General features: G+C 32.3%; 4 protein-coding genes across 10 annotated transcripts in view; 1 reads left to right on the top strand and 3 right to left on the bottom strand.

Moving 5' to 3' along the window:
* Positions 1 to 188: 188 nt before the first annotated feature.
* LOC106779470 (probable leucine-rich repeat receptor-like serine/threonine-protein kinase At3g14840) lies at positions 189 to 15183 on the bottom strand. Of its 2 annotated transcripts, XM_014667578.2 has the most exons (25): positions 14363 to 15183; positions 11704 to 11812; positions 11391 to 11562; positions 9743 to 9788; positions 9526 to 9594; positions 9339 to 9410; positions 9170 to 9241; positions 8878 to 8949; positions 8707 to 8778; positions 8548 to 8619; positions 8397 to 8468; positions 8163 to 8240; positions 7798 to 7872; positions 6161 to 6241; positions 4471 to 4536; positions 4360 to 4392; positions 4043 to 4083; positions 3236 to 3618; positions 2918 to 3113; positions 2693 to 2830; positions 1957 to 2075; positions 1624 to 1834; positions 1284 to 1521; positions 969 to 1119; positions 189 to 752 (listed from the first exon to the last, which is right to left on the bottom strand). In XM_014667578.2, exons 3-25 carry the CDS (start codon positions 11443 to 11445, stop codon positions 357 to 359), a joined length of 2808 nt encoding a protein of 935 aa, XP_014523064.1. In that variant the 5' UTR covers positions 11446 to 11562; positions 11704 to 11812; positions 14363 to 15183; the 3' UTR covers positions 189 to 356. The 2 variants fall into 2 exon arrangements, with proteins under 2 accessions (XP_014523064.1, XP_022632305.1); XM_022776584.1 differs by lacking the exon at positions 14363 to 15183 and having other exon boundaries at positions 190 to 752; positions 9743 to 9814; positions 11704 to 12151.
* A 14160-nt stretch (positions 15184 to 29343) lies between these two features.
* On the bottom strand, positions 29344 to 43880 carry LOC106779460 (probable LRR receptor-like serine/threonine-protein kinase At1g53420). 4 transcript variants are annotated; one of them, XM_014667561.2, is made up of 24 exons: positions 43757 to 43880; positions 43160 to 43337; positions 42688 to 42759; positions 42139 to 42210; positions 41941 to 42012; positions 41419 to 41490; positions 41102 to 41173; positions 40548 to 40619; positions 40390 to 40461; positions 39935 to 40003; positions 38823 to 38894; positions 38424 to 38492; positions 33423 to 33491; positions 33202 to 33267; positions 33082 to 33117; positions 32903 to 32940; positions 32334 to 32725; positions 31591 to 31786; positions 31362 to 31502; positions 31018 to 31136; positions 30694 to 30904; positions 30341 to 30578; positions 29872 to 30022; positions 29344 to 29788 (listed from the first exon to the last, which is right to left on the bottom strand). In XM_014667561.2, exons 1-24 carry the CDS (start codon positions 43848 to 43850, stop codon positions 29423 to 29425), a joined length of 3009 nt encoding a protein of 1002 aa, XP_014523047.1. In that variant the 5' UTR covers positions 43851 to 43880; the 3' UTR covers positions 29344 to 29422. The 4 variants fall into 4 exon arrangements, with proteins under 4 accessions (XP_014523047.1, XP_022632306.1, XP_014523048.1 ...); XM_022776585.1 differs by having other exon boundaries at positions 30838 to 30904; XM_014667562.2 differs by lacking the exon at positions 38424 to 38492.
* A 16222-nt stretch (positions 43881 to 60102) lies between these two features.
* Positions 60103 to 67626, top strand: LOC106779451 (protein TIC 20-IV, chloroplastic). The gene is made up of 4 exons (XM_014667553.2): positions 60103 to 60222; positions 61556 to 61657; positions 66433 to 66518; positions 66848 to 67626. The coding sequence occupies exons 2-4, from the start codon at positions 61581 to 61583 to the stop codon at positions 67504 to 67506; spliced, it is 822 nt and encodes a 273-aa protein (XP_014523039.1). The 5' UTR covers positions 60103 to 60222; positions 61556 to 61580; the 3' UTR covers positions 67507 to 67626.
* A 1506-nt stretch (positions 67627 to 69132) lies between these two features.
* The window catches only part of LOC106779469 (probable LRR receptor-like serine/threonine-protein kinase At1g53430), an 8706-nt gene continuing 5749 nt past the window's right edge, over positions 69133 to 72089 (bottom strand). For all 3 annotated transcript variants that reach the window (XM_014667574.2, XM_022776581.1, XM_014667576.2), the window contains exons 2-7: positions 71587 to 72089; positions 71290 to 71408; positions 70978 to 71188; positions 70642 to 70879; positions 70154 to 70304; positions 69133 to 69802 (exon numbers count right to left, since the gene is read on the bottom strand). The exon at positions 71587 to 72089 is cut by the window's right edge. In XM_014667574.2, the coding sequence (XP_014523060.1) occupies positions 69428 to 69802; positions 70154 to 70304; positions 70642 to 70879; positions 70978 to 71188; positions 71290 to 71408; positions 71587 to 72089 (1597 nt within the window). In that variant the 3' untranslated portion in view covers positions 69133 to 69427. The remainder of the gene's footprint in view (positions 69803 to 70153; positions 70305 to 70641; positions 70880 to 70977; positions 71189 to 71289; positions 71409 to 71586) is intronic.

Below are 72089 nucleotides of genomic sequence, written 5' to 3'. Positions count from 1 at the left end.
CATATAATTCATGAAACCCAATTTCAATGAAGTTTCTTTTAAATTTAAATTTTTGCACACCAACTGTTTGATAAAATATCAAAAAGAATTTCTTGTGTTGTTTTTTTTTTTTTCATTTTAATGTCTAATTAGATTATAAAAGAAAGAATTGTCATGTGTTACACAAGTCCTTTGAAAGAAAACGATATTTATCACTTGCTATACTGCGACCGGTATACTTATAATTGGTTTTGCAGCCAATAGTAACACATTATGTTAACTAATCATGACAATAACTATAATAAACCTTATGATAATTAATATATATTATCACAATTATGGTTTGGAAAATAGTGTGAAAACAAAATTAAACCCTTCTAATTTCTTTTCTCCCAATAAGAAGAATCAATATGGACAGGATATAAATCTGCAGCTGATGAAGACGAAGCAGTCCATGGCCCATCTTTTGATGAACTATGATTTCTCTGTGTTTCATTTCTCTCATTTTCTTCAATTTGAGAGTAATATTGTCTCATTGCCTCTAGTTTCTCTTCATCCATTATTTCAGATGAATCTGAAATAAATTCTGGAATCACAGCTTTTCCTTCAAGCATGCTAAGCACTGTTGACATGGTAGGCCTAAGATTTGCAGTGACATTTGTGCACAAAAGACCCACTTTTATCACCACCATAACCTCTTTTTCATTGAAATTTGATCCTAACCTTCTGTCAACAAGCTCCATCAGATTTCCTTTCTCTTTCAGCAAATGGGCCTATTAAACAAAAGCCAACACCCAAAGCATTTGAAAATACAACAAACAACAGGAAAAAGAAGTCAAAAATACAAACAACATTATTAAAGGACACAATTTGAATGTAATACAACATGTAGAATTATCAAATCTAAAGTGGAATGACACATGCAACACAACGTAAGTATAGTATGCAATGTATAATTTGATTCACACAAACAAAAAAATAGCAGTTACCCAATCTAAAAGATGCAATGCTTCTTGCTTGGGTCGAGGGATGGTATTACTCTTTCCAGTTACAATTTCCAAGGCAACCACTCCAAAACTATAAACATCTGCTTTATCAGTTAAATAACCATGCATGGCATATTCTGGAGCCATATATCCACTGCATAATTCAAATCCATATTCATATCAAATTTCTTAAATCAAATCATATTTAAATTTTGTTATTTGAACTAACATAACAACTTTACTATGTAAAGTTTCTTTCCTTTGCTTTAAAACAAAATTCAAGGAAAAGATTTATGTTTAGAAACTTCATTTACTTACTAAGTGCCAGCTATTCTTGTGCTTATGTGAGTGTTGTCTTCATCATCAAGCTTTGCAAGACCAAAATCAGATATCTTAGGGTTTAGATCTTTGTCTAACAACACATTAGTAGCCTTTATGTCTCTGTGAACAACTTTTAATCTTGATTCTTCATGTAGGAAAGCCAAACCTCTAGCTATACCAACACAAATCTTATACCTGGTTGGCCAATCCAATCGCAAACAAGATTCTTCATTTCCTTCATAAATTAGACATCAATAACATTTTGTCATTTAAATATTAAATATAAGTACAGTAAATTAAGGAACCATATTTGATGATTATGAAAACAAATACTTACTAAATAAAGCATGTGCAAGACTATTGTTTTCCAGATATTCGTAAACCAGCAACAACTGATTTCCCTCAACACAACAACCGTAAAGTTTAACAAGACAAGCGTGTTGCAAAGCTGAAATCAAACCTATCTCATTTATAAACTCACGGTTCCCTTGCTTAGACTTTGATGAAAGCATTTTAACTGCTATTGTTGTGCCATCCGATAAAATACCCTATAATTACGAAATAATACACAATTTTTTGTGAGTTTTCTGTCTTATGTAATAGGTTATTTATAATATTCATAGATCAATCAAAATAGTTATGAGAAGTTATATAACATGTTGAACGGTACCTTGTAGACAGGACCAAAGCCTCCTTCTCCAATCTTATTAGCAATATCAAAGTTATTCGTTGCAACTTTTATTTGACGCATAGTAAACAAACCCACTTGCAAATTTAACTGCTTTAACTCTGTCAATAAAATAGAACTAAAGTTAGATACATCATACATCTTGAGAAAATGTTGTGTTTTATTGATATGTTGAAGAAAAAAAATATTATTTTAAGAGTTTAATTATGATACCCCTATTGTCCAATTATAGATGTCTGTTATATACTTGTTAAGGTAATAATTATAAAAGTCAACACACTTGTCACACATAATAAGTTGGGATTCCAAGATGTAAAAAAACTATTTTATGTTGTTAGTATACAATTTTTTTCTCTTGTTTTAATTATAAAAAAATATACCAAGCTAGAATAACATCTTTTATCCTTTAAAAAAAGTTATACTACTAAATGACACAACAAAAATTGAATTTAGTGAATATGTAGTGTAAAATTGTTATATTATCAGATAATTGAAAGTCATGTTTACTATGACTTTTAAAATAATTATCATCAAAATGAGAAAATTTATCATTGATAGAACATTATAAAAATATTTTATACTGTTGTGCATATATTATTTTCTTGTAAAGATTTTTATGGAAATGAAATGTCAAAATCTATTTGAAACCTAGGAGATAAGAACAAAACAAACACATATTTCACCATTTATAGTTTATCACTTTATTCTAGATAATTACCTTTTGTTAATGAATTTCTTTTCCCAATATGAAGTCTCCAGGCAAGTACAACAAGTATGACAAATATTATTGCAGAAACTGATATCCCAATTACAACCCCTACAGCCATGCTACGTGGATCTGTTCTGGAACTGTTTACTGATAATTGCAGAAGAGCAATACGTGTCATTTGATACCTTAAATGCAAAATTGGAATAATAAAGTGACAGAGACAAAGTGAGTTACCACGAGTGGCAGATATAGCAGATATAAGAGGGCCATATACTGATCTATATGGGATAGCAGTTGTTCCTTTTCCAGCCCAATAAAATCGAATCTCTAAAGAGTTATTACTAACAGTAGTTGAAATTATTTTTGTGATGTTCTTCCCAACTCCTCCTGCTTCATTTGCAATATTGAAATCCTTCAATTCTAGCTTTCCCTGCAATAGTTTCATGAAAAACCTTAATGTANTTTGACTTCTGTAGTTCTTAATATATAGAGTATAAACTCTGAGTAATTCTACAAGTGAAGTGAAATGCACTACAAAGACTGCTATAGTACCTGAATGTAAACATCAAATATACGTCTTCCAAGACTGCTATATGTGTTATCATCGGTGAACATGATCTCTGCAAAATGCAGTGATACTGTGTACTCTCCATTTTCCAGACACATTCCGTAATAAGTCAAAGAAATGGGAGATACACGTGCAGTCTGATACAATGCAGAATCAGTCATAGAAAGCGTATTTTGACTTTTTTGGATATAGACTTCTGCATTATTATTATTAGCATCCAAGAAATGACCAGTATTGCTAAATGCCCAGTTTTCTTTGGGCATTTTAGATGTTGCTGCCCCTGATGAATCCACGTCATCGTCGTACACTATACCCTCACTACTTGTCTCCTGTCCACCACCACAATTTATATGGAAATAATCGAAGGCTGTTACAAACGAAAAAAAAAAGTCAGACTTATAGGAATGCAATACTAATTTTTATTTTGGTGAAGATTGTTTCACACTGTTCATTCCATTTTTCTGCGTTATTGCTTCTTTATAATTTTTAAAATTAGCATGATATTCTCTACTACCTTTAGAGAATTGGCCTAATCTTTAAACAACAAACCTTGAAAGGGAGGTCAGCCGATCTATTAACTATTGTATTTCTTTAAGGTTTCGTGGGCTTGTCATACTAAAAATAACAATGCATTTATTCGAATTGGCCTATATATCCTTTGTTGTCAACATAAAACCTAAAAATTTGCTTAATAGTAACAACTCAGTTTGAAATATTGATGGGTTATAACCGTTAATATGTTCAATTGGTTAATAGTAACAACTTAGTTTGAAAGAACTACTCATACTTACTTCTCGTACAGTTTCCACTAGTCAGACAAGTAACAGGTGCCCTGTAAGAATATTACGAGTAGACCAAAAACAGGTTAGCAGAAACACTGAACCACAAACCCTAAGCCACTTTCAAACTCATTTATGAAAAAAAATCCACTTTTTTCTATACATCAACTGGATTTTAATCTCATACCAACTTTAATGGTTTTTAAACACCCAAATAGTAAGCCTTCCACAGAAAAAAACGAAAAATGAAATACACACAAACATATATATATATATATATATATATATATATATATATATATATATATATATATATATATATATATTACCTTTGGCTCCTTGGGAAGCTTGCAAACAAGTTCCTGTAGGAGAAAAGATATTAAAATATGAATTTCTTCATAAATTTACAAATAAAATAAATAAAATATTTTAGTTCTTACATTTCGCCTTCAGTCTCTTGGCATGCTTCGGAGTTTTTATCGGTGAAGTTGTTGTATGAAAGATCTCTATCAATACATGTAAAATGAAATCCAGAATCTAAGATAAAAACGAATCGGAGACCAGAGAAGAAATTCATTCTTTCATTCCAAGTTAATGTTTTAATGTAATTTACTAAATGGCAAGCATGAAACATGATGAGGACTTGTCTCGATTTATTGATAATAACACATAAAAATGGGAAGACTTGATAAAGTTAAAAAGACACACTTCTTTCGGAGGAATAGGGAACTAACCCTAAAGGATGATGACTCATGTTAGAGTGTGAAGGCATTCATTATTATTCTCCTCTAGTGTTCAGAATGTATATGAATAGCTAACTCTCTTATTTTACAAGGGTTAGACATAATGTATCTTTAATCTTTGTGATTTATATTATTCAATATATTTAGTTTCCATTATTTTTGTGTTATTTTCAATCTTAAATACATGAATTGATTGATTACATATATGTGAATATCCGATTATTGAACAGGATGTCAGAACATAAAATAGAATAGAAAAATTAATTGATTGAGAGACATAGAGTTTATCGTTGGTCATTCCTAACATCTAAATTAGAACATAAAATAGAATAGAACAATTAATTGATTGAGAGACATAGAGTGTATTGTTGGTCATTCTTAACATCTAAATTAATACCTAAAGCGAACTTTTAATAAGAAAAGATATAAGAATTAGGGTTCTTATTAATAAGTATAGTTTTTTCTGAGATATTAGGACTCCTTAAATAGTAGTATGAAGGCTAGAGTAACACTAGTACAAAAGACATTTTTTATAGCGACTATTTATACTAATTATAATTCATCAGGTATAAAAAGAGGTGTAATAATATAATTGTAAATATGATAATAATTTTTATACCGTATTTATAACAAGTATAGAAAGTGAACACAATGACATTTTTGTAGTTAAGAAAAAAAAATTATATCGATTCTAGTTATAATTAATATAGAATTCTATACATTTTATTGCTTTCTTAGTTTTAGAATTATTTTATATGCGTAAAAATTTTTCATACATTTTATTGCTTTCTTAGTTTTAGATTTATTACATATACAAAAACACTTTTCATTCTTTTAAAGTTTTTAGTGTTAATTAGTAAATAAAAATATTTTTTCTGAACAACAAAAGTCTTTGTGGAGAATTGGACTTATCTATTTTATGACTTGTTCGGATTGATACATTTATCAATTTTATAACATTGTGTCATAATGGGTGAGAGTTAATATGAAAAACCACGTTATAGCAAAAAAAATAAAAAAAAATCATTTTCAACAATTTAGTTTATTATAGTTGAATGGCAAAGGAAATAATAATTAAATATGCATGTGGATCACATAAAACAAATGGTACCAAAGGAATAAAATTACATTTAAAGATGAGGGTCAATGCAGAGGACATATTTACACTAGGCAAAAATAAGAATGTGTGGGTTTGGATATCTAATAAATATACTAAAGCGACATTTATATATTTTGATTGGTGTGTGCACCTAGTAAGATGCATTATATATATATATATATATATATATATATATATATATAAATAATATAGACAATCTAATTAACAAAGAATGTCTAAAGTACTTAAATTAAGAAAGCATAAATTAGGGTTTGAAATAGAACTCACATTGATTTTGCATTCTTAGATTTAACTTCATCAGCTACCCACGTAGGTAGTGTTCCATTAAGTAGATTTCCTGTGAGATATCTAAGATACAATTAAAAAAAATCAATTATGTAGCAGTCAAACATGAAATAATGCTAAGCTAATCATCGTTAATCTCATTATCTTTCTTTTCCCTTTTCGTTAAAATCACAATTAATATATTTTCTTGAAAATTAAGCAATTGTGTTAAAACAGTCAAATTATAACCATATCCAGAAACGTACGCTTCCAACTGATGTGGTAAAATGGTAATAAATATTATACTGTTAATTAATGAGTGACTTAGGTATCAATTTGAATTTACTAATTGGATAGTATCACACACCATTAACAAATGTCTAAATTTAGAGGGATGACTTTTGAAATATAGATAAAACATGCTACCTAATTACATATCAAACCAATAAACAAAATACATTTGAAGTAATGTCACACTACAAAAATTTTGAACTTACCTATAATTTTTAATGATAGAAATGTATTCGGTAAATTAGACTTACGATAAATTTTATTGACAAATTTCAAATTTTTGTTATCGATAAATTTTATCGACAAATTTTTCATTAATAATGTATAATGCATTTATTGACAAATTTTTTCGTAGTTAAAATTCGTCTATAATGCATATTTTACTTACTAATAGACAAATTCATCGATAAAAAAAGGCAGGAATTTTTTGCCCATTTTTTCACTTACTTTGAATTTTTTTTCGGTAAGTTCATCAGTAAATGAAATATACATCGATAAATTCGTTGCTAAAATGAGTGAGAGTTTTTCCACCCATTCTTCTTCTCTGTCCGCGAGACAATATCTTCTATATCTCTCATATTTTTTCCTTATTTGCGCAAGGGAGCTTTTTTTTCTCTTACTTTTTCATTTTTCACTCCATCTGATTCTTCTCTTCCACTACATTTCAATTACAAATCAAGATTGCCTCCATCTCCATTCAACAAGGTTATCGCTCTCCATCTCCATTCAACAAAGTTGTCACTCCGTTTAATCAGACCGCCTCCATCTTGGTTCAGTCAGGTCATCTCTATTCTTTCTCTTTCACGAAAACGATACAACCACTCACTGTCACCACCACATCCTATCACCACGATTCACTTTACTTTAAATTCAACCAACACCAAAGTTTATCATTGTTTTTAATATTCAATCTTCTGTATTGATAAAAATAAAAACATGAAGAAACAGAACGGAAGAAGGAGAACGAAGAAAGAAGATAAACCAAATCGCGATATCTGCCAATGAATTTTTTTTCAGTAATCACTAACAGACAAATCTATCCTTAATTATCGACGTAATTACCAACAAAATTTTTTTGTCGGTAATTACCAACAATACTACTGACAGAAAAATTCATCGGTCATTACCGACGAAAAAAATTCCATAGGTACAGTTTACCGACAATAATTTTATCGATAGAGTTGTTACCATTGATAATTTAGACAAATTTTCGCATTACTTCCGAATTTTTGTCATCAATAATATCAATTTTTATTGTAGTGTAAATTTCAATTTTACTTATGAAATTCTATTTCATTAGTTTTTCTTATTTTGTTTTTGAGTCTCAAAAGTTGGTATTGATAACTTACACGCGTGTGGGTATTGATAATAGGTTTTGAAATGTCTCTGGAATCTCTCCGCTTAATTTGTTAAAGCTTAGGTCTCTGAAAGAAAATCACCCAAAAACAAGTTAAAAAATGCAAAACAATAGAAATAATAAAATATTAAGACATTTTTTTAGTGCATTAAGCTATTTGACGAATATAGCAACTCAATAAAATGTGACGAGAAATTAAATAAACTATTCTCAGAGCTATTTACTATTCTTTTCAATTACTTTGAAAGTTAGACTATTTCAAATAAATAGCTAGTATTTTAACATATAAATCAATATTATTAGAAAATTGCATTGAAGAGTTCATATTGGAAATAGATTGCAGGAATAAAGACTCACAAGGTTTTCATGTCAATGCTTTTCATGTTCCCAAGATACGGAGGTAATTCGTCGCTAATTTGGCAGTTCCTTAGTATCCTACAAAGCAATATCAGATTTTGTGACTTTTGCAACAAAAATAGGTTAACACTCAATTTTTCATTTAAACGCTGTACACCTTATAAATAAATCTCATATGGCAATGGAAAATAATTAATATTAATAGTAATTAAGGAAAGCAATTAATTAACTTACAGTGTTTCCAACTTTGTCATATTAATTTGTGGGAAAGTGGAATCCGATCCATTAGTCAAGTCAGTAATTCTCCTGCATTCAATATTTTGATGAAAATAAGAAAATGCTTTGACATTAAAATCACGATTTCTTTATGAAACATTATACTTACAAATCTTCTAAGTTGTGCAGAAATGAAATTTCAGAAGGAATTGGCCCACTTAAACCACTACCTTGAATTTCTCTGTACAATAAATATACAATTCAACAAAAAAATTAATAGAAATATAAGAAACATTACATTTTAATTCAAACATCAAATTGTTCTTACAATATTTCAAGATTTCTCCATCTTTGAATAAAACTGGGTATCCTTCCAGAGAAGTTATTGTCATTAAGACGACTGCATGTAAACAGTGGAAAATGCGAATGAAGAAAAATTCTAATTAGCTAAAAAACAATAAAATTCAAATTAACAAATGGCAATAAAATGGAAAATCACAGCTCTCTCAATGATGTAAGCTTAGCCAAAGTTTCAGGAAGTTCTCCAGTGAAGTTGTTAGAAGTAAGATGCCTGTTGGAATAATATAAATGCATCAATGAATTTGGTCATATAGCATCGGTATTCGAGATAAATAAAAAACTTGGAAAAGACATTCTTGGATAACTATTTATTAATATTATTCACAAACATCTTAAAAGTTATAATATTAATTAATCATATACACTGGTGTAGATTATACATAAAACCTGCAAACTTAATGAAATTTGATTTTGGATAATGCATAGCTTACAATCTTTCAAGGTGAGAAAGGTTTCCAAGATCCGATGTAATATTTCCAGTGAATTGATTGAATTCAAGGACCCTATATTCAGTAGTAGTAAGTTATAATGAACAATAAAAATTCAAAAGTTGGAAAGAGAAAATGTATGATATCTATAATTGGATAGTAAAAAACTCACAAACTTTGGAGGGTTGTGATGTTTCCTATCTCTTTTGGGATGGGACCAGTAAGTCGATTTCCAAGAAGAGAACTACCATGATATTGGAAGACATTAATTAGATATAAATACAATATTTGTAAATTATATATTAAAAAATACAATAACAAAAAAAAGTAGAAAACAAAGAAGAAAAGCAGAGAAATACATATTGCGAAGTTTGGAGGAGCCCCATGCAACAGGTATTGTGCCATTAAGATAATTGCGACTGAGGTCACTGCCAAAATAAAGAAAAAAAAAAGTATTTGTATACTCTTTATAGTTAGTGCATGCTTACACAATTGGGCAAAAGTAAAAGAAAAGGTAAGATCGTAGAGTGAATGAAGCAAATTTATTGTTCTTAAGAAAAATTGATTGTTACATACATTTCTTCAAGGTGAGGTAGCCCTGTCAATTCAGGTGGGAGCGTGCCTGTAAGATTTTGTGTTTTCAGCATTCTACAATTATTTATGCAAAATAAAAAATGAAAATAATTAGAAAAAGTATGAAAAATAATTTGTTTTTTCATCAAGGGTGACCATATTCAGTATAACAGAGTTCCTTTTTTTCAAAACTCATGTTAAACATTACAAAGCAGTATGATATTCTAAACTTTACTGATATGTCATTACATAAAAATATTATTGAAAGAGAAAAATAAACACAAAAAACATAGAAGCCAAACCAAATCTGTGAACAGAGAATATATAGGAAATTTCTTTTAAAAGAAGATTAACAACTATAAACATGAGAAGTTTATATATTTATTAATTATGAAAAAAAAATAAAGAACAATTCTAGATGACATAATATCATATCATTTTCTGGAATTTTATTTTGTAATCCTAGAAAACTCAACTTATACACAATGATTTTCCTTCCTGAAAATATGAAAAAAATTTAACTTTTTTCCTTTATATATTTTCAAGTATTTTTTACATCTCTTTAAAAGATAAAGAAATAATTTGAGAAACAGAAAATAATCTTACTCAAGAGTTCAAAATCACTTTCCAATCAAATATGTCGAAAGTCAATATTATGAAAATGGTTATTAGCAATAATAACTTCCATAAATTTAGCAGCATAAAGAATTCTATACTGTGAAAAAGTAGAGAAACTAGTAATATATTCATCCATATGGTTTAGTAATAAAAAAAGAGTAGTTAAACATCCAAGTAGGCTTTTTTTGGATTCCATAAATCATGAATAGTAATTTGGCCTCTGGGTTGTGAAGAATGGGATGAAAAATGAAATCTTTCCATAGATTATCACTTGTTTTTCCTTTCTTCACTTTTTTGAGACGTCATATTTTCCATAAATTGTGTTTGCTAAATTGCCTTTTGAGTGCATAATTAAAAAAATTATCATAAGAAACTCGTATACATTCATTTAAATTTTACAAATAAATCTTATAAAGCAAAATTTAAGAGCAGTCAAATTAATCTAAGATTCACAACATCAAAATGGTGATAGATATCACACCACAAATATAGTCCTTACACACACACAACAGTTCTCACACCTTATATGTTCCAACAAGTTATACATTAACAATTCCAAAATGACTTCAGTATATGAGCATAACCGTCATAGTTTTGACAACCAGTGTAAGCATTCATTATCACCGCCATATTGACATGGTTAGCTACAACTACCTCTCCTACGTGGCTTGTACATTTAGATCTCCTTTCCAACTTGCTTTCAAAATCCATTTTCACCATCACTAATGGGTCTTCACTTATTCCTATTATTTATTGAGCAGAAACACTGTCTTCTTCTTATTGAGTATCAACTCCAATTGAAGGACCAATCAGCGTTGATAGAGAGAAGTTATTTTGTGAAGTTATTATCCAATCTAACATGATGGTCCAGAACTATTTATAATTTTTTTTAAGAAAATACAATAAATTTTCAATATTAATAATTACACATACCATTTCAGATCTAGTTTAATAGTTAGTCTAAAAGATCAGAGTTGGTGAAAATATCTCAAAATTTGACAGGAAAGGGAATACCTTAAATAAAGAAACTTACATTGAAACAACATGACAAAAGCTGTCAATGGAGATAGAACAGTTGCATCTGACATAGTTGGCTTTGTCTTTGTCCATAGTTACATTCCAGGGAGGTTTATTACTGCATGGATCTATATCTGTGTCCCAGTTCTTATTACCAAGGGTGTTGCCTATATCTTTCAGAGCTTTCACTATAAATAACCAAATTTCAAAGGGCTATCAGCAAAAACCTTTCTACACACACACACACACATTTATATATATATATATATATATATATATATATATATATATATATATATATAGACACACACACACACATATCGTCGTACCTTCGTCTGGGTGAGTGATATTTTGTCCAAAAGCAAGGGATGTGAAGCATACCAGAAGGAGTGAAAGGAAGAGAAATTGAGAAGGAGTGATCTTCTTCATGCTGATTCACTACAGAATTACGAATAGTGGAAAACAACTTCAGATGCGTTGCATATGAAATTTTTTAAGGTAGATAATACATGGAGTATATGTCTTTGCAATTTGAGAGAGAAAGTAGTTTCATTGTATCTTCGGGAACGGAAAGCAAAGTGAAGAAAATGACTTTGGAATATTCGAAGAAGACCACGCTGCTGTTATAGTCATCTACTATTGAGTGAGAATATTAAAAAAAAGGAAAATATACAAAAAGTAGAATTGAACTTTGGCCTATTTAGTCGAAGAAAAATAGATGAAATTATTGACGAGATAATTTTATCATATTAGACCATGAGAGATCAAGCTGCGAATTTAAATCCAAGAAAATATTAATTTAAATCTAATTTTAAAATATAAACAATTATAAGTTAAAACTATTTTTACATAAATTAAATTTTTTGAAATATATATATATATATATATATATATATATATATATATATATATATATTTATTTATTTTTGAAGTCTTTGTTAAGAAAAATATATATACTCATTCAGAAAGAGTCAAAGTCTGCCTAGTCGTCTAATGTCTTTTCCATGCAATTATTGGAGTGCATTTATTTGGCTAAACTGGAAATGGAGAAAGCAAAAAGAAGCTACCAAAGACTTTTCCACAAGCAAGAAATTATATATAATGTAGTTGTTATAGAGCAAATTTAAAACTAGGTTGGTGATTGTCAATAGAGTAATAAAATACAAAAAACCATGTGCAGGAACACCAGTTCTTGAATGCCAAAACCAGAGGACTACTACCTCACCCTTTTCTCCCTTTCCTTCCAATTTTTTAAATAATAACAGATTTGCCCTTCTGACCTCTCAAGAATCTTTCACCAGACTTATTCTTTCATATTATTTTTTCTCATATCTCCTTATTGTGCCTTAGTCTCTATCTCACGTCTCATTCTTCTTATGTCGCGAGTTTTTGGTAGAAGTGTCAAATTAGTCCATTTGATAGATCCTAGTCCTAACCTTGGGGTCAAAAAGGTCCACAAAACCAAAAAAAACTTTTATTAAAAAAGCCTACAGGACTAAATATCTCCAAAGCCTTATGGGTTAGAGTCAATCCATGAGCTTTCCTTTGTAGGATGAAAAAAATATAAATTCATTTAAATTTCCACCAATTTCATAGTTCAAAGATCACAAAATAACTTCTCTGCAAATCCATTTATCTTTATATATAATGTATTCCCTAATACTAACATTCATACTTTACCCATTCCAACATATTTTAAATCAATCTACACAGATTGAATCACCTGTAGCCACACACAATCATTTTTACTCTAATAAAGCTTAAATCAGTTTTGAAATCCAACCACATAGAATATTTCATCATTGACAGATCTGAATCATCCAATTCCACTCTTATTTAAGTAGTTTACAGTCAGATTATTCAATTCCTTTTAAACACCCATTCATCACTCATGCACGTACCAGCCTTAAACCACTACTCTTAATATACTTTACATCACCACATACTAACCCTTGTCTTTGCTTCCATTTTGGTGCTTCCTTTAATTACATTAAGATATATCTCAAAAACTCAGTTTAAAATCACGTTTTCATCATCTTATGTACAATACATTTCTAATAAAATTACCCAGAAAGTCACATTTAATAATTCAAACTTCTATATTCAGTAGAAACACTTAAAGAACTCCAAACTTATAAATAACTTCAAATGTCATATCAGAACACTACAACTTTGCAGAACTGAAATACAAGAAATCATCTTGCTAATACTCACACGTTTCTCTCATTAAAAATAGAAATTCTGCTGCAGTAAAATTTTAGGCGCAAGTTATTAGGCTTATTGTAAAATGGAAATCTGAAATATGTCCTTACTTTGGCCTTACACTTGCATCATATTAGAATAAGAATTTGGTCAGTAGCTAAGGAGTGATATTTTCTCAAAAAGCATGGTCAAAGGCACCATAATAAGGTGAACCGAGTGGTAGAGAGTAAGAAGAACATTGTGGCCCATGTGAAACTAATTCTCCACCGTATAAAACCATGAAATGAATAAATGAATGTAGAGTCCCTGTGCAATAATTCTGCACAACTTTATGGCACTTGAAAGGAATAAAATTAGTCTCCTACTAGCCTTTTAATGGAGCAGACCGAGATCTATACATTGCACACATACATCGGAAAGTCTAGAGGAAAAATATATTAGCAATCAAGTTTCTCCTTCTCTCTAAATTCAGATTTACAATTTATTTGGCAGTTATACTATTCGGTCATCATCTTCTAGATCACATTTATAAGTGAGTTTCAACAAAGTTCATGAGGCAAAACAGAACACAAGCCAATCATAGGGATCAACATACATCAACCATTCCAAGCAAAGCATTACAAGGTATTCATGGATTAGTTCGCCTACCTCAACTCCAGTAAATCACTTCATAGCATTAGCTCACTGTTTCTTCATACATTAGCTCATTGTTTTCATCTTTTTACTAGAAGTATGCTTTTCACACACTGTCATGCAGAATTCAAATAGCATAGGAGACAGAATTACCTGCATTGCTAAAAAAAACCTGTTGATTTTCCCACCCCTTCTTCTGGGGTTTTCTCATTGCACTTGACGACAAAATCATACAACAGGCAGCCAGCAACAAGCACAAACGACAAATGCTCAATACACTTTAGCTTCTACTTCCTGGAGGTCGCAAGAAGCTGCCATCTGGCACGAATCCCCCCAAAGGTATTACCAATCAACTTCATTGCATTACCATGGGCACAATTGAAAGCCCTCTCCATAGAGCCATAACTATCCTTCTCGTTCACTCTGTTATAGGCGACAAACGCCATGGCAAAAAGGGTAAAACAGGATTCTCCCATAATATTATGAGGAATCAAATAACATAGTCCATTCAACAATTCTTTGGATTCCTCAACCTCGAGATAAATCATACTCTCACACAAAATGGTTTCGGGATTCATGGTACTTGGCCACACAGCTGAAACATCCACGAACCTCCCTTCGGAATCCACCAACGCTTCAACCACCAAGCACCCATTTTCACCCAAAAACGAGTCGTCAATTCTGAACCTAGACAGCCCTAAAACCCTGAAAAAATTATGGAGAGAACTCAAGCTCTCGGAACCGGTGCGGAGCTCGAAGAGGTGTCCCATGTTGTCAACAACTGCCTGGTAGACGGAAAAGAAGGTGCGGCAGGTCTCCGACGACGCGATACCGAAGCGTCGGGCGATGGCGGCACGTAGGGGACGGCATGGGCTAGGCGGGAGAGGACTGGAAGGAAGGGTCAACCCCACCCTACCCCACTTCCTATGGGGCTTTGGGGTTGGGGTTTGAATGGGATAAAACGACAATTCTAGTACTGTAGTGGACTATGAACTGAAGTGAACTATAAACTGAAGTATAAATTGCACTGAATTATTAACTAAACTATTAACTTAACTATAAACTGAACTAAATTATTAACTGAATTATAAATTATACTAACGGAACTATTAACTAAATTGTAAATTACATTAATTTTAATTAAACTATAATATAAACTGAATTGAACTAGTAACTATACTAATTTTAAACTGAATTATACTAATTTTTAAACTAAATAGTATAATAATACATGTTCTTTTTAATTGAAAATTATTTTAATATTTATTCTATTTTATTCATAAATGTCTAATAAATTGATTTTTAATTATTTAATATTATTATTTTCTATTTTATTTATATTTCTTTTATTATTAAAAATTTTATTATTTATTTATTTTATTAATAAAAAATATAAATATATTTATAAATATATATATATATATATATAACTTAAAAAATATAAAAATATAAATTACATTTTCTATTTTTATTGATAAAAATATAAATTTTGTGATAAAAAAAGTTGTTTTAAAAAATTAATTATTATTTTTTTATGTGAACAGTTATTTTTATTAATATTTTATTATTAAATAAAGTTTTTTTTAACAAGATGAAACAATTGAACTAAGATTAGAAAAGATGTAAGAGTAGATACAGTTCTCATAGTTAACTGAACTTATTTTTATTAATATTTTATTATTAAATAAAACTTTTTTGACAAGAGGAAACAATTGAACTAAAATTAGAGAAGATGTAAGAGTATATACACTTCTCACAGTTAACTGAACTGTAACTGTTACCAGTTCAGTTTTTAAAAACTGAACCATAAGATAGTATACTGAATGTTACTAGAAATGGATCAGTTATTTTTAGTACAATATAGTACAGTTAACTGTAGTACAGTACAGATAAGTTATTTTTGCCCAGCCCTATGATAATGACCTGCTTTAGACATTCAAAATAAATTTAATTTTTCTTTTTAATTTTTGTTTTCTGATTTATTATAACGTGGACGTTGTTTAATTTTTTTAGTTGTTAATTACAAATTATTTCTGTTATTTTATAATTTTGCAATTGTTTAAAATTGTTATATAATTTTTGGTTTTTATAGTTATCTTAAATGGTATGTCTTTTGTTATTCAATTTTAATTGTTAATTTTATGTTTTGTTTGTTTTTATAAATTTGTAATATTTATTAATTGTTATTAAATATTTTTTGTTGTTTGAAATTATGTGAGTTTTTTTTATTTGCTTATAATTTTTTATTTTACTTTTTGTTAATTTTTTAAATATTGCAATTGTATTTATTTGTTATTTTTTGTTTGAAATTTTAGGAATTATGTTAATTGGTTTTTTTTTCTATTTTGTTTGTTTTATTTTGATTTTTCAAAATTTATTATTTTCCATTTAAATTTTTATTTATTTTAAATTTAATGAAAATTTTTAATTATTTTGAATTGTTTATTTTATATTTTGTTTGTATTTTAAAATTTGCAATTTTTTTTTGTTATATAATTTTTGTTTATTTTGTTATTTTAAATTGTATGATTTTTGCTTATATATTTGAATTGTTCATTTTATAATTTATTTCTTTTTCTATTTTTCAATATTTAATTTTTTTAATTGAAATTGTATGATTTTTGTTTTATGTTTTTTGCTTTTAATTCTTTATTTTATGTTTTGTTTGTTATTTTAAATTTTGAATTTGTTTTTAATGTGTAATTTTATTTATGTTTTTAAATATTTGAAATTTTACGAAATTTGTTAAACTATTGAAATTGTTGAATTATTTATTTTTGTTGTTTTTATTTTATTTTGAAACTTTTGTTATGTGTAATTTAATTTTTGTAACTTTTTGTTTTTGCTATTCGAAATTTAACAATTTATTTCTAATTTTGTTGGTATAACTTTAATTTAGAAATTATTTTTATTTGTATGTGTTTTTTTATTTGAAACTGTACTGATTATGTTAATTTTTTTTTGTAATTTTTTATGTTATATTTTATTTTGGTATTTTTAATTTTGTAACTGTTTTGATTTCTTTTATAGTTTTTGTTTTTTTTATTTGAATTCTTTTGTCTTATTTTTTAATATTTTATTTTAATTATTAATGTTATATTTTAATGGTTATTTAAATTTTATATATTTTGGTTAAGAAAGATGAGTAGAACAACATATGCATCTAGCTATTGTGGTGAGAGTTCATTATAGAGTGAGATAAGAAAAAAAAAACCTACAACATTAGCTCGGCACAACCTGCAAACAGCTTGGCACAGCTCAGAAACAGCTTGACATCCACTCTCCTGCTAAGCAAATCAATCTTTAAGCTCCTTGACATCAATAAAACTATTTCTTCGTCATCTTCCTATGTAAGAAGATTCTTCTCCTTTTTCTTCTCAGTCCAAGAAAACTTCACAAAGTAGCTAACCTTACTATAATAACATGTACTCGTTTGTGTAGTAGTCGTGTTTACCACACTTAAAATAGTTAATTCCTAACCAACCTCCTTGGTTTTTCCCTTATCCTTGGTCACGTCAATTCTGATGATCTATTTGCTCTTTGTTGTCATCCTCAAAATCACCTTTGTCATGTCTTGCAAGACCTCGACCCTGAGAGTTCTGAGTATCTTCCTTCATGTTATGATGTGCTTGTAGTGCTTGATCAAGTGGTTGTAAGTTCTTCCTCCTCTTTTGTTCGTGCACCTTAAGCAACTCGGCAAGCTCTTCAAATCATTTGTTAATGATTTCAAAACTTTCTCCGCAACCTAGATGACTGGCAATGGTTCTTCATTCCTTATCGAGTTGATTTGTTAGTTTCTCCACCGAGCTATGTACTTGGTCACACGTTCTCTATCTTCAATCTTGAAATTTTCAAACTCCCCTCAGAGAATTTGTAGCCAGACTTGCTTGACACGGTTGTCCCCTTTGTATGTAATCTCTAGAATCTCCCATACTTCTTTTGAAGGCGCAACTCAAAGCCTGATTTGTCCACCACCCTATACAATAGGTATAAAGTCAATTTATTTTTCACTCACATCATTTTCAACACAGCAATCTTGATACGATCTTGTTCAGGAAAGATTACGATCGCTCAAAATTTGAATCCTCAAGAGACAACACAAATAAATCATAGAAGAATGCAAAATAAGATGGGGATGGGGACGCCATAATATATTAAATTGATAAATCAAGTGAAGATTTGTCACAAAGATATTAATCTTTGATAAGTATTGAGTTCTAATCCAAGAACCAAGAGAATCATCTCTTAAAGAATTACATAAAACAAAAATTACATATGCATACTTTCACCTACGCGAGGCCCATTCACCCATCAAAAACAAATTGGCTCGCTCAGCAAATTTATCATTCTATAAAATTAAATAAAATTAAAATTTATTTAATTTTCAAAATTATTTTCTATTATGCTCATGATATTTCATGTTTTTATCTTTTACTTTGTCATAGATTCTTGGAATGTCAAATGTTCTTCCTCAATTTCTTCGCGCACATGTTCAGGAGGTAGTCCTCTATCAAATTTGGGTCATCGTCTACTCTTCCTCTTCTGCGGGTTCTTGGTACTCACTCTCCACTACATCCCATACATCTTAGGATCCAAGAAGACTTTCATTTGCAAACTCCAATTATTATAATTAGCTTTCTTTAACAGTTGTGCAGAGACATATCGCTTATTAGGTTTGTGAACTTTAGATAATTGGTTAACAAACATTTTGAGTTCTTGACAGTATTTCGAGATGTTATGAATAATTATCCATATGGACGTGAATAGATTGATTATCCAAATAAACAATATTTAAGTTTTTGTTATCCTATAAGATATTTTACAGTCACTACCATGTTTGTTGTGCAGTCGATTCTAGTTGCAAAATGGTGTGCTAAACATCGTTGGAGATGATATCCTAAATCCATTGAAGGACTATAATGTCTAAGTGAGATCAAAAGTGCTTGATTAGCTTCAACATTTCTTTTTTTTTTCATATTAGTTGCTTTTGATGTGGTGGGAGAATGTGATCGACAACTTCCATTAGTGCAAAAAGGGCTTTAGACGTCTGTTATTTTGGGCTTTTAACGTCAAATTCATATCTGACGTCTTTATGGGTGACATTGATGGGACGTCGAACTCTGCACGCCCGACGTCTTTATAAACATCGCTTAGTGCCATGTCCGACGTCTATATAGACGTCGAGCCATGGAATTAACTAACGTCTAAGGGCACTATAAAGATGTTGGTTTATAAAGACGTCAGTTTATAAAGACGTCGGTTTATAAAGATGTCAAACATGGTACTAACCGACATCTAAGGGCACAATAGACATCAGATATGGCACTAACCAACGTCTACTGAGTATTCGTTGTGTTTTAATGCAGTTTTGCTCATGTTTTTGGGTAGCGTAGTAGCACCTCCTCCCTTTGCTAGTTTCTTCGTAAGAAAAAATTGTGTCTTTTGCATATCTTATGGAATTTCAACCCAAAACCGAACTTGGGCCGTTGCCTAGTTCCATTCCAACCGCCAAAGAAAAATAATACGGTGACATGAAAACTAGGCAAGGACCCAGGTTCGGCTTTAGGTTGAAATGTCATAAGAGATCCAAAAGACGCAAGCTTTTCTTATGAGGAAGCTAAGAAAGGGAGAAGGTGCACTACGCTACCTAAAGACACGAGAAAAACCGCACCAAAACAGAACTAAAACTCATTTTAATCGGTTCAAACGAAAGATAATACATCAAAAATTACTTTAATCAGAGTAAAGTAAGTTTAAACGGTTCAAAAGAGATCAAACGCACCTGGAAGTTTGAAATTAGACGTCGGTTTCCCCAACAACAAACATCTATTCGATTTAAATATTAATATTCGTGGTATGTATAGACGTCGGGTGTAGGGGGAGCCGACGTTTATAATCGCATACAGATGTCGGGATGGTGGGATCAGACGTCTAGAAGGCGAAAAAAATGACTTTTCACCTACCTGTCAGACTTATAGACGTTGGTCAGAAGGGCCCAGACGTCTATAATATTATAGACATCGGTACCCTCCTAATCGACGTCTATATGACGAAAATAAATGACTTTTCACCTACCTGTCAGACATATAGACGTCAGCTCGGAAAGGCACCGACGTCTACCCTATACCCTAGACGTCGGTGCCCCTCCGAACTGATGCCTATATGCCCACTTACTTATTTACTAAAATGCAATCGGTCAATAATTTACGTTGGGTGTTTTCTGGTCCGACATCTGTGGGGTGACATTAAAGTCTAATTTTGCACTAGTGTTCGTGTGGACAATGAATCTTGAATAGCGTGGACAATGAATTTTGAATAGCTTTGACAATAAAGAATAATGACTTTTTTCCATCTTTAAATTGATAGGTATGAAATTATTGACTTTTTTTTATAGCAAGTGTACGGTGTGGTGTAATTTGTGATAGTTTTTAATTGTTCAAATAAAAAAAAAATTGTTCTCATTTTTAATTATTATTTTTTTCTTTATTAACAAACACTAGTGGAAAAGCGCTGTTTGACGTCACCCCTTAGAATCAGTTATAGGGTATACCGACGTAAATTAATGACCGTTGGCAAGTTCGTAAATAAGTCAGGCATATAGACGCCAGGTGGTTAGACCGTCGACATCTATAACATCATAGACGTCGGTGCCACTTTAGACTGATGTTTATAGGTTTGCCAGGTAGGTGAATAGTCGTCGTATAGACGTCGCACCCTTCCACAACGACGTCTATAGTCGAATATAGACGTCAGTTACTCTCACACAAACGTCTATAACTGTCAGGTAGGTGGATGTAATTAATGATACGCCTTATAGACGTCGGTGCCCCATCTAACGGACGTCTATAAGACTGGCAGGTAGCTGAAGAGTTCAATTACACGTCGGTGACCCAACTAACCGACGACTATAATCGACACCAATATTAATTTTTAAATCATATAGCTGTCAAATTAGTAAGGGCACCGACGTTTATAATGTTATAGACGTCGATCTCGTTGTAAACCGACGTCCATAGGACCTTATACTGCAAAACGCGAACCCTCGAGCAGTTACACTATTCATCATCTTCTTCGTCAAGGTTTTCTCCATTGCGGCAATCATTTTTGGAGGTTAGTTTTCTATGTTTTGGACCGTTTAAATTTAGTTTTACTTCGATTAAATTAGCCTTTGATGAAAAATCTTTCATTAGAACCGATTAAAATTACATTCCATTGCATTTTGTTGCAGTTTCAAGCGTCTTGTCTGGCTGTGTTTTTTAGCGTTTTTGGATTGCGTTGTGGTCTATTTTTGGGCGTGCACTGCTTCATTTCCCTCAATTGTTATTTTAATCTGCTAAAAAGGTTAGCTTCTTTCATGAAAACTATTTTTTTTATGGATGTAATTGGATTTTGTGTATGAATGTTATTGCCTTTTGTGTATGCATGTTATTGGCTTTTGTGTATCCATGTTATTGGCTTTAGTGAATATGCATTTTATTCGATTTTTCGTATGATTTCATATTTGCTTTTAGGTATGCATGTGTTATTGGCTTTTTAATATATGCATGTCATGAAGTTTAATTGTGTTATTATAATTGGATTGTTTGATTATTAATTACTATTAAATCATTGAGTGAAACTTAGTTCCCGTTGAAAATGTAACACAAACGATTAATCTTTTAATCGTTTGTATTAAATTTTGAATTGTCCGATTTGATAGTTTGGGAAAATAATTTTTCATAAATTTGCTATAACATGTACGTTGGAGTTTATGCATAAGATTGATGAAATTCCAGTTCATTATTTGTGTTGTTCTCCGGATGCATATTTGATTGTGGTCATTTCGTGTATTTCGGAGACCAATGCGAAATGCTGTCGAAATTTTACCAAATTTATGATGTAGACTCCTTTGTACATGTCTTAGCAATTTATGAAAAATAATCTTTCTAAATGGGTAGGGCCTAACCTTGTAGTTAAAAAATTGAAACTGATGAAGTATGTTACGAACATCGTATGGATCGGAGCTGGATGAATGCACATCGCATCTCTGAAGAATATAAGAATGGTGTTTCGGTGTTCTTGCAATATGTTAAAGAAAATGCAAAGTCTGTGAACGGGACATATTTATGTCCTTGTGTTCGTTGTGTTAATCAAATACGACAAGACTTGGGAAATTTGCATGACCATCTATTCATGTTCGGCATAATAAGAACTTATACCGTTTGGACTTGTCATGGAGAAGTACTGGACCAGCCTACCACGTCACGAGGAACGAATTATGTGGATGAATGGATAACTGATCATTTAGAGGACATGATACGTGATGTTGGTGAAGATAACTTTGGACGAACTAATTTGTATGATTCTCTTATCAATGATTCAGAGCAACTGTTGTACCCAGGCTGCTCCAACTTTACATGTCTGTCTGCAGCATTGAAGTTGTTTAGTTTAAAAGCAAGGAACGGATGGACCGATAAAAGTTTCATAGAGTTGTTGGAGTTGTTGAAAGAGATGCTTCCAGAAAATAATACTCTACCTATTCGTAATTACAAGGCGAAATTTTTTTTATGTCCAATGGGTCTTGAATATCAAAAGATACATGCTTGTCCCAATGATTGTGTTTTGTACATAAAAGAGTTTGCTTCGCTAAAGTATAGTCCAACATGTAGTTTAAGCCGTTTTAAAAAGAAATCTGATAGAAACATTGGTGATGAAGGTAACGATGGTGCACCTGCTAAGGTGATGTAGTATTTTCCTATAATACTTAGGTTCAAATGTATGTTCTTTTTTAAAGATGCAAAGAACCTTAAATGACACGTTGTTGGAAGAAAGTGCGATAATCTTCTTCGAAACCCAACAGATTCACCAAGTGGAAGAAGATCGATGAAACATTTCCAGAATTTGGTGCAGATCCAAGAAACTTAAGACTTGCACTTGCAACTGATGGTATGATCCTTACGGGAACTTAAGTAACAAACATAGTTCATGGCCAATTATGTTGATGATATATAATCTTTCTCCTTTGTTGTGCATGAAGAGAAAATAGGTCATGTTGCCAATGATGATATCGGGTCCTAAACAACCTGCAATGACATTGATGTTTACTTGAAACCTTTAATTGATGATTTGAAATTGTTGTGGGAAGAAGGTGTCGAAGTGTTCGATTCAGATGTAGAACAAATTTTTTTTTTTGCGTGCAATGTTGTTTTGCACTATTAATGATTTCCCAGCCTATGGAAACTTGAGCGATTATAGTGTTAAAGGACATTATGCATGTCCGATTTGTGAAGAAAACATTAGTTACCTTTAACTGAAGCATGGTCAGAAGACGGTATATACAAGACATCGGAAATTCCTTCCTCGTAATCACCCTTATCGTAGATTGAAAAAAGCATTCAATGGAAGTGTGAAGGATGAGGTTGTGTCCAGACCCCGTAATGGTGAAGAGGTGTACAACGAAGTCAAAAACATTGACATTGTGTTTGGAAAACATCATAAAAGTACCTTTGCAGAAAATTTTGGAAGAAACGATCAATATGTTTTAATCTTCCTTATTGGTGTAAACTTGATGTTAGACATTGTATTGATGTGATGCACGTAGAAAAAAAATGTTTGTGACAATGTCATCGAAACTTTATTAAACGTGAAAGGGAAGACCAAAGATGGAATAAAAGCAAGACAAGATTTGGCTGAAATTTGAATTCGAACAGAGTTACATCCATAAACAATAGGAAGACGTACTTATTTGCCCCCAGCCTGTCATACTCTTTCTAAAAAAAAAACAAAGTTTTTGTAACTCTTTAAGAAGTGTGAAGGTTCCACAAGGTTATTCTTCTAATATTAGTAACCTTGTTTCTATGTAAGAGCTAAAGTTAGTTGGTTTAAAGTCTCATGATTGTCATATATTGATGCAACAATTGTTACCAATTGTTATTCGAGACATATTACCTCCTTCTGTTAAGGGTATTCTTACACGTCTGTGTTTGTTCTTTAATGTCATTTGCAAGAAAGTTGTTGACCCTCGATCTTTAGATCAATTGGAAAATGAAGGAATAAAACTACTATGTGAATTGGAGATGTATTTTCCACCTTATTTTTTTGATATTATGGTTCATTTGATCGTTCATCTAGTTTGAGAAATTTAAATATGTGGGCCGGTTTACTTAAGGTGGATGTATCATGTTGAAAGATACATGAAAATCTTAAAGAGATATGTCAAGAATCAGTATAGACCAGAAGCTTCAATCACAGAGATATACATTGCAGAAGAAGCTGTTGAATTTTTTTCAGCTTATATGCCAACTTGTGAACCAGTGGGTCTACCCAAGAGCATACATGAAGGAAAATGTGAGGGTAAGGGTCGTGGTGTGAGGATTCAAAGTGTTAGTAGAAAAGAAGTTGATCAAGCTCATCTGTACATCTTAAACAACACTGATGATGTGATTCCTTACATTTCTGAACACGTTAATGAAATAAAGGCATCACACCCAAGAATGAGTGAAAAATGGCATGTTAATGAACATGTCAAAACCTTCTTACAATGGTTTAAGAAAAATATTTATGCGACTCCATATGTTTCTGAAACTCTATAGAGGTTATCTCGTAGGCCGAACATAGATGTCATTACATATGGTGGGTACTATATAAACAATATCTCTTTTCAAACAAAGGAAGAAGATGACAAAAGTAGGGTTCAAAATAGTGGGGTTACACTACAAGCTGATTCTGTGCACTTTTCTAGTTCTAAAGACAAAAATCCAATCATTGCATCAATGAGTTAGTTTGGAGTAATACACGAAATATGGCAGGTGGATTATGTGAGGTTTAGAGTACTCGTTTTCAAGTGTAAATGGGTTGATATAAATTCTGGTGTCATGACAGATGGCTCTGGTTTCACATTAGTAGATCTTAAAAAAATGAATTACACTAATGAACCATTTACTATGGCCAGTCAAGCAAGGAAAATATTCTACGTAAGTGATCCAGCGAATGAAAAATTGTCAGTGGTTTTAGAAGGAAAAAACATGCACGGGTATGACGATGAAGAATCTCTTGATATACTTGAGACGACATTTGCCACATCAAGATCCATTGAAGACTCAATTCATGACGTTGTCGATGACATACATGCAATTCGTAGTGATCACAATGAAGGAATTTGGAAGAAAACAATATCTTAATAAGTAACGTCTTTTTTTCTATTTTGATTATATATGTACTTAATTTCGGATGAATATTTCTATTAGTACTAACCTTGTACTTATTTTTCAGGTATGTCGAACTCAGACTCAGCATCAGGACAAAACAAATGTACACGAGGCGTGACACGATTGGTAGAAGTGACATTCAGACAGGTTCATGGGCAGAGGAGACATCTTGAGATTGACCCCAGATCAGGTGTGGCATCAGGGCCAAACGGTGATAGATTTAATAGTTATCTGGGGAAGATAGCAAAAACCCATGTTTTTATCCTTCATGCAACTTGGGATGATGTCCTAGAGGTTGAGAAGAACCTCTTATGGCAAGATGTTCTTGTATGGTTACTTAAAAGAAATTTGATATAATTACTTCTTTGATCTTATTTTGTTATTAACATTTTTCTTGTTTTAAACAACTAAAATATGATCTTCCAAACACACTTGAGATGAGAAAGAAAGTGTTATCACAAATAGTAAAGAGATAGAGGGATTTCAAGACAAGGCTGACACGTCTGTATGTGTTCGGAGATAGACAACATGAGGACCCAAGTAAGGAGTATTCCTTCACCGATGAAGACTGGAAGCAATTTCGTGCATCTAGAGAGACTGAGGAATGGAAGGTATTTATCTTAACTAACAACATCTTAAAAGGAGTTATTATTATATAGTTATGGATATACATGGTTTCATAGGGTAATAGGTTAGTCGTCCAAGAAAGGCAAAGGCTAAACGATGCACCACACGTGTTATCACGTGGTGGTTATGCGAAACTTGAGAAGAAAATGAAAAAGATTCGAGCAGATGAGTTGGGGCTTAAGTCCCCGGACCTTGCACCTCCACCTACAAGGTACGAGATGTGGAAGGCTGCTCGGACAAAATGAGATGGGAACATGACAGCTGCATTGATCTCACAGAGAATTGTAAGTTGAAATTGTAAACATTGTTTGGTTTTGTATTTATCATATCATGCAACTTAAGTAACTTAGTTTTTTTTATGTGCAGGATGAGTTGGTTGAGTAGCAAACACAAGGAACATTTACTCCCCAAGGTAGGGAGGACATTCTAACAACGGCCATTGGAAAACCGGAGCATCCAGGACGTGTACGTGGAGTTCCTGAGGCTATTGGTCTTCATGACTACTTTGGCCATGTTCAAAAAACAACTCAATCAACAAACAGGAGGCACTAAGGCAACTGGATCTTCAGTAGGAGGAAAGAATTCGCCAAATGGAGCAACGATTCATGGACCAGATACAGGAACAAAAAGAAATTCAAAGAGTGCTTGAAGAGAAGTTGCAATCCATGACGCAGGGCACCTTGGGTGTGCCCACTGAAACTCCCACACCACCTCCTGCCAGCACTAGAGGATCATGCTCTGTTGTTGAACCTACTAAGTACGTTAGTCAGTATGATTTGTTGGTTGATGGGGATCCCGCACGCATTGTGGCTGTTAGACGAGTAGTTGAGGGAGGCCAGACTATTCATGGTGTTCCCATATCACCCGAGCACGTGTGTGTCATGATTGATGAGGTTCGGAATCCCCAAGCTCAGGTGCCTGTACCCACTCTAGAAATTCAATTTATGGGGGAAGCCATAGGAAGTTTTTTAGCCTGGCCTAGAGCATTGATTATCACACATATTGCTACACAACAGGTATAATATTTTTATCATTACTAATTTTATATTTTCATTTAAAAATATTTGTTCATAACTTTGAAAATCTTATCTTTAGTTCACACGTCCTAAAAAGCAGCCGGTGCATGAGGCACCGATACCTGAATATGATGACATGGCTGAAGCGGAGGATGATCCAATAGCAAAACCAATGTCAAGAATTCTCAGGTTCAACAAAGGATCAATACAAATATACTGGGATTTAAGAGTATTTGGTATCCCCCCCCATATGCCATTATATTTCATATTCAATGATGGATCCGAGATCATTGTGGGAGACAAGATGTTGAATATTTCCATTATTCAACTATGGTGCATATAAGATAGTTAATTTTGTCTACCATAATAGTTTTATGTAGATTACTAGTTTGTAACATCTTAACTTTGTTGTTATAGGTACATGGACAAAGTCATTGTAGACCAAGGTCGGTCTTCCATTTACGGATTTGTTGAACCTCAGACCATTCAATGTTCTGGTAACACATTTGAAACCAAACAAAATTATTTGTAAACATGGATGGCTGAGTCAAACAGAGACGTATACCTTGTGCCATACATTGATGGGTATGTGTTGTTTTGTGTAAAAGGTAATTAAAGTTTACTTAATTAGTTTACTAACTATTTATGATGTTCTAAACAGGGCTCATTGGCAGTTGTTGGTCCTCATTTCCAGAAAAGGTAAAGTTGTATTCTTATGTTCGCTGCAAAGGAAGATGAAAAATGACTTGAGAAACATGCTTCAAGGGTAAGTGTTTCGCCAAAAATGACTTTTAAATTCATGTGGGCCTTAATTTTTTATGATTTGATACTTATATTAATATTACTTTATGTTTTAATCTAAATAAAGTAATGGGTAAATCTCGAGGTCAGCTAAATCAAGTCATGTATCTAAAGGTTTGGTGCATTTATAGTTTTAATTCATTTACTATGTTATTTAATGATCTTAATTCTTGACTATATTTAGTTTGTCATTTTAATGTAACAAGCAGCTAGATTCATGGGAATGTGGGTACTATGTGATGTCTTGGATTAAGACCATCATTCGAGCTGGCATTACAGATGACTAGAATAAGGTAATAATCAGGCTTACTTTGAAAACATCACAAATCAATACTTTTCTTGAAAATATCACAAATCAATGCTTACTTTGAAAACATCACAAAGCAATTTATCTCATTTACCCAAAGACACCATAAAGCAGCTAAGGCAGGAGTGGACAACTTATCTTCTGCAAAAGTGGAACTAGAAAGAGTTATATTTGTTGTTGAACATTAGTTAGGTTTAGTTTAAGTTTATAATTTCATATTTTTGATCTTTGATTGAATTATAGCTATTTATAGGTCAAACTCATATTTATTTTAAGGTTTAAACTCTTTTTTGGTCCCTAAGTTAAGTTCTGATGTTTAGTTTAGTCCCCGCTTTTGAAAATGTCAACCTTTAGTCTCTATGATATGAAAAATGTATCAAATCAGTCCTATCCGTTAACAAATCACAAGTTTTTCATTAAGTGATTTGTTGTTCATAACACCTTCCGTTAACAAATCACAAAATATTGGATACATAGGTATGAAAACTTGTGATTTGTTATTCATTAAGTGCTGTCATGAGGACTGATTTGATACATTTTTCATATCATAGGGACTAAAGGTTGACATTTTTAAAAATGGGGACTAAACTGAACATCAAAACTTAACTTAAGGACCAAAAAAGGATTTAAACCTTATTATAAAGAATTGTTCTGAGAAAATTTTCTGATTTTCAGGTGTGGTTTTATTCGAAAAATAAAATATCATTTTAAAAAAAATACCTAACATACATCGGTTAATGCAAAACCGATGTCTACAAACGTCTGTCAGTGCACAAATTGACGTCCAATAAGTTATAGTGGACAAAACGTTCCAAGGCATATAGATGTCCCGTATGTTCACCACAGACGTCTATATAAACATCTATTGTATCTACGACCAACGTCTATTTACACGTCGGCTCTGTGTACAACCGACGTCTATATAGACGTCTATCATAACCTGACCGATGTATAATTAACGTCATCCGAATAGATGTTAGTTCCATATGTGACATTAAAAGTCCAAAATAACCAACTTTAAACAACGTTTTTCCACTAGTGAAAAGAAGATTTAAAACATATTTCTACTTAACATTGGTCTAAGTAGAAAAAGTTAAAAGAAAATAAAAGAGGTGGTGATATAACTGTTCACTCTTAAAACTAACAAAACTAACAACTAATTTTCAATATTAATTATCGAAGAATTATATCTTTTTAAGTACTTATATTACAAGACTCTATAAATAAACATTCAAAAGTATAAATACATCAAATTATATAAAGACTGATTACATTGTTATATAGAATCTTTTAATCTCTTTGTCTCCGATGATGAATTAGGGTCAATGGAATAAAGATTAAGAGAAGATGAAGACGAAGGCCATTCGATTGATAAACTTTGACTTTGATTATAGTACTGTCTCATTGCTTCTAACTTCATTTCATCCACAATTTCACTTGTATTTGAAACAAAGTCTGAAACAAGACTTTTGCCTTCAAGCATGCTTACAACTGAAGACATGGAGGGTCTAAGATTGAAAGTAGCATTGGTGCACAGAAGAGCCACATTAATCATCACCATGACTTCTTCTTCATTGAAAGTTGACCCTAGTCTTTCATCAACTAACTCCATTAATTTACCTTCTGCTTTCAACACACGTGCCTAACAACAGAAAGGGTAATTAGATTATTTTATGAAGTTTTTAGATTCGCATGAATAATAGATAAGTTTGTAAGTAAAATTACCGAATCGAGAAGGCAGATTGTTCCCTCCTTTGGTCGGTGGATTGTGTTACTTTTTCCACTAATAATTTCCAAGGCAACGATTCCAAAACTATAAACATCTGCTTTCTCTGTCAAATAACCATGCATGGCATATTCAGGAGCCATATATCCACTGCAAAAATTGAATTATATAATCACATCAAAAGAAAAGTATGGCTCAGTTTATCTCTTAACAATATTTGCCATAATTGGTAAGATATAATCAAAGAGGATAATGGTACTTTGACAACATTTTTTTGACAACATTTTAACACTATCTATGTGTCATTCTCTGATTAGTCTATAGTAGTGTTTATGATTATTATTATTGATTGTGAAGTAATTTTGGATCAATTAGAGAATAACACCTAAATGATGTTAAAATATTGTCAAAAAAATGTTGTCAAAATATCATTATCCAATCAAAGATGAGAAGAAGAGAAAAACTAACTAGGTCCCAGCTATTCGAGTGCTTATATGAGTGTTGTCTTCCTCATCAAGTTTAGCTAAACCAAAATCAGATATTTTTGGATTTAGCTCTTTATCAAGCAACACATTAGTGGCCTTGATGTCCCTGTGAACAATTTTGATTCGTGATTCTTCATGTAGGAAAGCCAAACCTTTAGCAATACCTATGCAAATCTTCTGCCTTGTTGCCCAATTTAATTGTAAACAAACTTCTTCGTTACCTTTGCAATTTGATAAAAATAGACAAGAAATATTTAGTCAAAACAAAGTTATTGCAATGTGAAATAAAAATAAATAAATAAATCAATGTTGAGCATGTATAAATTAATGATTTACCAAATAGAGCATGTGCTAAACTATTGTTTTCCAAATATTCATATACCAGCAATAGTTGATCTCCCTCGACACAACAACCATAAAGTTTAACCAGATAAGGGTGTTGCAAAGCTGAGATCAAGCCTATCTCATTTATGAACTCACGGTTTCCTTGTTTTGATTTAGATGAAAGTTGTTTGACTGCTATCATTGTGCCATCCCACAAAATGCCCTACATGTAAAATGGATTACATTTTATAACAAGAAATTACTCTATGACTAAATAATCTCAACAGTCACAGTAATCAAACACAAAATTCAGAAGAAAATACACATTTTAGATACCTTATACACAGGACCAAATCCTCCTTCTCCAATCTTGTTGGAAATATTGAAGTTATTTGTTGCTACTTTGATTTGACGTAAGGTAAATACACCAGTTTTCAAATCTAAATCCTTGAATTCTGCATCGATTTAATTTTTGAAAGTAAGCATTTTCCATAGCATGAATGCCCTAAATTAGATAAGGAAACATTTAACTACACACCACTCTTTTCACTGCACTAGTTCAGCATGTTATGTTGTTAAATTCTTTTGCATAACAAACATGTTTGAGTTTTGATAAATCCAATGTATGTTTGAGTTACAAAGGTTTGGTAATCAGATAACAGTATATGCTTCATACTCACCTTTAGATAATGAGTTATTACTTTTAAGGCAAAGTCTCCACCAAAGTATGCCGAAAACCAAGATGAGAATAACCAATGTTGCAACAACAATGAGAAGCACGACTCGTTTATGACTTGGTGGTGATGGAGGTTTAAAATCATCTGTTGGTGATAAGAAGAACTACATGTATAAAATATAATATTCAAAATGTAAACAAAAGAAATACAAGTTGGAGAAAAGACAACCCACCAGAAGTGACAGATATTGCTGAAATAAGAGGGCCATATACTGATCTTTTTGGAATACCAGTTGACCCTTTTCCTGCCCAATAGAAACGAATCTCTAAGGTTGAGTTACTCACAGAAGCAGTAAAGTTTTCTATATGTGCCTTTCCAGCCCCTTGTGCTTTCTTTGCTATATTGAAATCCTTCAATACTAGTTTTCCCTGCAGCATTGTTCCACCTTCAAACTCAAATGTTTCTTTATAAAATGATGATATGTAATTATAACAATGATAAATAGTTGTTTATAAAATGTAATGTTGGCTATACAACAAGTAAATAACACTGCTATGAGAAAGTTCAATACATGAGAACAAGTTCAGTACATAGGAACTCCATAACTGACTTTATAGCTTAGGCAGTTCAATGTTATTATGTGTCATGATCTATATGAATAAAAATCTATGAAATTGAATTAATTAAGGAAAGAAAGAACCAAATGTTACATTGTTTGGGATCCAAGTATGAGTCTAAGTTCCACACTGAATAGAAATGAGAAAGTAGAACACTATATATAGATGAAAGATTCATTAACTCATTGTCTCAAAGTTTTGGATAGAGTGGTGTTATTAGACTCATATTCATTAGTATTTTGTGTCCCTGATGAATCCCTTCCTCGATAGACCCAACAGTGCTATCAGAGGTGTCAATGACTTGCATTGGGCAAAAGAGAGATAAAGGGTGGTGACAAGAATTGCTTAAGCATCATACCTGAATGTAAACATCAAATAGACGTCTGCCTAGGCTTCTGTATGTGTTATCATCTGTGAACATTATCTCAGCAAAGTGAAGTCTTACTGTGTAATTCCCATTTGCCAGGCAAAATCCATAATAAGTTAAAGAAAGGGGAGACATTCTTGCAGTGGTATAGAGTTTAACTTCAGCATCAGACATATAAAGCCTTGATATATTTTGTACTTCATAGCTGTGTGCTTCTTTTTCACTGTTAGCGTCTAATAGGATACCAGTATTGCTAATTGCCCAATATGACGAATAAGATATTGCTGCTTCTTCCGATTGAACGGTTAAATCACGATCATATATTGTATCTCCAATGGTTATCACATCATTTCCACCACAATTTATATGGAAGGAATAAGAGGCTAAAAAGAGGACAGTGAAAGGGTTAAAATTTAAACAAACAAATTTTTGGTGATGAAATTTTAAATACTTTAATGCTTACAAAGTACGATAGTACTTCTTATACATTTTCATTTAAAGCATAAACAGCTTCAATTTTGAGACACAATTTACAAAAGTTAGTTGTTTGATCAACTTACTCTTATCACATTTCGGCTTTATACAAGAATAGGGTCCCCTGAAAGAAGTGGAAGGACTAAACAAGTTAGAGCATATCCTTGTCAAACAAAAACAAGTTTCACTATGGAAAGAAAAAATAAGAGCAATATAATACTTTTATCTTTCTTTACATAAAAAATGTATCCGAAGTGAAACTTACGAGTTACTGTCACTTGAAAAGCTTGCAAAAAGATTCCTAGGCATTTATATAAGACAGAGATTAGTCGCAAATAAATTCATGAAATATAGCAATAATATGAACATGAATATGCAATATTACTTGTTTTGATCTCGACAGCGTAGTTCTCCTTCATTATCGTTGCTGAAATTGTTGTAAGAAAGATCTCTGTGCACAAAATGTGAAATGTGGTAAAGAAAATAATATGTCAAAGAATTGTATATTTTAATTACCATGAAGAACAACTGAATAATTTGATCTGAGGAAACCTAAGTATTGACTAGAAAGAAACATGTTTTTCAAAAATAAAATAAATAACTCACATGGACTTAATCTTCTTAGGTAATCTCCATTCATTTCTTGATCCAGTGAGAAGGTTTCCCGTAAAATATCTATTACATATATAATACACTATACACATCAATGCTTTTGGATAAAATAATTTCACTTAACAACTTCATTTTAATACTATAATACACTATACACATCAATGTTTTAAATTAAAAAAATTAAATAATATGTATGATTATCAAATAGACTTTCTTATTAAAGAGTACGCTGGTTGTTATTTGGAATATATATATATAACAAATTATTAAATATGTTAGAATCATTATATTTAATTAATCAATTTATTAAAATGATTTAATTAATTAAATTATGATTAAGAGTATATATATGTCATGAAAGATTTATTATAGAAATTATAAATAATATTTTAATTTGTTGAGAAACCAAATTATAAAGAGTGAAACTTAAGAAGAAGTAATTATAGAGGTTCTGTTTTATAGTTGAAAGATCGTATACCAATTAATCTATGTTATTTTCAATGGTCAATCCAAATATGTTGCTTACAATTCTAAGGGAATTAATTGGAAATTGCTTTATTAATAACAGGGTTTATTGCTCATTAATAATTGATTTATTTGGATTTATAATTTAACAATTAGTATAAGAGCATGTTAGTTTTATGATTAATTGTTTTGTTTCGAATTACATGAACTCAAATTGTTTTATTTATGTATATCTAAGTGTCCTTCGAAAAGAAAATTAATATTTGGTAGGATTGCATACACAATTGTAATGATAAACGTTTGATAATTATAAGGTTTGTTTATCCCTAGCACTTAATATTATTGTCCAAAGACTTGATATTAATGGTGCATTAGGTGTCTTAAGATGAGATAAATTATTTTTTAAATATAATTATAATTATTAATTTTACGATGTGAACATATAAGAGTAGATGGTTCGTCTTAATGATCATCTCAGATAAGTACAATGGTCCCTATATCAAAAGTCTTCTTGGCAAAGGATTCCAGGTAAGCGTGTCCCGTTAACATGAACGGTCGTACAAAAAGGGCTACTTGCGGTTAGAAATGCTTTCGTTGGAAGGGGTGTACCGATGTGGAAGGGACTCACCCTTAAAGGGAGAGATTGTTAGACAGTACATTGTGGAGATGTCGAACATTGTTTCAAAACTTAAGGCGTTGAAACTTGAGATGTTGGAAGACTTACTAGTACACTTAGTTTTGATCTCTCTTCGTTTACAATTTGGACAAAAGGATAAATGGTCTCTTAATAAGCATATTTCATATTGTGTACAAGAATAGTAGAGACAAAAAAAATAAAAGAGTGAAAGTTACACTTAGTTAGTATCTCTAATGACAAGATCAAAAGGAAGAAAAATAAAAATCCCAAGAACGAAGTTGGTCCACCACAAAAGAAACAAAAACAGTCTAATAAAGGTTTCTTTTGTAATAAAGTAGAACACATAAAGAATGATTGTACGAAATATCAAATTTAGCATGTAAATAAAGGGTTGCCTAAGCTATCAAAAGCTAATTGATTTTGGAAGATGGATCTATGTTGGAAATGGCAAATCGATAGATGTGAAAAGCTATAGGATATTTTAGATTATTAATGTATATTGATTTTTTTTATTTGTAAGACACTTTAGTCGTATCGTCATTTAGGAGAAATTTGATTTTAGTTTTTATTTGTACAAATTATATTATTTGTGTTCGTTTGGAAACCATGAATTTAGATTGTCTTTAAATTCCAATGTTGTTGGAATCAGTTCATTTTTAGCCAATAATAGTTTATCTATGCATGATATGGTAACTTCCTATAGTAAATTCTTAATTATGGAATCTCTTGGTACTAAGGGTAAAATTGACTTCCCAAACCTTGATGTTTGTGTTGAATTGTGTTAAACATAAACAAACCAAAACAGCAAGATCATGGGCTACAAATTCTATGATCCCAAATTAAAGACATTACTTTGTGAGACAAAAACAACCACACTCTTTAATGATATTGAGTTCAGGGGAAATAATAAGTTTAGAGAGTCTATTAAAGGATGAATCAGTGAAATTTCCAAATTTGATTCATACGATTGCTTATGATGAAGCAAGTTGAGAACCTCTAGCAAGTTCAAAATCTACAAGAACAAACTCAAGATCCTCGAAAACCTATACTTCGTGAGGAGTATAAGTCCATGCAAGACAATAAGGTTTGGGAACTTATTCTATTACCAAATTGTGTGAAACCCATTAGTAGTAATTGAATATTTAAGATCAATTCTAAAGGTAATATGGAGAGGTTTAAGGTTCGTTTTGTGGCGAATGGCTATATTCAAAAGGTAAGAGATTGACTTTAAAGATACTTTCTCTCCAATTTCTTCGAAATACTTGTTTAGAATAACCATGAATCTTATGGAAAATTAGGATTTGGAGCTTCATCAAATGGATGCTAATTCGGAGTTTCTCAATGGCAACATCGATGAGACGATATGATGCAACCAAAAAACTTTATGTTAGGAGACCCATAAAATATGGTTTGCAAACTGACAAAATACATTTATGGGGTAACCCAAGCATCTCGTAATTGGTACCACAAATTTCATTAAGTGATTATCTAATTTAGTTTCAAAATGAATGTTGTTGATGATTGTGTGTATCATAAATTCAGTGGAAGCAAGTATTTTTCTTGGTCTAGTATATTGATGACATACTTAAAGGGTTTGGCAATGCAGGATTGTAAGTCAGGGGATTCTTTGGTTGCTAAGGGAGATAAGTTCAATCTCAATCAATGCCCAAAGGAAAATTAGGAAACTTAGGAAATGTAGAAGATTCCCTATACTTTAGCTTTAGGGAGTTTTGATATATGTTAAAGTATGTACTCATTTGGATACAACATACATAGTTTGACTTTTAGGTAGATATTTAAGTTATACATGAATGGATCATTAGAAAGCAGTCAAAAGAGTTATAAGGTATTTCAAGAGAACAAATGATTATAAGCTCACATATAAAAGGTTAGACCAATTAGAGATCATTTGATATTCTCACTGAATTTAGTAGGATGTCAAGATAGTTTCCACTTCAGGATACATTTTAATGCTAGCTTGTGATGTAGTTTCTTGGACTAGTGTCAAGCAAACCCTTATGACTTCATCAATTATAGTTTTAGTGTAGCATGCTATAAGGCATCAAATCAAGGAATATGGTTGAGTTTTTTGTCATAGGGCTGCATATTATTGAAGGAATTAAAAGGTCACTTAAATTATATTGTGACATAAATCAGTTGTATTGTATTTTAACAACAATAGGAGCTCAAGCAAGTCAAAACACATTGATAACAAGTTTCTGGTTATTAAAGAAAGGGTACATAGTGGACAAATTTCATAGAACACTTAGGGACAAAACTCCATGATAACATATCATCTTCTAAGGCTCTTACAACCAAGGTCCTTCATGGGCATGTTGCTCATATGGATATTTTACATTTTGAGAAAATCTTTAGTTTAGTGAGAGTTAGTCACTTTTATTTTTTTGTGTTCTATACTTGATTTTATGCATGCATGCATTATTTTTTTTTATATATTTGGTTTTATAAATATATGGTTTATTATTCATAAAATACACTATATATTAAGGTTATTATACTAATCTCATTAAGATAAAATAAGGATCAGTTTAAAATACACATGTACAGGTCACCTTCAAGTAATTTTTATATTACACACTTTATGATGAGTCCATGAAATTTGATTTGGTCAACATTAGTGATCATTGTCAGTTTTGGTTGTGATTAATGCAATGAAATTGCTTTGGTTCTACATATGCGGATTTAAATCAATGAATGATATCTTTTGAATATGTTCAAGACATATATGACAATTTTGAATTCATAAAGTCTAACACATTTATATATATATATATATATATATATATATATATATATATATATATATATATAACATAATTAAATGTGTTCGAATCATTATATTTTATTAGTTGATAGTTGTCTTATATTGGGCCTGTTTTGGAAGCCTGGCCCACTTCCCTTAGCTTTTTTATTTTATCTTTGGTTTACTTTCTCTGTAACACACTTTTTACAATTTCTCCTGTTGCTTCTTCTCTGGAACATTCGAGATTGTCGAAAGGGGCTTTTCCCTGAACCAATATACTGTTCACTTTTCTTCTTGCACGAGTAAGATTCTAAATCTCTCCTTCTCTGCTTCTTCTTGTTCAATCATCTGCATATTCTTAGTCATGGATCATATTGCATTTACCTTGATTGTGCATCTTTTTACCAACTGCATATGTCATTCTAATATGGTATCAGAGCCATAACTGGAGCCCATCCTGGCGATTTGTGTTGTCGTTGGGCATATTGTTCCACCCGCTATCGGACCACCCATTAAAAAGTCTAATCCCACGCTCGAGATGTATATACCTCGGCGTGAGGGGGGTGTGTTGGAAGTCCCACATCGACTAGAGATGAAGTCATTTAAGTGTATATAAGTGGGTGCAAACCTCACCCTACAAGCCGGTTTTGTGAAGTTGAGTTAGGCTTAAACTCCACTTCTAACATTAGTCAATTTATTAATATGATTTAATTAATTAAGTTATGGCTAAGGACATATGTAAAAATTTATTCTGTAAATACCATAAACAATATTTTGATTTGTTGATAGATCAAATTATAAATATTAAAACTTAAAAAAAAAAGTAACTGAAGTTACATAAAGAAATCATGGTCCATTTGTAAACACTTACAATTATTCGTGTTTCTCTTCGTCTCCATAAGAAAATTAAAAAGAAACCTAGGTTAGTTTAAAGTTGAAAGATTGTATGCATCTAGGTTATATTATCAATTGTATAATTCAAATACACTTTTATTTACTATTATAAAAAAATAAAAATTGCCCTATTAATAAAAGAGTTTATTAATAAAAGGATTCATTACTCATTAATAATTGATTTAATTGGATTCACAATCTAACAAATATTTCTTTGAAAAATTCGGATACGTACATATTAGTTGCGTTTATCAGTTCTTCTATGTTTGGAATTTTTCCCCTTAATCTGTTATAGCTGAGATCCCTGAAATAAATAAAAATTTATTTTAATTATAAGTCAAGGCATATGGACTTAGTGGTAGTGAAAAAAATTTCAGAGGCAAAATATTTTTTTCTTTTCGTTAAATGAAATTAAACATATTAATGTAAATCTAATTTTAAATAAAAGAATTAAAAATATAGGAGCTAAATTTATTATTTCATATGTATATTCATTTTTTTTTCTTGTATTCTACAACAAATGTAATATTGAGGTGTGTTGGTATGGAGCAGTGCACATGTGAATAAATTATTTGGTGTTTGTGGCCACAAAAATCTGAAGCAAACATGAAGAAATGAGTAAATCAGAACTTACAAAAGTCTCAAATTTGTCATGTTTCCAATATATTCTGGAATTTTGTCGTTAATATTGCAATTCCTTAATATCCTGCATAATAGTTAAATATTAGAATAAGTAATTATTCTTGGTCTTAAAATGGTGAAACATTTTTGTAACGGTTTTTTAAATAAAATATGAAATAAATTTCTGAAATGAAATTTATTATATTTATATCATGTGAGTCTTTACTATTATTTCAATTAATATTAATGTATAGAATCATATTTTAGCTATAGCTAAATGTAAAATATTATAAATGTTTAGTTTTTGTATTTAATTTGCTATATATAACTCAGTCTTTTACTTGGCTGATTTTATATATATATATATATATATATATATATATATATATATATATATATATATATATTAAATTGATATACGTTTTTTAATATGTTTTTCCACTCTGATATTTTGATATCCCAGACACGGAATTAGATAAAAAAGAACCAAAATAATAGATTATAAGAGATATAACTTAAATATAATAGACTTTTGAACCACTCTAATATTAATTTGATTTGAAGAATTTAAGTTAATTCAACTTTAGCAGAGATAATGAAGTGGGTCTTATTAACAAGTCACGGTTTTACTTTCAACCTGTCAATTTATATTTTTAAAATTAAAAATTCAAAACAAAAAAAAAATTAAAGATTAATTTTTTGTTAAATTATTTGAAATATATATAATTTTAGTGTATTATTAATTATTAACACTTTACTTAAATTTCAACTATTAGTTAAAATAAACTTTACAAATCAATTTTAGAGACAAAATAATTAATCATTATAGTGGTTAATTATTTTTAGTTTTTAAAATTAGTTTTATTTAAAAAATAATTTGTAGTTGAAATAATTTTATGTTTTAATGTTTTAATTTATTATATTAAAAACATTAATTAATTAATTAAAAATTTAAAAAATACTCCGTGATTAAATACTTCATTAGTGAAAGCCATAAGTAGTAATTTATTGTTTAAATAATAAGCAAAATATCACTACACCTTTGTTTAGACTTGTTTAAATTTTAATTACGCTTTATAAAAGAGATCAAATAAAGACAAAATAAATAAATAAATAAATACTCACAATCGTTCCAATCGTCTCGAGTTAACTGATGGAAAAGTTGACTCGGGTCCATTTAAGTCAGTAACTTCCCTGCATTATAAAATAATTATATAAATAAATAATAATAGAATAGTTCATTTTCTATTTTATTTTAGAATTATCATATAAAAAACTCCTTTTAAAACTAAAAATTAATATCTTCTATAAATAATGTAGGAAGATTCAACACATATAGATTTTTATATTGTCTATTTTAGATTAAGTCTTTATAGATTTGTTTTTGATACCATTCTAAAAGATTTATCATCAATGGAAGTAATATAAATTTAAGTTCATCTCTTATTTTATCTTATATGAAACTTTGTTTGTATCCAATAATCAATACTATTTTGGAATAAACAAATATATTGTAAAATTATTACAAAGAAAACGTTAAATTATGATAGGATGGTTAGAACAATAAATATAATACTTACAATTTGATTAAGCTTTGCGGAAATGAAAATCCAGATGGAAATGGTCCTGCCAACCCACTCCCTGTAATATCTCTGACCAAACAAAACTTATGGTTGTATATCATCAATCAACCATACAAAAACAATTTAATTTAATTTTGTGAAGAAATGGTTCTCACAATATTTCGATATTTGTCCATTTTTCAATAAATTTAGGAATCTTTCCAGAAAATTGATTATCGCCCAGACGTCTGCAAATTTGTGATAAAGTAAACATGAAAAAAATTACAATTAATTCTGAACAAAATTCTACGACTATGTAATGGAAGGAATTAAAGGGTCCCAACCCAACAAATAAAAAAAGTACTAATTCTATATATAACGTCTACTATATCTTATTTTAATAATCTTGCGGTGAAATTGGTGATAAATATATTAATGCTTTATTTTCAATTCAAGAGTGGAAAGTGAAAAAAGAAAAGAAATTAATATTTAAATATAAAATACATTTGATGTGAGAAAGGTGATATGAAAACTATTACTAACACATGTCTGATAATTTATTTTTTCAAAAAATTACAAAATCATATGTTATTTATAAGAGTTAATAAAAGTTTTGTAATAGAATTAAGTTCACCTTAATCATAACTTTTAATTTATTTTAAGATGATTTTGGAGGCCGGAATTTTTTTAATTATGTATAGCCATTTTAAAGTAAAAATAGGAAGCTTACACATCTTTCAATGTACTCAGATTGGAAAGTGTTTGAGGCCACTCCCCTGTGAAATTATTAGAGCCAAGTAGCCTGTGGCATCAAGAAATTATGTAATGAATTTCATATATATGTGCAATTAATCCAATTTTTAATTTACCAGTGCAAAAAAATAAAAACAATATTAAAGAAATAAACTTTACTTTAAAATTAACTGTTGGTGTAAGATGTTAATTTAAATGCTTCATGAATGATAATATATCATAATCTAAGAAACTGAGAATTATAAAGTAACATATATGGTGTCTATTTTGTACAGAAATTAAGGGGTGCCTTACAATCTTTCTAACTGTGGAAGATCCCCAAGTTCTGGAGGAAGATTTCCATAGAAATTATTGGACTCCAGAATCCTATTCAATTTAAAACAAAGTAATATATATTCGTAAAATTCAAAAGACACTGATTAGTGTTACAATAGATATAGAAAAACTTAGCTTTAAACCTTTTTTTGTCCCTAAGTTATAAGCAGATGTTCACTTTAGTTCCCGTTTTTAAAAATGTAAACATTTGATTCTTAAGTTATAAAAAATGTATCAAATAAGTCCTTTTTTTATGTTCATGGTCAAAGTACAAAGAGCAATTTAAAGTGTTGTTATTATTAAGAAATAAATCAGAGCAATCTAAAGATGTAGCAATTGTTAATAAACAACCAAAAAGAGTATTTCAAGTAAAAAAAAGGACTCATTTGATACATGTTTTATAACTTAGGGACCAAAGATTTACATTTTTAAAAACAGGGACTAAACTGAACATCCGCTTATAACTTAGGGACCACAAAGAGATTTAAACCAAAAACTTACAAAGCCTTAAGAGTGGGGATTTGTGTGAGCACTTCAGGAAATGGACCACTTAGTCGATTTCCTACTAGAACACTATCATAAGAAATGCAAATCATGATAATGAAATATTATTTTAAAAGGATATACAAATTTAAAAGGTAAATTATATAATGAAGAAACGATTCAAACTCGAAAATGGAAGATGGAGAGAAAGCATACATGGTATTGAGAAATTTTAAGGTTGCCCATTCTTTGGGAACTGTACCGTTAAGGTAATTGAGGGATAAGTCACTGTTTCAAAAGATAAATAAATAACAAGACGTACGAGAGTGAAACATAGTATATGAAACTTATAATTTAAATAAGAAAGGGTTAAATATGAAATTTTTTTATATATAATAATTTGATGCATGTCAAACATATCTTTCAGTTAATATTAAAATAAAAAATAATATAAATAAATATTTGATATGTTAAAAAAATTAACGTAATTGAATTAAAAAAATATATTTACTTATTTTTAAAATTTGAAACTAAAATATATTTAAATTTCGAATATAAATAAATTTTAATTTTACATTTTTAAAAAATTTGAGACTAAAAACATATTTTATTCTTAAAAATATTCAAATTAATTATATATTTAAAATTTAATGATTTTTTTTACGAAAAACTTCGTGTAAATATGATAGTAATTAAGAAGTTAATTAATTGAATATAAATGAATTTACTGGTAGCATTATCCTTGAATAGGAGAGTGTCACGTACATATTTTGAATGTAGGGTAACCCCACCAGCTCTCTTGGAAGATTGCCTTGCAGATTGTGTCCTACGATATCACTGTTTATGTTTTTACCACGAAAAAAATTGAGAATAATTAGAAAATCTTATATATAAAAACAGAGAATTTATTTTCATGAATGGTAATATTATTTTATTTTACACCCGTAGTTATCTATCACAATAGAGTTATACTGTAATTAATACAAATTATCAAATAAAACATATGTACTTTAAACCAATTACTTAGTTACAGTGACAGAAGAGAAATTATCGTATTAAGATGATAATGGTAATGATTAATTTTAACTTCAAATTCATTCAAATAAATAATAAAAATATTTATTTTCAAATTATCTCAAATCTATTTAACCACTTTCTTTTAAATCTATTCATAAAGGGATAGTAAAGTTTTTGATAGAAAATTGCTGCAACACTTTTTTAGTGAAAATAAGCTTACATGCTAATAACATGGCAGAATTTGTGAATAGAGCAATTGCAGGAGACATTATTTCTGGGAACTAGTTTTGAATCATAAGGTCCAGGCAAAGTCCACTTTGGATTTTCACTGCACGGATCTACATTGAAGTCCCAATCACTTTTTCCAAGTGTTTTAGCTATATCTTTAAGAGCTTGCACTGCACAAACAAGTTTAAGGCCATTTTAACATCAATGTTCAACATAACTTCTCTTAAAACAAGTTTAAGGCCATTTTAGTATCAAAACAGCCACCTATTATACTGCGTGCCATGAAAAAGCCGAACTTTAAGTTATTCTTCACCTATAAACTTATGGAAATTTGTTTCTCCCAAAATCTTAGCTAAAGATATGTTCAAAAAATTCAATATTAATTAGTTAGGAATAAACTGGTACAGAAGATTATAATGTTATAAATATTTTTATTTAGAATCTTAAATTAATGAATTTTTGGATTTTTTTTTTATATATTTTTATTAAACTGAAGACTCTGAAGACTCCGACGACTCCAACGACTACGACGATTCTAACCATTTTTTAATGACTTTAGTTTGAAAGAAGTGAAAAAAATATATGATACCTTCTTCTGGGTGAGTAGTGGATCCATGAAGTGATGCGAAGCAAAAGGCAAGAAGTGAAAGGAAAAGAAATTGAGAGAAAGTGGCTGTCTTCATGCTTGCTGATTCTTGAGTTGAAATGATGGAAAAACGTTTTTGCTCTGAATCGCAATAAATGGCGGAATCTTAAATAATGGATATTTTCTTACCAAATTACTATTCTATCCCATTCTCTTTTATAAATATTTCTGTCTATACTATTCAACCAATTATTGTACTTTAATAATATATTTTAGATCTGAATGACAAAGTTAAAAGAAAGTTACATAAAGTGGAATTGTGCTTTGGAGAATGATGGTGATTTCTTTAACGATATTTTAAAATTTTAAAACAAGTAATATAAGCTATAAACCAAAATGCAATATTATAAAATATAATCATAATTTCCTAGATGAAATATTTACTACACTTATAAAAATTTTATGATTGTATTCAAATAGATACCAAAAGAAATTATTTAAAGAGGGTATGAGAGTAACTCTCTAACTTTGAATCCATTATTGAGAGAGAGATATGAATGCAAAGTGAGGAGTGAAGAAAAAATTGGATACGGCAAAGGAAAGGCTAAGAAAAGACAATGAAAAAAATTGTATGGCTTGGAATTTCTCTGTCTTTATGATGGAGTTGGAAATAGACTCTAGCTCGGATTATAAAATATAATTCTTATTCGTGAGCAACTTTTTTTATTCTGATTTGAAGATAAATCCTAAAATAATCAAAATAAGTATCTCATTTTAGGGTTTTTCTTCAAATCAGAATAAGGAAAGTTGCTCATTTCTCACCGAGTTAGCCATTTTCTGTCGCTTCGAACAAACCTGGATGCAAGGCATTAAGAGAACGGACAAAAGGATCCTCTATGAGAGGAGATCTCCTCCTCGATGAGGAAACTCGAGTACAACCGAAACGTGTCCTTATTTCCATCAGCTGGACACGCTGTACAGGAAGAAGAGTATGGTAGAGGGCGTGGAGACGGTGGTGAAGCTAGAAAGCACGGTGGCGCCACTAATGGTGCGGCCGGAGCAGCAATGCCCGCCTCAGGAGGAAACGATGAATAAAGTGATGGTTTAGTTGCGACATCGACAAAATAGAGTAACGAAAGAAGGTGGTGGTGGCAAGGCATAGAGAATGCAGGGGTTGTCGGAGGAGGTGGTGGTGGCCATTAGGCTGCTCCCCTTTCTTTGAGAAGAAGAAACCCTAGTGGTTTCTGATGTAAAAGAAAGTAAATGGGTCAGCTCATCAATTTTTTTATGTGCTTATTATTTTTATTGTTTCTTATTTTTGCTTCCTACACCTGAGCTTGGATAATAATGCACAAACTATTAGAAATCAGGTATCCAACGGGTATTAGCAGGTAAGAAAAAATCTGCGAGTTTTTCTTATGCGGGTATCCGACGGGTAACTGGGCAAGTAACGGGTACAATTTTTACATGCGGGTCGGGTTCGGGTATCACTCTATCTATGTCCGACCCAACCCGTTGCCATCCCTAATAGGGTGTGTCGACCGAGATCACATTCAGACGTGGTGCCAACTGACAGGATGAGACCGACTAGTGCAGACAGCCGTTGAAGGTAGTTAAACACTAATTAATGGGATAACAATCATCAATGGGCGGTTAAAATGTATATTAACGATTAATAATGGTCAATTAATAGTTTGATTGTCATAAACTCTATAAATATATGATGTTGAGGTAAAGAAATTTTTTGACATAATTCAGTTCTTTGAGACCTTCTAGAGAAACATATCTCACTTGAGCGTCAGATTGTTTTCTACAGGTCAACCACCGATCGATTTTGAAGTCGTTCTTGGAGAAGCGCGAACAATCGTTATACGGAGCAGGATAGGACGTTTGATCCTCGACCCCAATCAAACGAAATATTTTGGCGCCCACCGTGGGGCCAAAGACAAGAAAAGAAACCTAGTCAAGATCACGAGAATGGTAGAGCAACCTGATCCGTTAAGTTTAGACCAAGAGATGTAGAGAAAAATGCAGGAAATGAGGGCATAAATAGCGACTTTGAGGGCAGAACGTGTTGCGGGTAGAGAGAACAATTGGCCCAGCAGTCAGTGGTACCAACCCATGCTCCTACGGAGGAAAATGTTCAGGCGCAGAACTGAAGAAGACAGGATAAGAGGCAAGCAGTGCCTTGGCCAGGACCACCCAAACGACCCATCCTGAGCAAGTTGAGGGACTTCATCCATTCACCATTGCTATCATGGAGACACCAATGCCAGAAAAGAAAATGCACCCTGTGTTTAAAAAGTATGATGGGTCAACCGATCCAAATGAGCATCTTCAGTCCTTCACGGATGCAATGGCATTTTATTCGTTGAGCGAGTTGGTGTGGTGCAAAGTTTCTTCCTTATCTCTGAAAGGGGAAGCTTTAGTATGGTTTCATTCCTTACCCCTAACACCATAGATGATTTCGACATTTTAAGCAACTTGTTAACAGTACGCGTCTAGCAAAGTACAAGGCTTAACCTATCTCGCTTTAATGAAGATTAGGCAGAAGACAGATGAGGACCTCAAGGACTTTATGGATCATTATAATAGGACTGTTCGACAGGTGAAGGATGTAGGCAAGGAGTTTGTGCTAAGTAGCTTGGCAATGACCATGAAGACTGGTCCCTTTGTAGACAACTTATTTGCCCGACCGCTAAAGACCATGGGAAAGATGTAGAAAAGGGCGACTAAATTTATATGCATAGAGGAGATGCATGCGTTCCAAAAGGGACAATAGGACAAGATGTCAATGGCGAGGCGTGAGCGGAAAGACCGGTCAAGATGAAAAAAAGGGGGGCTCAAAACCTAGGGATCTTCCTAGGGGTCTCAATTTCAATCAATACATAATCTTAAATGCACCGAGAGCAAGAATTATGGAGGAACCATTGAGTGCTAATTTGCTACCACTAATTAAAAGGAAGCCAACTCCAAAAAATGTTGATTGGAGAAAACTCTGTCAGTACCATCAGAATATGAGACATACCACTAAGGAATGTACAACACTCCGAGATAAAATAGAGGAGTTAATTTGGGCGAGGCATTTAAGGAGGTATGTGAAAGACGAGCGGCGCGAGAGAAGCTCTCCTAGGAAAATAAGGTCCGATCATCAGCCTCGGTGAGACATGCGACAACCCGATAATCGGCCTCATAGTAGAAGCCAAAAGCCGAGAACGACCTTTGAGGGACAACATTAATACAATTTCAGGAGGGTTTACCGGATGAGGATCGTTGGCCTACACAAGGAAGATGCATTTACATGGATTAAGGAGTGTTAATCAGGAAGATACTACGAAGCGGTCTATGCCCATCATCACCTTCTCTGATGAAGATTTCCATGCTCCCGATCCCGATCAGGATGACCCTATGGTTATAACAGCGGTGATAGCTTGGTAGTAGTTAGTAAGGTGTTGATCGATCAAGGGAGTTTGGTTAACATTCTCTACTGGAAAACCTTCCAACAAATGGATATGTCTGAGGATCTGATCGTGTCAAACAATGAGCAGATTATGGGTTTTTCTAGAGAGCGGGTAGACACCAGAGATTATGTAGATATGAGGACATGCCTTGAAATCGAGCGTGATGTAAAGGACTTGAGAGTCAGGTTTTTGTTGGTACAAGTCAACACATCTTATAATGTCTTAATAGGCAAACCGTGCCTGAATTCTTTCAGGGAAATAGTCTCAACACCTGACTTGACTATGAAATACCCATCAGATAAGGGAACCATTTGCACAATTCAAGTGGACCAAAAGATGGCTTGGGCATGCTATGTAGCAGGCTTGAAGGTTAAGCCTTTAGTGTCTTGACGAAAAAATAGGCCTTCGAAGGTGGCATGGCGAACTTGGATCCACGAACTAATACGGAGGATCGAATGGAACCCCTGGGAGAAACAAGATCGTTCGGTCTAGGACAATCGGTTGAACAAACAACTTCAATTGGAAGCGGCCTCATAGAAGATCAGGTCAGGATCATAGGCCAATAGTTAAAGTTGAATAATGACCTCTTCGCATGGACTGCCGCTGACATGTCCGACATACATCCCAATGTAATGTCCCATAAGTTAGAACTTTTCAAAGAAGCTCATCTAGTGGCGTAGAAGAAAAAAAGGCTAGGGGAAGAGAAGAGGCAAGCGGTGGATGTTGAGGTCAGGAAGCCACCTGGTAAGCCAATGTGGTGATGGTTAAGAAGTCAAACGGACAATGAAGGATGTGCACATATTTCACGAATTTGAACAATGCACGCCCTAAGGATGCTTATTCCCTTTCTAACATTGATGGCTTGGTGGATAAAGCATCGTGGTACCAAGTTCTTAGTTTTCTGGATGCTTATTCTAGGTACAACCAAATTCCCATGTATCATCTAAATTGCGAAAAAACAACCTTCATCACCAAGTTCTTTGTCCTGTTTCATTCCATGGTTGGTTGAGCGTATTAAGCCAATCGTCAAGATTATGAAGAAAAATGCTTAAGTGGAATGGGATGAGCAGTGTGAGGCAACTTTTGTTAAGGTTGAGGGGCTCATTCCTAGTCCGTCAGTTATGGGACAGCCTGATAGAGGACTATCTCCTGAAACATATATGAGCAGAACTTGAAAAAGGACATTTTCAATTCAAAGGATCCATGACAAGGTCAAAGATCAAAACACGTCTCCTTGAATCTTGAATCTTATAATCTTCCATGAAGAGAGGAATTTAAAGAACGTGAAGATCATGAGCACAATTGAAGAATAATTTAGGAAATTAAATAAATTGTATTTTTTTAATTGCAAACAATTTGTTTCTATTTTTCAAGTTATTTTTTTGTCCTAATGTCATTGGGCTTTCTTTTAGGGTTTCTTACATGCCTTAAACATTTATACCTATATATAGGGGCACCAAATACATATGTAGACACTTTGGAAGTCATAATATATACATTTGCATTTTTGAGAGAAGATTCTCTTGCTTCTTGGTTTAGAACTCTTATTCTTATAAAAGATTAACATCTTTGTGGCAAATCTTCCTTAACTTATCAATCTGCTAGATTGTGGCGTCTCCATCTCTATCTTATTTCGCGTTCTTCTTTGATTTATTTTTATTGTGCCCTAGAGGATTCAAATTAAAAAAATATCGTATTCTTTCCTGGACAGGATCGTACCACGGTCGGATCCTGGGCACGATCTACAACCATTATTGGTTGTTACCGAAGCAACAATCAGTGTGGCGCTAGTGCAAGAAAACCCAGATTTTAAACTAGTGTATTTCATTAGTAAGGTTCTTCAAAATACCGAAACAAAGTATCAACAAGTAGAGAAGAATATCCTGAATTTACTCACTGTGCCCAACGCTTGAGACCTTACTTTCAGGGGCATCAAGTGGTGGTTAGAACTCATCATCCTATACCGAAAATATTGAGAAAGCCAAACTTGGCTGAGAGGATCGTGGGATGGTCAATGGAGTTATCAGAGTTTGGCTTACGGTTTGAACAGCGTGGGTCAATACGTGGCCAACACTTGGCGGATTTTGCGACTGATTCATCAAGGCTGAAGACCTATCACAACCTTGGAAACTTTTTGTAGATGGATCAGCCGACAAACGAGGCGCCGAGGCAGGAGTGGTTTTAGAAAGGCCGAATGGTTTGATGATAGAAAAATATTTGGTCTTTCGATTTAAAATAAGCAATAACCAGGCCGAATACGAGGCCCTGATTACATGCCGAATATGAGGCCCTGGTTGTAGGCCTCGAGATCGCTAAAGACTTGGGTGCTCCTTTAGTAGATTGTTGAACGAATTCTCAATTAGTCATGGAACATATGAATGGGAGCTTCCAGATCAAGGATGATCAGTTGCTCCAATACTTCCACAAGGCTAAGGAATTGGCTAAGCAATATCGAATGGTAGAGGTAAGGCATATACCCCATGTAGAGAATGCTCGAGCAGATACTCTATCCAAATTAGCCAATGATAAAGAGAAGGGTCATTTGTCTTCAGTAATAAGACAAGTGTTGATGAAGTCATCCATCGAGTGCCTATCGATGTCTGAGGTACCCAATTGTTCGGATTGAAGGAATGAGGTGATAAAGTTAATGAAGAAATAAGAGGAAGGAATACCCATTCAAATGACAAAGGCTAAGAGGATCGCTCGGTATCTTCTTACCGAAGGAGAACTTTATCAGCGTGGGTTTACTACACCCTTGTTGAAGTGTCTTTCCTGGGGTGAGGTAAAGGGGTATGCGACATGCATACCAGTCAGCAAGCCTCCATACCTAATGTTATGAGCGGGATATTTCTGGCTGTGTGTTGAGAAGGACTGTGGTACGTTTTTCGAAAGTGCTTAAGGTGTTAGGAGCACAGAAACAATCTAAATTTATCATCCACCAAACTGCATAATCTTGTATCTCCTTAACACTTTGCGTAGTAGGGAATGGACATTGTGGGGCCTTTCCTCATCGATCGATCACAAAAGAAATTCGTTTTAGTAACTATTGACTACTTCATGAAGTGGGTAGAAGCGGAACTTACCCACCATAACGGGTGCACAAGTTCAAAAGTTTGTGTGGATAATTATATGTTCTTTCGCCCTACCACAGGCGATAGTTATAGATAATGGCTAATAGTTTGTTGACAAGAGGTTGGTTGTCTTCTACAGGAATTTGGAAATCAAGCATGTCACCAGTTCTGTTGAACATCCTCAAATGAATGACCAAGCAAAGGCAACTAACAAAACGATAGTTTCTGAGTTGAAACGACACTTGAGAGAAGCCAATGGAGCTTGGGTGGATGAGCTCATGGAAGTACTTTGGGGCTACCATTGTACTCCGCACGACACCACATGAGAGACACCTTTTAACTTAACCTATGGTACTGATGTCATGTTGCCGGTAAAGGTTGGTGAATCGACGATCAAGAGAAGACTGAAGGGCATGAGTATGAATGAAGAACAACTGCAGGTAGAGTTAGATACATTGTAGAAAGGAAGGGAAATCGCAGTCGTCTGTGTCGAGGCCCAAAAAAGGATAGTAGCACGCCAATATAATACTAAGGTGCAAGGGCTTTGATGGTAGCTGGGAGAGGCACATCGATAAGTTGCCCGTCGACCACCGTCTTCATAATGTCGTAGCTAGGATGATCGAGGGGCACCTTGAAAATGTAATGGCATTGTGCAATCCCTTTCTTGAAACCTAAAACATGTTCGTTACAAACCTTGTCGCCCAAAGTTGCTAATTTCTCACGATTGGCCAACAACGTGTCCCTCTCGTCCAAGAGGGTGTCCCTCTCCTTGACCAGATCCTTATTCTTCCTGATCTCCCTCTAAAGGTCCAACTTCAAGTTGTCATTGGACCTCTGCAGCAATCGATTGCCACTCTAAGCCTCTATCAGGGCAATAGTCGCCTTCTTCCTCTTCTCTTCAACACTTTTCAGAACCTCCTCCAATCGACGAGACAACTCTTCATTGGCCTTCAAAGCAGCCTCTAAATCTTGCCAAGTGGTGCTTAGTTCCTCAACCATTACAGAGTTTATTATCCCCATGACGTAGGCCATTCACACGTTGGACCGAACGCTCAACTCGTAGGCCATGTCTAAGGCCTCCTTGACTGGCATCGCTTTGAAGTGCTTCTTCTCGTTAGGAGTGGGGTTGTATTGGATGCATTGAGTAATCCGTACGTTCGGGTCCAAAGGAATGATTTCCAATACAATCAGAATAATACACAGATTAAGAACAAAATACACCTTCCTTCGACATACAATGGAATGATTTCCAACTCAATCAACTTGAAGAGAACCGCTTGCTCCTTTAGACACAATAAACACAAGTTTCTCCTTTCATAAGATTAGATTGAACTCACGCTTAAACTTAGAGAACTTCCTCAGAACTGTTCTGTGCTCTCAAATAGTTTAGGTAACCTCTTAAAGATTTAGGAAGGGTATATATATAGGCCAGGGGTTAAGAAATAAAAAGACAACTCCCAACTGCAAGTAATAATCAATTACCATAAGTGATAATTGATTATTTTAGGCCGTTATTGGTTTTTAGAAAATGTGATAATTGATTATCCTTAGTAATAATATATTTTTGTCGAACCCTGGACAATATCAAAACTAGCAGCGATAATCAATTATCTCCTGGGATAATCGATTATTGTCACGACTAACCCTTTTCTGATTTTGCTTATGATAATCGATTATCCCCTGTGATAATCAATTATCGCCATAATGAATCACCAAGTTAAGGAACTTCTAAGTGTTTTACAATTAAAAAATGATTCCTATACAATGAATTCTACAATGTATGCTTTTAACATTTACAATATAGGTTCTTCAAGTCTTCAAGAGTATTATCATCAAAATCACTTCAAAGCATCAATGCTTCATTTGTAACACTAGACTACTTAGAAGTGACATTGATGTGTATCTAGAACCATTAATTAATGTTATGAAAATGTTGTGGGAAAAAGGTGTCAAGGTCTTCGATTCATATTTTGAAGAGACTTTTTGTTTGTGTGCAATGTTGTTTTGCACCATAAATGATTTCCCAACATATGGAAACTTGATTGGTTACAATGTTAAAGGTCATTTTTCTTGTCTCATTTATGAAGAAAACACTAGTTATCTTCAATTGAAGCATGGCCAAAAAATTGTGTACAAGACATCGAAGATTCCTCCTCGAAATCATCCTTATTGTAGATTAAAAAGTGTTTAATGGATGTCTTAAAGATAATGTTATGTCGAGACCTCGCAATGGGGAAGAAGTATATAACCAGGTAAAGAACATTGTTGTTGTGTTTGAAAAGATCAAAACATTGACAAAAACATTTGGAAGGAACGATCGATATTCTTTAATCTTCCATATTGGTGTAAACTTGATATGCAACATTGTATAGACGTGATGCATGTTGAAAAAAAAAATGTATGTGATATTGTCGTCGAAACTTTACTAAACATAAAGAAAAACAAAAAAAGATGATGCAAGCACGACAAGATTTGGCTGACATGGACATCCGTTCTGAGTTACATCCACAATCAATTGAAATACGTCCCTACCTTCCCTCAACTCGTTACACTCTTTCTGAAAAAGTCAACAAATAATGAAAATGTAAACAAATTAATTAAAAATTTCAACAAATTAATTAAGAAATTATTTTAATTACTTTAAAATAAATAATAATTAATTGAAGAATAATATATAAATAACCGATCATCTATTTTAAAAAAAAAAGAAATTAACTTGTTTTACTAAAATTATTTTAAAATCTTTTATTAATTTGTATTATTTTATTTATTTATTGTTATTAAATTCACAATTATATCAATCTTCAATATTAATTTAGGTTAGATTTTTACTTTTTTTTTTTATTCTATTATTTACATTATGTTTTATTAACTTTTATGTATGATTTTATATATTGAAAATCTATTCAGTATTTATTAAGATACTTACAATGAACTTAATCCTATCTAATTTATTAATTAGTAACTTCACAATAATGGAATTGCTTTAATCAAATACTCATAATTGGATAAGATCAATTACTGCGTGTAACTACAAAGTCCAGTGATACAGAAGATTAAAATTGCAGAAAGTTGTATATCAAGCTTTCTCTCAATCCTCTGACTTCCAAGCTCGCCATTATTCCAGATGAAGAAGGAATTAAAAAAAGGAATGTGAGTTTAGCTTATTGTCATTGATGTAGCTGTAAATTCCCCTGTTGAGTAAAGCACCTTCTTCAAAAGGTTTGCAACTTAAGTACCATCTACTGAATTCAAAACTAATCAATTTTGATCAAAATGGCTGAAAACGAACTTCATTTTGGTCTTCTACAAATAATAAATAATTTATTCATGTAAATATTTGAAGTGATATTTAAAATGTGGATACAAAATAAATAAATGTGTATTTACTTTTTTATAAAAAAAATAAAAAAGTTATAATTATAAAAATAAATATAAATAATTTTTACAATTTAATTATAGATAATTATTTATTTATTTTGTAAAGGATGTCTATTTATTTATTTTAAAAAGTAGTTTAATTTAAAAAAAAAAAAACAGTTAAATTTAAAAAAATCTGTTAAATTTAAATAAAACAATTATTTAAAGAATAAAGTTGGAAAAAAAAGTGAACATAAAAAAAGAACCCCTTTATATATAGGTATAATTTAAAATAAAAGAATATGTTAAATTTAAATAAAACAACAATTTAAAGGATAAAGTTGGAAAAAAAAATAGTTAACATAAAAAAGGAGAATCTTTTATATATAGGTATAAATATATAAAGTAGTGAAAACACATACGTTATGCATATGTGGACTCACTTTTTCTCATGATAATAAAAGTAATAATATTATAATTGTTATTGTAATAACTTAAAAAATATAATATTACAAAGGTGTTTTAAAATATGTTAGAAAATAAATCATATCCCGAGATTATTGAGAGAATATAGTGTTACCATTATAGATGATTTGCAGTAATAATGTTACATTATTATAGAATAATAATAATGTTACATTATTAACTCTCTTGTATATATCTCTCATAATTTATTCAAAATAAATAAAAAAGACAGTTTTTTTCCCTATTTTCTTTCTTTACATGGTATCAGAGCAGGTTTTCTGATCATTTTCTACTTTGTCTTTGTTGTCGTCGATGACCGTCGTCACCAGCGGCCCCCTAAAAGTTTCTTTTTCAACCTGTGCCTTTATACTTCAATGGGCAATATTTGATTTGCCATCCGGCCACCATCTCCGACCACTTTCGCGACCATCGTCTCCGTCACTTGTGCCACCGATGCACCAACACCTAGTCCTACCTCTATTGCTTCCGCTATCTTCTTCTCTATTCTGAAAGCCTCCCATATGTTTAGGGCAGTTAAGTCCCTTGAAGGTTTGTTACTGTTTAGGGTGATTAAGTCCCTACAGGTTTGTGGCTGTTAGCCTTTTAATTCCAGCCGCTGCAGGGTAGTGTAGTCCCTACAAGTCTGTTGTTGTTTGCCTCTGGAGGACAGATGTTTCCTGAAGGCTTGTTGCTGTTTAGGGAAGTTAAGTCCCTTGAAGTTTTGTTGTTGTTTAGGGTGATTAAGTCCCTACAGGTTTGTGGTTGTTAGCCTTTTTATTCCAGCCGTTGTAGGGTAGTGTAGTCCCTACAGGTCTGTTGTTGTTTGCCTCTGGAGGACATATGTTTCCTGAAGGCTTGTTGTTATTTAGGGCAGTTAAGTCCCTTGAAGTTTTGTTGTTGTTTAGGGTGATTAAGTCCCTACAGGTTTGTGGCTGTTAGCCTTTTAATTCCAGCCGCTGCAGGGTAGTGTAGTCCCTACAGGTCTGTTGTTGTTTGCCCTTGCAGTTTGTTGCTGCATGCCCTTCATTTGTTCTTGCAATTTGTTGTTCATCAATAGAGGCGAACAACAGAAATGACAACGCGCCGATGACACTCTTGAAGACAGATTACATATTTCAAATTGAGTTTATGTATTCCAAGCTTCGTCCATACAATCTGTATGCTTCAGCTTGAGGGGAAGTGTTAGAAAATAAATCATATCCCGAGATTATTGAGAGAATATATTGTTATTATTATAGGTGATTTGCAGTAATAATGTTACATTATTATAGAACAATTACAGTAATAATGTTACATTATTAACTCTCTTGTATATATCTCTCATAATTTATTCAAAATAAACAAGACAGTTTTTTCCCTATTTTCTTTCTTTACAAAATAATAGGTGTTTTAAAGTAACGAGATTGAATATTTTATTTTAAAATAATTCAATAATATAAATAGAATTTCTTAAACTCGTCTCATTACTTAAAACACAAATCATCTCTCTAAAATTTTGTCTCTGAATTTTCTTTCGCTTCTCTCTATCTTTTCTAACCCATTGATCATATTTTTGACAATCAGAAAGTTTCTAAGAGATCACAGCTGAGTAATCTCCACTCTCTACTGATTAGTTCTTGGTTTAGAGCAAGTAAGTTTCTACTCTTTTTTTCTTTAATTATCAATTTATGATCATGCTTAGGAAACCCTTTTCGCATGTATCATTGGTGTTCCTTTCTTGGTTCTTTGATGAGATCCTAAGGACTCATTTCGATCACAATTTGGTGTTTCGTAGGTGTTTTTAAAGTCTCTTGTGATTGAAGCAATGAGTGTGTGGTTGTAGAGCTTGGTAGTTTTTTATGAGGTAAGGGAAGCTAGATGTCTAACTTTAAATTATGTTTGTTGTGTAAGTTTGGTGCTTGTATATATGTTAAACTGATTGAGTTATAATTTCAATATTTATGCTAGTGTTAGTTCATTTAAATGAGTATTGTTTGATTATTTGAGGATTGATTTCTGATGTGATGTAATTTGGATGTCATTGTTGTCATGAATTGTATGTTATAAAGTTGTTTTGATGTCTGAAATTGGCTGCAAGGTTTAAGGAATATTGAATTGTCAAAGATATGTGTTTTTTTGTTAAAAATGAAAGTTTTGATAGACAAGTTTGAGAGATAGTGTTTGGATTGAAAAATCTAGTTTTTAGGTATGGTTATATGTTATTTAAGACTTGTTAGCACCTTGACTTAATAAAAATATGATAAGGAAATATATAGGAGTCAATGTGGTGGTTTTAGAAGGTTTTAGGTTCAATTTTGGGGTTTTGAGATATTGGTTGGAAAAGAAAAATCAGAAGTTTAGGGTCATTTCTTAAGTCATTTAGGACTTGTTTAGGTGTTGAGTTAAGCAAGATTGGAGGTGGAACTAATATTTGGTCATTATGTTGATTTTTGTCACATTTTAATTCATATTTGAGGTTCTAACTAGTGAAAACATAAAATAGAAATTTTGTGAGGCAACTGAAGTCTTGGGGTGTATTATTGAATCCATTATGATTTGTCCATACATTTGGTTTGCTGAAATTTTTGTCAGAAGGAGTAGAAATGAGGTTGGGTAAGTTTAAAGTAGTCAAGTTGGTTTAGGGTAGGTGCTTTGAGTTAGAAATGTGTTTCCAGATCATTCACAGTGCCTAAGAGGTTATAAGAATCATTTAAATATGTGTAGAGGGTAGCAAAGATCAGATTAAAGGTATTCTAGGGGCTGGTGTGGTGTTGATCCCCCTTTTAGGGCTCCTAAGCACCATTTTCCAATGAGCTCTCTACTCGCTCACGCTAAGTGCCCCTTTTGGGTGCGAAACGCCCCATTCCAAGCGTTAGGTGCCCTTTTTAGGTTTTTAGGTTGTTTTTTGATTCTTGATGCATTGTTTTGGATATTTTGATGGATGTTTCATGTGATTATCTGTTGTGTTTATATGAAACTATATGTGTATATGAATGGAGAGTATGGAAAAGAATTCCAAGGAGGAATTTCTTATTGGTGGTTTCAAGTGTTATTAATATGAATGCATGGAGCTTAGTCTTAGGGGTTATCATGAAACTCTAATGATCATTCATTCTCAATTAGAGAAGATTGATAAGTAGTGAGACACAAGTGCACAACCTACCATAATTCAACATTCATACTAAATCTGGATAAATCCATTCTAAGTCTTGGCAGGTTTAAGATGTTTGGTTTGTGTGATAAGAACTATTATTCAAGTGTGAAATGCTTAAAGTATATTATGAACTGGTTCTTGTGCATTGTTGTTTTGGCTATAATTATCTAGGACTATAAGCACATGATGATGAGGTATCTGTAGAACAAACTTTGGATGAATGAATGACAAATGTTTAGTCTTATATAAACTAATTAAATGTACATAATTTTATTCCAGTTGGCCTAAGTTAAATTTGTAGCTATGTTTTGTATAACTATAATAAAACTTTCATTTAATGAACGATTCACTGTTTTATTTTATTAATTATGTAATACTTTCGTTATAGTTTAATAGTTTAATATTATATAAATGAGAGGTTACAGTGGTTATTATTATAACTATAAAATTAAATATAAATATTTTTTTATCGTTTTCTTGCAACTATTTTTTATTTGTTTTGTAGGTAATTGTTTAATTAAAAGTAGTTTAGTTTAAAAAAACTGTCAAATGAAAAAGGGCTAAAATTTAAAGAAACAGACAATGCTAAAATTGGTAAAATAAATATTTTAATTTAAAAAACTTTTGTTGAAAGGATAAAACTTGAAAATGACACACTGAAAAAAGGAATTCCAATTATATATAGAAATAAATATATAGATATATATTTTATATTTTTATTTTGATTGAAAAATTGGATACGAGCACGTGAATTTTAAATAGTATAAGTAGAGGAATAGATTTTTAATATATATATATATATATATATATATATATATATATATAATAAGTTTGTAATAATTTAAAATAATTATAAATTATTTATGTTTATTAGTGAAAACATGCATACGTGTTTACTTTTCTTTGTGATAATAATAAATGATAAAATTATTATTATTGTCATTATTATAATTATAAAATTAAATATAAATCATTTTCATAATTTTATTGTAAATAAGTTTTATTATTTAGTAGGTAATTTTTTTTACATCCCAAAAGATATAACAAAGTATATATGTAGAATGCATCAATTATAATAAGAGAAAGCAGTTAAGAGTTGGCATATGACAGTATTCAAGTGTACAGTCATCCAAAATATAGTTAGAATTTAAAACTTTACTAAGTATAAGAGTATTTCAAAATAAAGGAGACCTGTAAGAAAAGTCCTAAGAGCTAGGAGTCGCGTCATCTCCCTCCAATGCTTGCGTCATCTCCCTCCAATGCTTGCTTCAGAGGTATATCATCTCACTTCCTTCAAAATGGCCTAAGACACCCTACTAACCTATCTTTTTATTCAGCATTCTATGTAAGAACATCACACATCATTCAAACATTTCTTTCACAGGCATAAATTTACAAATTCACAATTTGACATACACGAACATTTGGTTCAACATGAAATTACAAGTTTCAGTTCAACAACATCATCACATTAAACAAGCTTCATATATACATATACATGGTTTCACAAACCCAAACAAAATTCCCAAATCATTCAATCCTAATTCATATAACAGAAAAGAAACCTCCAGCTTTCCTTACCTCTAAGACAAGCAGTTAAGTTCACAGGAAAACCCCCAAATGCTCAATTGCACCTCAAAGAAAACTAGAATGACCTGCAGATTGCAATTTGGTGATGGAAGGCAGATGTTAGAACATGATTGAAACTAGAATTTGGGACAAAGCACAACAACTACATGCAAACCAAATTTGTTGCATGATCCCAGCCCTAAAGTTGCTTGGAAGAAGAAATTCAACTTACCAGTAAGAGGAAATTGATCGGTTGATTTTGTTGCTCTTGAAGCCTAGATTGCTTAGACAGCATCTGATCAACAAATCAACGGTTCAATTGTGAGTTATGGTGAAAAGAAGGTAGAGGAAAGTAGAGTGATGCGGGTGGAGTGACACTGTTCTAAGAAAATGAAGATGACTTGAAATCAACATGTTTAAGTTCTTCTTTATTTTATTATTATTTGTCCAAACTCATTTTCTGTAATACGTGCGCACTTCTCCAAGCTGACCCTTTTCTCTGAATTTAAAGGTCTTACATTTTTAATTAAAAAATGGTTAAATTTTAAAAAGTCAAATTGAGAAAATAATTAAACTTAAAAACACTACCAATAAAAGATAAAATTGATAAAAATAATTATTTTAATTTATTTATTTTTATTTAAAAATTAAATTAAAAAATAAATGTGAACACAGAGTAATTTATATATATATATATATATATATATATATATATATATATATAATTATTTTAATTTAAATGATAAAATTGAAAAATAAATACAAACACAAACGAAGGAATCCTTTTTATATAAGTATAGACACAAACAAAAGAATCCTGTTGGGATATTATAGGATAAATTGTACTTTTTAATTCTTAAAAGTTAAATATCATAATTTTAGTATTTATTCATGCTTGTATTGTTTGAAGCTATAGTTTTACAACAAGAAGTAAGAGAAATTAAATTTGTTTGTAAGAATTAAAGCAACAGTATGCATGATAGTTAAAATAAATGATTTTTAAATATAAAGATTGAAGGAGAAAGTTCAAATAACTTAATTCAATCAAAATTAAAACTTTTTATTGATTATAGATGATGAACAAAAACTATCTTTTATCATTAGCTGGGAATTCAAATGGAGACAATTATTAAATAAGAAATAAAGTATATCAAAAGTTGCAATTTTTTATGAAGAGATTTCATATTTTACATATAAATGTTTGTATAAAGAGAATATTAATATATAATTCTTATTTTTCTTTCCTAATAATCAGTTTAAAAATTTATTAATGGTGAAAATATATGAAAGTGTAACTCAGCAGAAAAGATTTAGGTATTAACGCATTAACTATAAGTCTAAAGCAAAAGTAGATGCAGTAAGGTGCCCTCTGTCTTCCTCCTCTCTCTCTCTCTCTCCATCTCCTTGTTGGTAATCTTCTCTTCAATTTGCGTTTTTCAGAATTTGTTTTTCTTGTTTTATTTATTTTGACTTCAGTTCATTTCGCGGAGATGATTCCTTTTCATTCATTCGTTCGTTTTTTTTTTTTCTTTTCTGTTCATGATTGGAGAGTGCTTTTCTTTTTGTTGATAAAAGAATTTTTGAATGAGTATGGAAAATTTTCCGTTATGTTGCTAGGGTTTTTTAAATTTCTCTAGTTAGTATTTGATTCTTGTGTATTGATATTTGTGATCTGAACTGTTCCCAATCACAATCGTTTTTCTTTTATTGTTATTGTTAAGCCTTATTCCGCTAGGTAAGGTTCAGAAACGTTATTAAATGTGAGGTGCACAACTATACGGGCATAAAGTTTTCTCCTTGCCGAGGTTTTTGAATGGGGTGATGAGAAAAGTTTATGTGAATTGCTACCTCTGGTTCTGCAATTTCTGATATTAGTATTTTTTTTTTATTTTCAATTTGATAGCTAGTTTAATGTTGTGGTGTTAAGCGATGATTGCGATGCGCAGTCTAAATTTTTGCATGGATGTTAGCTGAAAAGAAACCATATTAATTATCATCTGCGTGCTATGATTTCTCCGCAAATTTGATTTCTGGAATGGAAACATATGATATATTAACAGTCTCTGTATTGGTTGTCTCTTAAAGTATGGGGGTAGAGCTAGAAAAAATGTTCCGGGGTTTAGTTTAGCATGCAGCGCCTGCAAAGAAAAATTTCCTGGTGTTTAGTTTTTGCATGCAGCTGTGCACAACCAATGCCGAGGATCTGGTTATTTGCAGGGAAGTGTATGTCCCTACTTGAGTGATTCTCTCTAAGTGGTGTTGATTGTCATAAAACCCTTGTTGCCAAGCCGTTTTTGTCTATAAAATTTACATTGTTAATCAGCTGGGTATTCTAACATTATGACGTTTTCCGGGGGAGTGGTTTAATTTGCTGTGACCTCTTTCTCTGTGCCTTTTCTGAATCTTGGGGGTGGTGATTAGACTTTTCTATTCTTTTCTATGTTTTTGATTGGAGGGGTGTTTCTCTTTGTTCTTTTTGTTTTTATTTGGTTTGACATCTGTTTTTCTTCTGTGCTTCTACATTTTGGGGTCATACAGTTCATGACCCAAGCTGTGTAAAAATACTTTATTGATTCATTATAAGGGTCAGATTCAACTTGGGATATGTTCCTAAAATGCATTTGGTGTCTAAAATATAATTCAGACTTATTAAACTGAGAAATATATCTGTTAATTTTTTGGTGCTTTTATCATGCTGCAAGCATAGATGTATGTCTATAACTTTGTTCTCTTCATTTGATAGTGCCCTGTGACAAAGAAGAGAGAAGATGTCACCTCAATTGGCATTAACCCACTCTTCTCTTATCCGTCTTCCTTCCTCTCCTGCATCTCTTGGTTTTGGAAGGTATTGTATCTCACCAATTACAATTCACTCCTTGATTTTTTCTCATCTGATGCATATGAGGCCATTATATATTTATGTTTACATTCATCATCATTATTAATTTATGGTTATTATTGCTTTTAACTTACAAATTTATTTCACCCACAATGAATTCAAGCAAGTTGAGCGTTTCCTTGTCATGTTGTGCACATGTTGTAAAATTTTGTTGTAATTTGAGATAATATATTTAGAATCTTCCTAATTAGAGGAAATAAATGTATAATCTTTTATTTTATTTTATTTTTCCTAGTTTTCCTAGTTTTCCTATTTTCCTTTTTAGGAGAGCAAGATTATTACAAATAGAGAATATGTGAATGTATTTTTCATAATTGAGAATAATAAAAAGTCTCTTTTTCAACTTGGTATCAGAGCTCCTAATCTTAGGGGCTAGATTCCGCTGCAACAAGCCGCATCGCCACCGTTGTCCGACCACCACCGCTGTCGCCGTCGCCGGTTGGGGTAGTTGATAGGGCAGAAAGGTGCGCCCAACACCGGCGATCACAAAGTCGGAAGTCGCTCCGTGAGAGGAGCCGCCACGAGCCACCACTGTCGCCGACGCGTGTAGCCCACGCGCCCACCTCCGGCGAGACCCACTCGCCGGCACCGGCACAGACAGGGTCGCCGGAGCCCCCTGAGTCCATTCCTAGGGTCAGTGACGACTCGTTTCGGCTGTATTTGAGCAGATATAAGTTTTGAGTTTTGCTCCTTTTGTCTCGGTGAGACCCACTCCCCGTCGCCACCACAGAAGAGTAGCCGGAGCCTCTGAGTCTGGTCCTCCTCCATGTATGTGAACGATCCTTGAGATTCCTGAGAATGAATTGGCTCCATTGTAAGTAATTTTTACCATCCAATCAAGAGGTATTTCCTATATTTGGTAGGTCATTAGGTACCCCCAAAGGAATACTTTTTTCTTCAGACATCCTGTACCTAAAAAAGAGCAAAAACTTCAAACTTAGATCTACTCAAATAAAGGCCAAACGGGCAGTTACCAACCCTAGGAACAGACTTAGAGGCTCCGACGACTGTTCTGTGGTGGCAACGACGAGTGGGTCTCACCGAGACAAAAGGAGCAAAACTCAAAACTCAGATCTGCTCAAATACAGCCCAAACGACAATAGAAAGATAAGCCAGTAGGGTGAATACCAGCGGATCTAGACCGTCTCTTCAAGCGACGGCCAACCTCGTCGGAGTCAAGACCAGACTCCGCTCAACCCACCTCCATGCACTGCCTTTCTTCAGCTGGTCTCGGGTGCGTGTTTGTCACGCCTCACCTTCCCATCGTCGACATCAAACCGCGCCACCGCTAGTTGTCTCGCCGGACCTTCCTCTCGTTGTTCTGACCCTCCATATCAACCATTGCTGCCATCTTCGTTGTCTTCATAGAATCTTCTCGTCGCATGCTTCCGCGTCTCGTTTTTGCTCACTTACTAAATCTTGGGTTGTTCTTCAAGACCCACTTTGACTCACATGGTTGACAACATCCATCTCAACCGCGAGGAGGACAGAAACTAACCCTTGAAAGTTTCACCTCACGTTTCCATTTGAGAACACTGCCTCGCTGAATTGACTCTTTCGAAGTTACGGGATTCAGGTTTGTCCCTCGTACGAATCGGTTCTCACCAGTTCTTCCACCTACACGTTCTGTTGTTTAGTCGTGAGGAGGAGAAAGTTCCAGCCGCTACAGGGTAGTGTAATCCCTATAGGTCTGTTGCTGTTAGCCTTTGCAGGACAGATGTTTCTTGAAGGCTTGTTACTGTTCAAGACAGTTAAGTCCCTTAAGGTTTGTTGCTGATTAGGGTAGTTACGTCCCTACAGGTTTGTGGCTGTTAGCCTTTTAGTTTCAGTCGCTGCAGGGTAGTGTAGTCCCTGCAGGTCTGTTGTTGTTTGCCTTTGCAGGACAAATGTTTCTTGAAGGCTTGTTGCTGTTTAGGGCAGTTAAGTCCCTTGAAGTTTTGTTGTTGTTCACCACTATTGGTGGCAATCAGTCCCTGTAGTTTATTGCTATTCGCCACTGTAGGCCCTTCATCTGTTCTTGCAATTTGTTGTTGTTTGCTGTTGCAAGTCATCATCCATTTTTGATGGAAATCTCTCTCGTCCATTGCTGTCCAAGTTGAAGTTTCATGGTGCTAGTTCGCCCTCATCCATTGCTGTACAAGTAGAATTTTCACGGTGCTAGTTCGCCCTCGTCCATTGCTGTCCAATTTGGTTTATTGACGTTCTCTACAATCGAGTTTGTTATTCCAAGCTTGGTTCATACAATCTTGTATGGTCCAACTTGAGGGGGAGTGTTGTAATTTGAGATAATATCTTTAGAATCTTCCTAATTAGAGGAAATAGATGCATAATCTTTTATTTTATTTTATTTTTCCTAGTTTTCCTAGTTTCCCTATTTCCCTTTTTAGGAGAACTAGATTATTACAAATAGAGGATATGTGAATGTATTTTTCATAATTGAGAATAATAATAAGTCTCTTTTTCAACTAATTTGTATTATGAGGAAACCCATGTTTTTAATTCTGTGGTTTAAGAAGACCTATATGTCATTAGTTTGAACTTTAAAGGAATATAGTATCTTTGTATTTTGAGTGATGTAACACTAGTGCTTTTCATGTACTATGCAAGCAATTGAATTGAATTTGTTGATTGGCTAATCCCCTTCTGTTTTTAATGTAACCTTCTTTTCATTGTCAAAAATATTAAGGGTTGTTTGAAATAGGACTTCTAACAAGGATTGATTTAAATTTCATAAAAGTAAATCTAGAAATCATGCTTATTAATCTTTCAAAGTTAATTCAGTTCAGCCTTTTGGTGAGTATGTTTGCAAGTTGATTTTGAGCGGACACATGGGATGATAATCAAATCATTGTCTAGCTTTTCCTTGATAAAATGTCTATTCACCTCAGTATGTTTAATTCTATCATGCTAGACAGGGTTGTGAGCTATACTAATTATAGATTTATTGTCACAATATAACCACACAGGTTCACACCACTTTATCTTCAGGTCTTCCAATATAATCTTCAACCATGGAAGTTCACATATTCCTTGGACCATTGCTCAAAATTATGCTTCAGCACTTGATCTGAGTACTATATTTTGTCTTTTGCTCCTTAAAGTCACTAGGTTTCTACCAAGGAAGGTGCAACATCCAATAGTTGCGTTCTTGTTACTACTATATCTTATCCACAGTTGATCCCGCATAGTCTACATTCATAAATGCTTCAAGACTTGCATTCTTGTTTCATTAAATCCCTCTTCTAGGAGTTCCTTTCAAATATTAAACAATTCTAGGAGCAGATTGTAAATGAGCCTCCTCTGATTGCTATATAAATTGGCTTACAAGACTCACAACAAAAGCAACGTCTGGCCTTGTGTAAGATAATTAAAAAGTCTACCAACAAGTCTTTGATACATTTCTTTGTCAACTGCAATATCCTCCTTTGCACTTCTCAAATTTATGTTTGGATCAATTGGAGTACTATCTAGTATGTAGATTACACACTTTTGTTGAGATATGAAGATTCCCTTTTTTTTTTTTGAATGAGCCATTTCAATTCCCAAAAAATATTTAAATCTTCCTAATGTCTTAATCTAAAATTCTGTGACAAGACATTGGCTTAACATTTGCTGCTCCCTTTTGTCATCCCCAGATACTATAATATCATCAACATAAACCAACACTGTTGCTTCCCCTAAAACTGAATGTTTAATGAATAGTGTGATTCCCTTGACTTTTTTTTGTACCCGACTTGTCATAACCTTGGTGAATCTACCTAACCATGCACTTGAGGATTGATTCAACTCATACAAAGCCTTTTTTAACTTGCAAATAGTTCCAGTAGCAACTTGTCCTTCATAGTTAGCTTGGGGGGCAACTCTTTTCATCAAGGTCTCAATGTAGGAATGGATTCTTCACATGGAACTACTGCAGATCCTAATTATGATTTGTTGCTGATGACAATATTATTCAAACCGTGTTCATCTTAGTGTTAGTGTACTGTTAGTGCTTGTTTATGTACATTTAATAATTAGTTGTTAACTACTCTGTAGTCAATGGTCAACCACTGTGGTTGACCATATCTGCGTATATGTTTTGTAATATGAATATATAATACATGTACAAATTCTTTTGGTGTAAGTTCAGTTTAATAAAATCAAATCAGTTAAACATGTTTCTTCTCTCTCTCTCTCTCACTCATGCTCTATCATGGTATCTAGAGTTTTTTTTGCCATTGACCAAATCAGTTATTTTTTTGGTGTCGTTGACACGCCTGTTGGTACCGTTGCTTCGCCACTTTTTTATTGACTTGCATCGGTGCCATTTATTTGCGGTTGTTTTTGGCAATCGGTGCTAGTGTTCATGTGCAGTCCTTGGGTTTGGTGTTTGGTGCTTGTGTTTCATTCATGTGCCGCTTTGTGTTCGGTGCACTAATCTCAAATTTGGTAGTACTGGAAACAATCAACCTAGTGCTATGATTACGAAGACTACTTCTCAAGGGGACAATAATACAACCTGGATAATAGACTTTGGGGCAAGCTTTCATGTTGCCGGACAATAATGCACATTTTTAAGCTTTTGTTCAGTAAATGTTCATATTGGAGCAACTTTTGTCAATGTATACTTGTTTGTCTCATGCTTTAGAACTCTGATGGGTTGTTAATGTTATATCATGGTCCCCTTGCTTGTTTACTTACATTTGAAACTCACCTTTTCTTTGTTATTGGTTTTAAACCAGGAATAAAGATTCGATTCCAGAAAGAGGCATTATAATCAACAGGACAAAGAATCATACCATGACAGCCTTTGCAGGCAATGCTCTTCGTAAGTTAGCATCTTGTTTCCATTTTTTTTTCTTTTTTAATTTTCTATCTAATTTTAATATTTAATAAGTTCATTAATTTGATTTTAATAAAACAATAGATCGTTGCAAAATATTTGCTGTAAGAATAATGAAAATGATGGTTTGAGACTTGTATGTTGATTTTAGCTAATCTCGTGACAACCTTTTGTTTAATACCAAGACTTTTGTACAAGGACACGTATACAGCATGTCATATAAAGGCTATATACCTTTATCAATTGTTATGTATTATTTGGCTCCAGTGCTCACAGATTCTTTCTAGTTGTTTAATCACCAAATTGTTTGTCAGGTAATTCAGCTATCCAACTCCCTAGTTTTTCATCTCCTCTATCTTCTGATAAAGAAGCTCGCCTCTCACTCAGACCTCTTATGTCTCAAAGATGCAATTCTAAGTTCTGTGGACAAGCATATATATATCATTCGTCTGGTTTCCGAATCCCAGCAAATGCTGAGAAGCCAGAATGGTGGTGGAGAGCTTTATCCTGTATTCCCTACCTAATAGCATTGCAGATGTCTGCAACTGGGTTTTATCTAGAACCTATCATTCAAAAATTTCCATTCTTTCAGAATTTGATTTTCTACATCCCAGGAGGTGTCAATCGATTACCAATCTGGTTTCCCATGTTATACTGCTATCTGGCTATTGTAGGAGTGGTGAAAAACAGGGACTTACCCCTTATCTTCAGATTCCATGTAATGACAGGAATGCTGCTGGAACTTGCTCTTCAGATAGTGTACATTTCAAGCAACTTCATGCCACTTATACACTTCCCAGGGGGCACATTGGGGTCATATTACTGGGCTGGTGTTGCATTGGCATTTATTTTTATAATGATAAAGTGCATAAGGTGTGCACTTCTGGGAACATTTGTGAGCATCCCTTTGGTCAGTGAATCAGCTTTCATTCATTCTCTATTTGGTTTAGGAGGATTACAACGGCCTTTTTAGGATGTTTTGATCAAGAGTAAATGTAACAGTTTAATCAACGGTTCTCTATATTTCTTGTAGTTGATTTTTATTGTTGCCTTGAGTAGAAGTAAATGATAATGTCTTTTTTTTTTTGTTTAATATTCTTGCTGCTTGTCTTCTTTTTCTCGTCTTTCCTATCCTATATTAAACTTGACGAAAGGTAGATATATATCAGATACTTCGGCTTATGGGCTCTTGCTTCTTGAATTTACCAGGGTTCTAGGATCCTTTGAGGTAAAATGTTAAAAATGATTTTTTTTACTAAAATTAAATGTAAAATGTTTTGCACAATGTTAATGTGTGAAAATATCATATAAGTAGTTGAAAAGCAAGATATTTTATATATCATGTTGATAAGCTGAAAATGAAAATAAAAATGTACAAGTAGAAGAATTAGTTAACAACTGTGAGGTCATCTTATTTTATTATTAATGTTAGGTAGAATTTTTAGAAGGACCATGAGTTAAAATTACGTGTTAAAAATGTTTTTTTTACTAAAATAGAATGTAAAATGTTTTGCACAATGTTAATGTATGGAAATATCATAAGTAGTTGAAAAGAAAGATTGTTTTTTAACCATGATTAAAAGTAAGCTGAAAAGGAGAAAACAAAATATAAGTTGAAGAATTAGTTAACAACCGTGAAGTCATCTTATTGTATTATTCATGTTTAGTTGAAATTATAGAATTGAAAATTTTTAGTATTTTGTATGATAATTTTATATTTATTAAATTTAATTTAATATATCATATTATGGATTAATTGTAATTAATTTTTTTTCTTATGTATTTTTATTGATTAGAATTTGATAGTACGATAAGAGTTGAGCCAGGTTTAAAATAAAATGAAGGGTTAAATATGTTTTTGTCTCCTAACTTTGAGTAAAAATTGAATTAGTCCCTTCTCAAAACTTTGGCCTAATTTAGTTTCCTAACTTTAGAAATGTATGAATTTAATCCTTTTAACTAAATTTTGTTTGGTTTATTTGATGTTTTTTTGACACATTTGGTTTTAAATGTTAACGAATAAACGTAGTGGAAACATCAAATAAAGTTAACAAAATCTGGTTAAAACAAATAAATCTACGTCGTACTAAAGATTGGAGACTAAGTTTCGAAAATGGACTAATTCCAATTTCTACTGAAAGTTAAGGAATAAAAACATATTTAATTCTAAAATGAATTAACATTCACACTAATAAATGTATATTTTTATTATATTGGTTCATATACCAGTTAAAATATTTTAAGATATAATGTTAATTAATAATATAATAAAGAAAACCCTGATTGAATACGATTTGAGTAAAAATTATGAATAGTAAAAAATCCTGTTGTGTTAAAAAGAAAAGGAAATTTACAAATACTAAAAAGGTGAAAACACTTAAATAGAAAAGCTAGATTAAGATAACATTAAAAAAAAAAAACTAACTATTACAAGATACAAAAGTTTATTCATACTATTTTTCTATAATATAAATTTTCTCATATAAATTCATGTTACTTTTCTCAATTTTTATCATACTCTTTTTCTACATAAATTTGTAGATACTAAATGAGCTTAAAAAGAACATATATGAAAGTTAGAAGAAATAATATAAATATAAGAATCAAAATGTAAATTTTGTTTAACTATGAAAAAAAACCAAATGAATAGTTAAACCTATCATGAAGCACAACATTAAATCATACATCACTTAAAAATTGCATGGGGGTTTTGATAATCAAGATCATGTCCATTTTCTTTAACACTGCACACTGCACAAAGTCTAGAATCTTCTGACTAGTAAAGTAATGTTGGTTTTACCATGTCTTAAATTATTTGTGATTGAACTATGATACAACCAACAAACTCAGCAAATCAAGCAAATGGATGCAATTCACAGACTCTTCAGTTTGTTTTAAGCATCAAGGTGAGCCACATTAATGTCCGTAGCTGTTGAAGAAGAAGAATCAGTCCATGGAACACCTTTGGTTAAGCTCAAACTTCTTCTGTTATTTGTTTTATTTACATCCATTTCACTGTAATACTCTTTCATTAACTCGAGCTTCATCTCATCCATCACTTCACTACACTGTGAAGCAAACTCTGGGGGGACCATTGTTCTGCCTTCAAGCATGCTTAGAACTGAAGACATAGAGGGCCTGTAGCTTGAATTAACATGGGTGCAATGGAGAGCCACTTTGATAACCAACCTTATCTCAATAGAGAAATATAAATTCAACTTTGGATCAACTAGCTCCATTATGTTACCTCTCTCATTCAACAAAAGTGCCTGAAGAAAAACAGAAAAAAGTTTTTATTTGATGTCATATAGTTGAAACACAACTTATGCTGAGTAGCAATTATGTAACACTGTTTTAAGTGTGAAGATTCTGAATCACAGCATATTGGACACTTTGGTTGCATCTAGAATTTCACAAAAGATTATGATAGCGTCATTTGAATTACTTGAATTAGTAACTTTTTAGTAAAATCATAGAAAGGTGAAATGCATGAAATATTTTTCTGCTAGAGTTGCACAGCATGAAAATTGAATCATAGATTAATACACCACAGAAAAGTATATTTGTTATGAATATTCAGAAAGATATCAACAACGGAGAATGTTGACAAAAGAAGTTACCCAATCCAGAAGATNGAAAGCTTCCCCTTTTGACTGCCGAATAGTGTTTCTCTTACCACTTACAATTTCCGAGATAACAACTCCAAAACTAAAAACATCTGCTTTTTCAGTTAGATAACCATGCATTGCATACTCAGGAGCCATATATCCCCTGCACAATTGAAATACAAATTCAAGCAACCTTATGCTAAATAACACTGGCTTTTATGTCAAAATCCTTTCTAGATTGACTTTGATAAGGCTTGTAAGTGTGCAATCACCTTTTAAAAAATATCTAGATAAAAAGTTTGACCTTAATGAACATAAACTACTAGTGTAAGTTTTTTTATACTGTTAACTAATTAGAGATCATACTAAGTTCTAATGTAATGATCATCAAAGTCAGCAAACTTGTCGTGATGATTTATGATTTAATGGCAATGTAAAAACCACTTTATACGAATAGTTAATATCCAATTTTTCTAAACAAATATAATATACTAACTCACCAAGTCCCTGCAGTTCTGGTGCTTATGTGTGTATTATCCCCCACACGAAGTCTGGCCAAACCAAAATCAGATATCTTCGGGTTTAGGTCTTCATCAAGCANTACATTAGAGGTCTTGAAGTCTCTATGAACTACTTTCAGTCTTGATTCTTCATGCAGGAAAGCTAAACCTCTAGCAATGCCAATGCAGATGTTTTTTCTTGTTGCCCAATTCAATTTTAAATGGCGATCTTCTGAGTCTTTGCAAGTGACAAACATCAGACAGCAAGTCATTTAGACGTGTATACATTTTTAGAATGAAAGAACCAAACAAGAGTATATCAGAGCAATGACTTACCAAATAAAGCATGTGCTAGGCTATTGTTTTCCATATATTCATACACTAACAACAATTGATCACCCTCAACACAACAACCATAAAGTTTAACAAGATTAGGATGTTGCAGAGCAGAGATCATGCCAATCTCATTTATAAACTCCCGGGTTCCTTGGTCTGAATTAGAAGAAAGTTNCTTAACTGCTACTGGTTTGCCGTTGGGCAGAATGCCCTGAATCATNGTTATTTTTGTGTAATTTCAAAACACAGATTTGGTCATGAATATCCATAAATACAATAATATTACACATAAAAATTATATAATTGGAATACCTTATAAACAGGACCGAAGCCTCCTTCTCCAATCTTATTGGAAACATCAAAGTTATTTGTTGCAACTTTGATTTCATGCAAGGTAAATACACCAGTTTGCAATTTTGTGTCCCTGAGATCTGCCAGTAAAAGAAAAAATGTATACATATTAAGCTTTTGGAAGAAAAGACTAAGAAAATGAGGAAACATGTGGATATAATTGTTTTTGTTAGATATATTGCATTTTATGTTAATTAAGAAAACATAATTCTTACACACATCTTCCATACAAGTAACAAGTTTCTAGTATTAAATTACCTGACTGAGCCACTTTCACATCAGACATCACCAAAACTCTCCTGGCTGCTGTTGGCTTCCCTCCGGAAGATTTCTGCTGTTGGGGTCCACTCACTAGCTTCCTCTCAGAACAAGCACGAGCAAAGTGCCCTAACTTGTTGCAGATGAAACAACTCTTCCCATCAGTCTTTCCACAACTGAACTGTTGAGGCTTATCGTAAGGCTTCCTTTGTTGTTTCTCACCAGAAAAACTACCCTTTTGAGTCCTCACATCCAGACTTAGGTCCACTTGCAGTTGTTCTATCATCTTGGTCTTGTCCACCAAAGTTGGAAACTCCTTAATCTTCAACGGCACAATAACTATCCTTAGCTCGGGCCTCAAGCCTCCCTGAAACCTCCGACACCTATATTCTTCGCTCATCTTTTGAGAGACGAACCGAGCCAAATACTCAAATCGGTCCACATAGGTCTGCACAGTCATCTTGCCCTGTTGCAACACCAAGAATTCAGCCTCTCGTTGAAAC

Source organism: Vigna radiata, unplaced genomic scaffold (genome assembly GCF_000741045.1).
Source record: "Vigna radiata var. radiata cultivar VC1973A unplaced genomic scaffold, Vradiata_ver6 scaffold_283, whole genome shotgun sequence".
NCBI classification, from domain to species: Eukaryota; Viridiplantae; Streptophyta; class Magnoliopsida; order Fabales; family Fabaceae; genus Vigna; species Vigna radiata.
The sequence above is the reverse complement of the archived record's forward strand: the minus strand, read 5'-3'. Positions and strand labels throughout refer to the sequence as shown.

What these genes read in the sequence shown, in the direction of transcription:
- LOC106779470 (XM_022776584.1), bottom strand. Translation starts at nt 11,803, where the DNA reads ATGAAGAAGATCACTCCTTCTCAATTTCTCTTCCTTTCACTCCTTCTG. An exon ending in CTTTCTCACCTTGAAAGATT is followed by an intron (nt 8,950 to 9,169) that starts GTAAGCTATGCA and finishes TTATTCCAACAG; the next exon opens with GCATCTTACTTCTAACAACT. An exon ending in CAAGAGACTGAAGGCGAAAT is followed by an intron (nt 4,393 to 4,470) that starts GTAAGAACTAAA and finishes TTTCTCCTACAG; the next exon opens with GAACTTGTTTGCAAGCTTCC.
- LOC106779460 (XM_014667561.2), bottom strand. Translation starts at nt 43,850, where the DNA reads ATGAAGACAGCCACTTTCTCTCAATTTCTTTTCCTTTCACTTCTTGCC. An exon ending in ATCCCCACTCTTAAGGCTTT is followed by an intron (nt 41,491 to 41,940) that starts GTAAGTTTTTGG and finishes TAAATTGAATAG; the next exon opens with GATTCTGGAGTCCAATAATT. An exon ending in CAATCTGCCTTCTCGATTCG is followed by an intron (nt 29,789 to 29,871) that starts GTAATTTTACTT and finishes TTCTGTTGTTAG; the next exon opens with GCACGTGTGTTGAAAGCAGA.
- LOC106779451 (XM_014667553.2), top strand. Translation starts at nt 61,581, where the DNA reads ATGTCACCTCAATTGGCATTAACCCACTCTTCTCTTATCCGTCTTCCT. An exon ending in GCATCTCTTGGTTTTGGAAG is followed by an intron (nt 61,658 to 66,432) that starts GTATTGTATCTC and finishes GTTTTAAACCAG; the next exon opens with GAATAAAGATTCGATTCCAG. An exon ending in CTTTGCAGGCAATGCTCTTC is followed by an intron (nt 66,519 to 66,847) that starts GTAAGTTAGCAT and finishes ATTGTTTGTCAG; the next exon opens with GTAATTCAGCTATCCAACTC.